The following is a 72,089-nucleotide window of genomic DNA, read 5'->3' as shown; positions in this document are numbered from 1 at the left end:
GGGTTAACCAATGGGTAGATTAAGGGATAAGGTAAAGGGCAAAGTCAAACCTGACTTAGCAAAATCAATTTAAACCGTTTCATCCAATTTAGACGAAAGTTTAAAGAAGGGCTGAAGGTAAGGCAAGAATGGAATGATTGAATCTTGAGCATATTTAGTCAAAAGTCAAGGTCACAGGTCAACTTAAAAGTTCGACCCGCTAAAATATTTCTTAACCCGCCCCGTCCCGACGACGTATGGGTACGTCACCACGATTTGCATTTGCCAGTCCCGGCGACGTACCAGTACGTCGTGCAATTGCAATGTGCATAATTTCGACAATTTTCAAATTTCGCGCTTGATTTGCGGTACGTACCCTCGCCTGACCTTCCCCTACCTGCCACCAGGCGGGGACACTCGGCGACCCCGCGCAACCCGCACTAGCCCGCCACTCGTCCACTCACCTGGTAGCCACGTTCCTGCTCAGACATGGCTAAGAGAGGTCTCTCAGAGAGAGAAATTCAAGTCGCCCTGGACACCTTTACCGGTGACAGTGATTCACCACTGGATGACGAGGAGATGGACAAAGATTATGTGCAGCCAGAGGAGGAAGAAACCACCAGCAGTGACGAGGAAGTTCCGTCACCAAGGAAGCGGCAGTACGTGACTTACCGTGCTGCTAGAGAGGGGCAGGAGGCAAAGAAGGCACGTGGTATGTCATATCCCTATCCCCAGCGTGCCTTGGAAGCCGAATTCGAGGTCGAGGACGAGGACGAGGACGAGGACGGAGACGTGGGACGTGCTGCCACGTGGTATGGGCGGGAGGTGATTACGCATCGTGGCCCAGAGCGCACACCACGTCGTCTAAGCAGGTATGGGCCAAGCATTCTGTTTGGGGCGGTAGGAAGTGAAGTGGAGGGAGTGGGGAGTGAAATGGACATTCCTGGGATTAGGGAAAGTGAGAGTGAGGTGGGTGAGTCATTGCTCTCCCTACGCAGTGTGAGGCGGCAGAGTGGATCACGTGGGCCAGTGCGGGTGCATTCCTTATCACGTGGGGTTGTGAGGGAGGTGGAAGGTGGGGAGGAACCACTCCAAAGCACGTCTTATGCTCCCCAATATCCCCTAACACGTGGTCGAGCAAGGTTGCGTGAGAGAGCACGTGGTGTGGTAATGGAGGGGGAAGGTGGGGAGGAACCACTCCCCAGCACGTCTTCTGCTCCCCAATATCAAACTATTTCATCCCCACAGTCCCCTAATGTTCCTCAAGGCCGTAAGGGTAAGGGAAAGGGAAAGGGTAAAGGCAGAGGGAAGAGGAGTGACAGTGGGGAAGCCCTCCGTACTCCTTCTCCCCAACCTCCCCAACCAGGATCTCCTCCCCACCCAGACGAAGGCGGTGATGGGGACGAGGGATTTGTGTCGTGGGATTGGGAGGATGGGAGTGATTTTTCTCCCCTCATTCACCCCTTCACTGAGCAGGGGCGATCTGGCTGCATTGCACCAGGTATTCACTGTAATTCAAGCAGGTTGGATTTTTTCCACCTGTTTTTCAGTGAGGCCTTCGTTGATCAGATCGTGCTTCAAACAAACCTGTTTGCAAGCGGCCAGCGGCTAGAAAGTGAAAGATTGGGAACAAGGAGTAGGCATTCAATGATTTATGATTACCCTGTCTCCATTCCAGAAATGTTCTTATTTTTTGCCCTTGTCCTTTTGATGGGTATAATAACAAAAAATAGAATTCCTGCTTACTGGACTAGGGACCCTGTTATGTTTACCCCCATATTTGGTCAAGTGATGAGCCGTAATCGGTTTCAACAAATTCTAAGTCGCCTCCATTTTTATGATGCTAATGACCCTGCAAATGCAAACAACACGGACAAAATGAGGCGAATTAGGCTGGTCTTTGATCACCTCAGGCAAACCTTTCGATCCTCATTCTATCCCTATAGAGATCTCGTCATAGACGAGAGTCTCGTGTTGTGGAGAGGCAATATTTCATTCAGACAGTATATACCCAGCAAAAGGCACCGTTTTGGGTTCAAGATCTTTGTTATGTGTGACTGTAGGACTGGATACGTGCAAGACATAGTCTTGTACACCGGTGCACAGACAGACATAATAGAAGATCGAAGTATAGGACTTTCTGGAGCAGTGGTAAAGACGATGATACAAGACTACCTTCATCGTGGTCACGTTCTCTATCTCGACAACTGGTACACTAGCCCTCTTCTCGCTCGTTATCTTCACAGACATGAAACGGGAGTCTGTGGAACCGTAAAGGTGAACCGGCGTCACATGGTCAAGGTAGGGCGGAAACTTGCAAGGAGTGAGGTTGTCTTCTTCAAAGCAAACAACATCCTTGCAACAATGTGGAACCACAACAGAGAAGTAAGCCTCTTGTCCACGGTTCACCGCCCCTTGATGCACCGTACTGATTCTGTTGATTACCATAGCGAGAGCAGGCGTCGTGTTTGGAAACCTGAATGTGTCATGGACTATAATATAAACATGCGCCTCGTGGACCAGTCAGACTCCATGATATCGACGGTAGAGTGTGCCAGGACCACGATGAAGTGGTATAAGAAACTGTTCTTTCACTTGCTAGATATCACTGCTCTGAATTGCCACCACCTTCACGCCATGACCACAGGAGTTCAGGAAACCTTTGAAGGGTTTGTGAGGGAGCTCACACGAGAAATCTTTGCAAAATATGCGGTTGAAAGGCCCCAACAGCGCCCCCGCACTGCCCCTATTACCCACACTCCCCAGAGAATATCCGCCCGCCATTTCCCCACTCCTATCCCGCCCCAGCCCAACAGACCTAGGCCCCAGCGCAGGTGTCACGTGTGCAGTCATTCCCAGGTGAGACTCACGACACAGAGGAAGGACACCCGCTATGAGTGCGTGCAGTGTGACGTGGGTCTGTGTATTCACCCATGTTTTAGTGAATACCACACGTTGCTGCAATTTTAGCATGGTGTGATTGCGAAAGGACGCAGAAATTATGATGTAAATGCGACAGACAGACGCTCTGTGAAAATATCAGTCATGTGGATCGCCAAATATTAGTATAAAGTGCCTACGGGTAGAACATAAGTGCAAACATTGGGTGTAAGTATATAAATCTGCCCTAAGTTGAAACTTACATAGAGAGGGTTGTTTGATGCGATATTCTGTCGCTCAGTGCAATAAATACGGCCCCTTATTATATATTTTCTATTATGTGACATTCTTACGGGTATAATATAAGTTCAAATTATTGTATATGATGATGTATTTCCTAAGTCAAATATTCATAGCGTGTCTATAAAGATAAGATTTCCTGACGCCTAGTCGAATGAATAAGGCACGTATTAGTCAAAATAAAAGTCAGCAAGTGATAAAGTGAATAATTAGTATATAAGTGTGTGCGTGAATTAGTATATAAGTGTGTGAGTATTATGTATGACGTAACATTCCTTGCGAGGGTATTTTCAGGCGATATTCTCACGCTCACTTGAATAAATAATGGCAGTAAGTATGTACAGTGCATTGGAGGGGTGTAAATGTGTGTAATGTAAGTGGGAAAATATAATTGGAGTGAATAAATAAAGTAGATGATGAAACACGAGTGTTTGAGATCGTGGTTGCTACGTGAATAGGCGCTAGCATATCGCTAAATGCCCTCGTAATGAATGTAAATAATTGAAAACCTTCACAGTGGTGGGGGAAAGGTTCTATGTAAATGGGAAAATAATTAGAAAGTGATAAAACAATTTGGTATGTTGAAATACGAGACATAGCGAGTGCGCTTACTAAGCTGATGTGCGCTAAACTTATGCTGCATGTCATCAAAATGAATGAAAACATCTGAAATCACTTACAAACAGTTGTAATTAGTAAATTGTCATTGAAACAGAAGTATACAAGTAGAAAAAATGATCGGTAGACTCATAACAGAAAATTAGCAGATAGCATGATACGACTCGGACCTAACTCGCTATGCTAGCGCGATGGTACAATGCTTATTTTTCCTATATATGTGTCTGAAATACATTATATTGTTACTGTTATTGTTTATTAGTACAAATTCAATAAATGTAGAGGTGTTGTGTGTTGTTTGTCCCATTACTCCTTACCATAGAAAACGTTTACGCATATCCAGCCCATTACAGAATACGATACCTGCGGGGGGAAACCGCACCTGTATAGACCACTTATAGACTGCAGAGACCACTTTCTTCAAGATTTTCCATAGTTTCTCGACCTAAGCGGAAGTTTCATAAGAAAAAAAAAATTTCCAAAAAGGCTCAGGACTGGGGGATGTCATAGGTGCGGAAAGGCTCGGGACGTGATGGGTTAATAAATAAACAGTTTATCCGATTTTAACCAAGCTAGATGGAGCGGTAGAGAGGCAGCCACGGAGTAAAGATACTGCTTTTTTAGAACAACACATCAAAGTTGAGGATCACAGGGCATGGGCAGCTTAAACAGTGATTATCCTATTTAAACCAAACATTGTGGAAAGATTGATGATACGGCAGCAACAGTGTATTCAAGTTTGGAGACAATCAAAGGTCAAAGTCACAGGAAAAAGGCCAAAAACCAAGGTAACAGTGTAAGGTCAGCTCAAACATTTTGCCCTAAGTATACCAACTATGGTGGAGGAATTTAGGATGAGATAAGAATGAAGGAAGTCTGTATTGGGAACAAGCAGTCAAAAGTAAAGGCCACAGGGCCAGGTCAAAGTCTGACCCATGTGTCTGTAAGAGAATAATTAAAACTGTTCTGTTTTTATTTAAATCACCCTTGGTGGATGAGTTGAGGATCTCCCAAAAGGATAACCTAATGTTTTAAAAAATCAGCGGATTAAATGTCAAGGTCACATGGCAAGTTCAACTTTAACAGTGTTCATCCAATGTAGACTAGAGATTAGGGAAAGATTCATGTTAAGACAAGGATACTGGTCCGGTTTTAAAAACACTCAAAGGTCAAGGTCGCTGGGAAATGTCAAAGGCCAAGGTCACTGGGCAATGCCAATTTGATCCAATTTAACCAGTGTTGATGGAAGTGTTAAGGGTTAGACAAGAGTGAAGTTATTCGAGTTGGACGGTAACTGACGTAAGTCAAGGTGACAGAACAACGTCAAATATTTGGCCCTTCCATTAGCTGAAAGGCGCAATTGTTTCACACTCTGAGAGCTCCTTTCGATTCATATTTATGTGGAAAATAGTTATGAGGAAGGAGATTTTAGAACGACCATGGTTACTTACTTAGTATTAGTACAGCATATATAATTGTTTTTTGGCATATTTATTTTTGCGCATCAGAATCTGAGCATATAATTCCCTAAAACCCAGCAGTCCTCAAATGCATACTAAGCATATGGCGCATACACCGTACCATTATATAGGTATATCCAGTTTGGACACAAACCTATAATTTAAAGGTCTCATTAATTATGGTCTTATCCCCTGAGAAGGATGTGATAGAATAATCAGAATAAAACAAAGTTGATACTTCATAACAAGTAACCTGCAGCACCAACTAATTCAGTTCGTATAAGAAATCAGTCGGAATAACATTCTGAGGTGTAACAATAACAGTAAAGGCGTCGTTCGTAAGACAAGCCTCAAATTTCGAATGTTTTTTCAACAAATAAAAGGGACGTATAAGTTACTGTACTTTAAGTATTATTTCAGTCAGCATTTGCAATATAGCAAGCAAAAAAATAATAATAATCACTCAAATTTCAGTCAGCACTTGCAATATAGCATGCAAAAAAAAAAAAAATCACACACACACACACACACACACACACACACACACACACACACACACACAATAGCTTAAGAATAAGACCAAAAAGTGTACCTTTAAATAAAAGAAGTAACTGCATCCACCTTGTTGTCCATAATTTAACCTCATCTGCACAATAAAGAGGCCTTCAGGCTACTAGAAGCATTTCCTGTGCTCACACGTAATCTCCGTGATACAAATATTTATTGTAGTAATGGTACAAATTAACGTTCATCGAAACAAGATTAAAGGTACATGAAAGTGAATTAAATTTGAGCTTATGAAACACTGGAAAGTGTGTAGAAAAATCTTTATGTAAGTCAGCTGGTGGTCCATGTGCGTCACACGAGTATGTATTTTTTTCGGCTCTTAGCAACTGAACAATGCTGTACCTGTATAGCTTTTTCCTTATTCCCACATTACTGCATAAGGCATACTATTTTAACGAAATTTGTCCTAGACAAAATATTATCAGTTATTCAAAACGATTGAGACCAAATTCTCTTGTTATTAATTCCTTTTTATCGAAGGTAAATCAGAGCTGTTTACTGGGTGGTGTATCATTGTTTAGAATAACATAAAGTGTAGCAAAATGATTCTTAGTGCAGTGTCAAAGATTTTAAAAATATACATCTTGCAATGATGTACTCGACAGAAAGTAAGTTCATATATAACTGTGGATAATAGGAATAAATAAGTATTTAGTAATTTTCCAGTCAATGGTAAGTTCAAGCTATCGAAAGCCAGATGCCTTACTCCCAGAAGGGGTGGCCACGAATAAATCACCTCTACTGTATGTCGCCCTGTCCCCACCATCAGGTTGTTCTCCTCCCTCCAACTCCAAGGTGCCCTCCTTCCACCTGACACGACTCTCACTCACTACATGTTATAAGTTATAGTATTTAAATCTAGTTATTTTCACCTACTTCCACTGGACCAGGTGAAAAACATGCCAGACAGGCCATCGTACAGGAAAACCGAGATGGCAGAACGTGAGCAATTTGTGTTACTGTGGGCGGAGGGTCTGTCCCTAAGAGCCATAGAAGAGCAGACCGGCACCAGTGCCACCACCGTGGGCAGGTGGGTAGAGATGCCAAGTTAGCATTCTAGCACCAGACCTAGAGATATAAGAGCAAATATAATTAGCGAGAAAAAAGTGATCCTTTATGATAATAAGAGAGCTACACATATTTTTTTTTTTTAGCTTTTGCCATGTCCTAGATACCATACCAATACCGTTAACATTCATCTGGCGCCTTCTACCAGTCTGGCTTGGACCTGTTTCTATGGAATGATTATTGCTTCCATGGCCGGGAGCCATCTGAGTGTGCATTGCACATTACGGAGGTTATTCCCTCGGGCATGGAAGCATACATTCCCTTCTCATATCCTTTGACTAATGCAAGAAAGCCATGGCTTAATCACGCTTGTTCTAATGCTGTTTGCAACAAGGAGAGGGCCTATAAAAGGTACCAGAACCAACCTATCCCTGAATCACATCTTTTTTATGTTTCTGCCCGGAATCATGCTAAGTCTGTTCCTCGCCCTGCTAAACATTATTTCATCTGTACTAAATGATCTCAACTCTCCGACTCGAATTCTTCCCGCTCCTTGTGGCACCTTGAAACAAACCTTTCTAACAACTTTACCTCATCGTCCTTCCCTCCTCTTTTCTATTCTGATGGCTCTGTAGCTATTTCTTCCACTGACAAAGCAGATCTCTTTGCTCAGACTTTCTCCTCCAATTAAACCTTAGACGATTCCGGTGCTGTTCCTCCATCACTTCCCCTCTCTGACTTCCTCATGGCTGACATTAAAATTTCTTCAGTTGATGTATTTTTTGCTATCACTGGCCTTGATACTAACAAGGCATATGGGCCTGATGGAGTCCCTCCTGTTGTCCTCAAGAACTGTTCTTCTGTGCTAACATCCTGCCTAGGTAAACTCTTTCTCCTTTGTCTGTCAAGTTGTACCTTTCCTTCTTGCTGAAAGTTAGCTCTCATTCAGTCAATCTCAAAGATGAGTGACCATTCCCAGCCCTCTATCATCCAATTGCTTTATCATATTGTGTCTCAAAACTTTTCGAGTCTATTCTTAAGACAAAAATTTTAAAGCATCTTTCCTATCACAACCTTCCTTCTGATTGTCAGTACGGGTTCCGTCAGGGACACTCCACTGGCTATCTTCTCACCTACCTTTCACACTCCTGGTCATCCTCCTTTCGGGACTTTGGCGAAAGCTTTGCCATCGCACTTGACATCTCAAAGGCTTTCGATTGAGTCTGGCATAAATCTTTAATTTCCAAACTGCTCTCTTACTGTTTCTATCCTTCTATCTGTGGCTTCATCTATAGCTTCCTTTCTGGTCGATTCTATAACGACATCTCCCAGATTACGGGAGAAGAAAAGACCAGATATACTCTATTCCTGGGAGATTTCAGCTCAAAAGTTGGCAAATCGGGAAATGGAGCACACATGTGAAAACTCGGAGTGGGAGACAGGAATGACAGAGGTGAAATGATGGTAAATTTTGCTGAAATGTATAGCATGGGAATACGGAACACATTCTTTCACAAAGGAACAGGGAGAAAAGGGACCTTGAGATGTCCAAATGGAGAAACAAAGACTGAAATCAACTTCATTATGGCAGATAAGAAGTTGATCATAATGTATCTGTTATGGCTAAAATAAATAGAGGAAGTTACCATAGAACAGTGGGTTGCACAGCCAGTTTCAATTTCATAAGTGAAGGAAAGAAACTGATTAAAAATATAGCTATGCCCAATAAAAGTAGGTGAAAACAACGCAGCCTTTCAATTAGAAATAAGATTTCAGGCTCTATTTTATGGTGAGTGAGACAATGATAGGTTGAATGATAGACTAACAAAAGTGCTAAGAGTATAGTGGAGGTAGTAGGGAGAGCTAATACAACCAAAGCCAACAAGTATTCAAAATAACCCTCGAGCACATGAAAGTAAAAACAAAGATGCAACAGAAAGACTGAAATTAAAAAAGCTTGTCATCCAGAAAGAAAGAAGGGGAAAAAGAAGAAAATGTGGATCAGATTAAATAAAAAAAAAACATCATAAAAGGACAATGTCTGAAACAGGACCGAAATAAAATTGCATTTGGAAAGCCACAAATTATATAGCTGAAAGACAAAAACGGTGAAGTCGTTAAATGCAGAGATAGGATGGTCTAGAGAGTTGAAGGTTTTTTTCAAAGAACTCTATGCATCAAAGACAAAAGTACCGATAGCTAACATTCCAGTTGACAAGTGAAATATCACATGTAACACCAGACGAAGTAAATATTTCTCTTAAAAGTATGAACAGAGGGACGACCAGAAAACTGAATAGTAGCAGATTAGTTGGATGCAGGAGCAGAAGTACTAAACAGGCTTGCCCATTTATTTCCTCAGTATATAAAGAAAAAGAAAATTCTAAAAGCGTGGTGTAATGCAACGGTTACTGTACAATAAAGACGATCTCTTAGTAACTATCGACCCATTAGCTTATCATCAGTTATTTATAAACTCATCACAGAAATACTTTCGAAAAGAATAACAACAAATTTAGAAGAAAACCAACTAGTGAGCAGACAGGATTCCGAAGTGGGTATTCGACTACTGGTCATTCACATACAGTGAATCAGCTAATTGAGGACACTACAGAATGTAATAAACCACAATGCTTATTTTTATTTATTTATTTATTTTTTTTATCAATAGGCTTTCAACTGAGTGGAACACATAGCAATTAAATATTCATTGCGGGAACAAGGAGTTAACGAGACCATTGCAAAACTGCTGGAAAACATATCAAACGAGGGAAGTGCACCAGTTAAATTTCATAAAGACTCTGAAAATTTAAGACTGAAAAGGGCGCGAGTCAGGGAGATACAATTTCACCATAATTATTTACAGCATACCTAGAACGTTTTTTCAGAAACCTCAACTGGGAGAACAAGGTAAACACAGATGGAGAAAACCTAAACCATTAAAGATTTGAAGATGAGCATTATATTAACCCTTTAAGACCGCGATTGTTTCAGGCAGGGTACCTCCCACTATCGCAATTCGGGGGTAGTTTGGCGACTTTCACCGAGGGCAAATTGACTGTGTTCTGGCTAAAGAAGAAGAATTTACACACCTGACAACACAATCCGTACCCCAGTAGGCCTGATGGTTACCGCACAATCACGCGTCAAAATTTAAAAAAAGTTAATGATAGTTACCCCTCGAAAACAATCGAAAACATGAAAATTTTGATAACTATCTATTTTTCTTATTGAAACAGGTCATTTAAAAGTGTTTTGTCACAACAGCCATGAAAACAGGTGTATGTAGGTGTGGGGAGATTACTAGGCTGTGAGGAGATAAAGTAGGCTGTGGAGAGTAGGCCTATAGGTACACGGGTTGGAAATAACCAGCTTTTTGCATGAAAAGAAAGCACTTCATTGTGTTCTGTAACATCTAGCATGAAAACAGGTGTGTATGTACGTGTGGGGAGGTAACTAGTGTGGGGAGTAGGCGTACAAGGCCTTGGTGGTACTTGGGGAGAAAAATTTTGGCAATAACCAAATTCTCTTGCGGAAACCCTCCATTTCAATGGGATTTGTCATACCAGCCATAAAAACAGGTGTGCATGTAGGTGTGGGGAGATAAAACAGGTGTGGGGAGTAGCCCTACAAGGCCTCATAGTCATTCCAAAACTAACACAGACGCATATAAATGTTTATAACCATCAAGGACATCAAAATAAAGTTGCATAATGCTATAAATGCATGCATAAGAAAGGAAAAAAAAAACAATAATTTGTTTCCGATTTCTCTTTTTACTGTCCCATCTTCTCGTTACACATTTATCACACCCTACAATTATCACATTATCATTACATTTCATCACACATATCATTACATTTTCGGCTAAAACCAAATTCTCCTGTGGAAACTTTCCATTTCATTGGAGTTTATCACACCAGCCATGAAAACAAGTGTGTTTGTATGTGTGGGGAGATGAAACAGGTGCAGGGAATAGCCCTATAAAGCCTCATAGTCTTTCGAAAACTAACATAGACGGACACTACTCAGAGATGCTAATCTGGGTAGGTAGGGAGAATGAAAAAAAAATAATAAGATGCGTCATATGTAGTACAACATACAACATTCTCCAACTACGTACGTACAGAAACTGGAAGGTACGAAGTGAGAAATGAACAAAATTAGGTGTAAAAATTTGGGAAGAAGTAGAAATAATGTGAAACAGGTATGTACATCAGGCGTGACACTCGGGGCCCTGTTGGGGGTTGGAAGGGTAGTGAGGGACAAGGAGGGAGAGATGGAGTGGTTATTTCTGGGGGAGGACGAGGCTAGCAAGGAGGGAGGAGGGGCAAGACAGGGTGGGAAGGGAAGCAGGTTGTTGTGGGAGGAGAGATGCAGTTGCGTGGAGGGGTGGGAGAGTGATGGGGGACAAGGAGGTCATGAGGGAGTGGAGTAGAGGGTGGCATGGAGGCTGCCGAGAGGGGGGTGCCCCCCAACTCCCAGGTTGGTCCGATCCCCCCTCACGCCACATCAGGGGCGAGTTCTCATTGGCCTGAAGCCATGTACGTCATAATCGGGGTGGAGCAAGTGCTCTGAAGCTTTTTACAGGCAGCGTTCAATTGATGCGATTAGGCATTTTGGCATAAAATTCAAATCGCATCAACTGATGCGATAAGGTCTTAAGGGGTTAATCTCAGAAACAGCAGAGACACTGCAATAAATGTTAAATGGTCTAAATAGAGAATGTCTCAAAGCAGGGCTAAAGATTAACCGGAGTAAAACTAATGTATATTCTGAATACACCAAAGAGCATCATCAGACTAAGCAAACACATTTTTGAAGAAGTCAGGGGGTACAATTACTTGCAGCAAATACTTAAACTAAAGATTGACCATGATAGCGATATAAAAAGATGCATTATGATTGGATGGAAAGCTTTTGGTAATCATAGAGACATCATGAAAATACCTTGTCCGTATGTATGAAACGAAAAGTATATTGGAATAATGAATGTATAATTATAGCTATGACCTACAGTTGTGAACCTGGAAACTGACAAAATCGCTGGAAAGTCAGCTAAGCCATTATCAAAGAGTGATGGAAAGGCCAATGTTAGTAATATCCTTAAGAGATAGGAAAAGATCAGCTTGGGTTAGAGAGAAGAGTACAGTCAAAAACATTGTAGAAGTTATAACAAGTGCTCGTGGGCCCTTTGGGCCCTCTCATACTTGCTCCTTGGAGGGCTTTCATGCTGCATGCTTGCTTTCTCGTGCTTTGCACTCGTTTCCTTGTGCTTCGCACTCGTTTCCTCATGCTTCTTGTTCGTTTCCTCCCGCTTCGCCGGCACATTGCGATCATTCACGTAATCCGAGTCACGTTTATGTGCTGTTCTAGTCTAACGTTGTCTCTATCGGCTGTCAATGTGACATCGATATAAAGCCATCAAAAACTCTATGGAGAACACAACCCTAATTTCAGGCACTCACACCGGGAGTGGCGTTTTTTGGTCAAACTTTGATCACTCATTAACCGTCTCAGGGTCACTCATGTGATTCGCGTTTCATGTGAATTGTTCTAAAGATGTTCAGTCACGCGAATTGCGTTTCTAAGCACACAAAAAATCGCCAAAAATTAAGTTTCTGGCGGATTTGCTTCAAAGTTTGATGCGTCGTAGCGAGTGCAGCACTTTACAATGGTAAGGCATTGGCAACACTGAGCTGCCTCACTGGGCCCAGCACGTAGCGATAAACCTCAGTCTCTTCTAAGCAGCCAGGCAGTGAGGTTGCGTCGTGTGTCCCGTCCCTTTAAACTCCTACTGATTCTCCACCTCCTGCCTAAGCTGAAGTCCCTATGGACTCAGTGTGATAATCCACTATTTGTGAGCATATTTGTGTGTGATATTGTCGATGGAACATAGATATATGTCACGAAAAGGAATTGTGTCCATTATCAATTGTTAGGCTTAGAGGTGATATCCATGTTCACTGTTGCGGGGTTTCGCCTCTCGCCCTCCCCAAGGCCCTATGGTGTGAAAAACAAATACATATGTAATGAAGCCAATGCCTAAACTGTATTTTGTGTGAAAGATATTGTGGCTGGCTTGGTAAAATTATGGAACTAGTTAGCGTTATGGACACCATGAACCATACTGTGGAATGGGGCAGGCATCATGTACAGTTTTTATAGTCAGGAAGGGAGAATTAGAGGTGTTTAGGGATGGAATTATTGTGATTCTGATTGTGAAAATGCACATGGAATTGTGTGAAATACACGCCAAACATGCTGCGGGTGTTCGTGAAGGAGTGTGGTGTGTGCCAATACAATAGAGTAGGATCATACTCTCCCGGAGAAGGATGCTGCATCAGTCACGTTGAACCTTAGTAAGGAAGGGAATAACTGCGGAGGTTAGGGTGGAATCATTGTGGTAGTCATGTATTTGTGTATGATATTGTGTGAAGTGTAAGTGAAATGTGCCACGTATCCTCGTGACGGCATAAATTATGGTGCATAGCATAGGTTAGCAATACCTTAGTGGCAGGGGTCCTCAGGAATAGGGATGCCTAGGAATGACGGACGTCATTAAACAGGTACTGTACCTTGGCCTGACATTTAGTGATAAATTATACTTTATGTAAAACATACGTGAACTGTGCCGTGAGCGTTCATTAAGGTACATAGCGTAGGTGAGCGATACTTTAGCGGCAGGTGTGCTGTGAAAGGAGACAATTCCAAGGAATGAAGGACGTCATTGAACAGGTACTGTACCATGGTCTGTCATTTAGTGATAAATTATACTTTATGTAAAATATATGTGAACTGTGCCGCGAGTGTTCGTTTAGGTGCGTAGCGTAGGTGAGCGGTACTTTAGAGGCAGGTGTGCTGTGAAAGGTAATGATGCTAAGGAACGAGGGACGTCACTGAACAGGTACTGTACCATGGTCTGTCATTTAGTGATAAATTATACTTTATGTAAAATATATGTGAACTGTGCCGCGAGTGTTCGTTTAGGTGCGTAGCGTAGGTGAGCGGTACTTTAGAGGCAGGTGTGCTGTGAAAGGTAATGATGCTAAGGAATGAGGGACATCACTGAACAGGTACTGTACCATGGTCTGTCACTTAGTGATAAATTATACTTTATGTAAAATATACGTGAACTGTGCCGCGAGTGTTCATTTAGGTGCGTAGCGTAGGTGAGTGGTACTTTAGCAGCAGGTGTGCTGTGAAAGGTAACGATGCCAAGGAAGGAGGGACGTCATTGAACAGGAACTGTACCATAGTCTGTCATTTAGTGATAAATTATACTATATGCAAAATATACGTGAACTGTGCTGCGAGTGTTCGTTTAGGTGCGTAGCGTAGGTGAGCAGTAGTTTAGCGGCAGGTGTGCTGTGAGGGGTAATGATGCCAAGGAACGAGGGACGTCATTGAACAGGTACTGTACCATGGTTTGTCATTTAGTGATAAATTATACTTTACGTCAAATATATGTGAACTGTGCCACGAGTGTTCGTTTAGGTGCGTAACGTAGGTGAGTGGTACTTTAGAGGCAGGTGTGCTGTGAAAGGTAACGATGCCAAGGAACGAGGGACGTCAGTGGACAGGTACTGTACCTTGCAACGCCAGGCAACCACGGACGTCAGTGGACAGGTACTGTACCTTTCTAAATCAATTGTTGAAATTTATGATCCTCTTCTAAAATGTTTGTGATATGTGCCACGAGTGTTCGTGGAAAATATTGTATCATGTGTTGGGGGGACGTTTGGGGAAGGAGGGGAAAATATCTATATATATATATATATATATATATATATATATATATATATATATATATATATATATATATATATATATATATATATATATATATAATCTGTGTGTGTGTGTGTGAGGGAGTATATCATGTGTGTTGTAAAACTTAGGGGAAGGAGGGGAGAAAAAAAAAGTTTATATATATATATATATATATATATATATATATATATATATATATATATATATATATATATATATATATATATATATATATATAGATAGATAGATAGATAGATAGATATAGATATATGGATATATATGGATATATATGGACGTTGTTGGAAGGACACAAGTCAAGAGTGAGAGCAGTGGAAATGAGTTAAGAGGAGCCTGTGGAGTCACATGGAGAGACAGGCTGACGAATGAGGATATAAAGGAGCGTTGTGGTGTTGATGTGGATGTGATAGGAAGCGTTATGAGGAACACACTGAGGTGGCTTTGCCATGTGGAGAGGATGGAGGGTGAAAGACTGACGAAGAAAGTGTATATGAGTGAGGTGGAGGGGGGAAGAGGAAGGGGGAGGCCGAGGATTAGATGGAGGGATGGGGTGGAGAGGTATATGAGAGAGGGGGATGTGAGTTGGGAGCAGGGCAGTGAAATGGCGGAGGGCAGGGCGACTTGGAGGCGATTTGTTTGTGGCCACCTCAAACGGGATTGAGGCGTCTGGCAATATATATATATATATATATATATATATATATATATATATATATATATATATATATATATATATATATATATATATATATATATGGCACACACCCACGGACGCCAGTGGACCGGAGGAGTAATCTACCTTTGTCGTCCTATTACTCCAAAACTATTGGGCGTATCGACTTCCTGTAAAAACCTTGATAAAGAGCACTAAATCCTACGTATGTTCATTTGCAGGATATAATCCTTTGGGAGCATTTTCTGTTGGAAAAGTTGGGGAAAGAGACTTTGTTTTTTCCTTGCTAGCGGTAAAGTCGGAAGCTCTGGGAAGAGTAATCTCACTTTGTCAGCCAAGTACTCGAAAACTATTGGACGTATCGATTTCCTGTATGAACCATGATGAAGAGCAGTAAATTCTACGTATGTTCATTTGCAGAATATAAGCCTTTTGGAGTATTTTCTTTTGGAAAAGTTGGGGGAAGAGACTGTTTTTTTCCTCGCTAGCGGTAAAGTCGGAAGCGCTCGGAGAAGTATCTCACTTTGTCAGCCAATTACTCGAAAAGTATTGGACGTATCGATTTCCCGTAAGAACCACGATAAAGAGAAGTAAATTTTACGTATTTACAAGACATAACAAAGTTATATCTATGAAAAGAATTCGTTGTTACATAGGCGGGAATATTGCATATGCTATGCGCACATCAAGAAAAGTAATGTATGGACGTGAGTTCCCAGTCGTTTTTGGCGATTTACTCGAAAACTATGAGGCGTATGGAAACCATTTGTAACTCCTTAGAAAGCTGGTGAAATTCTGCGTAATATTGTTATGTACCCGTCCCCACACTGCCACAGGCTCCAACAGCAGTAGTACAGTACAGGAAGGACGTTGCCCAGTGAGTTGTTCTTCTTATGGTCAGCCTTTAGGTGTGTAGTACACAAGATCAGCTGAGGCGAAAATAAACACTGGCTCCTTAAAGTTCACTGTCTTTATTTTCCAAATAATTCCACTTAATTCTTTCCAACTTCACTGTTCTCACAAGCACTGGAGCTATACACACTTTACTAACTGTTATAACACTTAATGCTCAACACTTCACTGTTTTCTCAACTTCCAATGATATACAAACTTCAATAACCCGTCACTGTTTGCCACTGTTTTCACAAGTACCAAAAATATACAATCTTCACAGACAGTAATTACATTTAATGCTTGTAAAGCAACTCTCCACAAACGTCACTAACAGCACTGCACCAAAACCGACTGCACTTCACTCAAACTGACTTGACACCTCACTCAAAAACTTAAAACCGACTGACCCCAAACTGACTTGACACCTCACTAAACTTGTTATAATCTCTACTCCATCCTTATATAAGCTTGCATTGTTCTAGAAACGTCCTCTTCTCCAACATTCTAGGACATACCGTCTTGCATCAGCCCCTAGCAACAACAGTTACCAACTACGAGACATCAAAACATGCTTGAGTTTTCCTACATTACATAACACTCCATATCATTTACCATACGAACTTGAATTACATAATTTAACAAGCAATCACTTAAATAAAACATTATAAAGAAAAAGAGCACAAAAACTGATGCATAACTTACGAAGTAACTAAGCTCACAAACAGCAGACAAACTGGCAACTCTGATGACTCGTACCGGAACTTACGGTACCAGAAATGTCTCGAAGGTACGAGACTACCTAACTGGCAAATCTCCCTTCATAACACTACCCCCTCCCTAGTTCTTTGTCGTCCCAACAAAACTACACAATATATACAAACATAAACCTTAATCCTACTGAAACTTCTAACTATACACAAAATAATCCTTCAACTTATCAGGTCTTCTTCTATGTTGCTTCTGATGATGTCCTTGCTCTTCTGCACAGTCCACTCCTCCACGATGGTCTTGGTCGTCTTCTTGACACAGCACACATCACAGGTCCGACACCACTCTTCAACATCCTGATGCATGCCAATCCAGTAGAACTTGTATCGCAGCCTGCTTAGAGTTGTCTTCACTCTCATGTGCCCACTAGTGATCTTGTTGTGGGACTCATCCAAGATATCAGACCTCATCTTCTTCAGAACCACCAATTGCCAACACTCACTGAGGCCATTGGGCGTCTCCCACTGATGCTCCAGTAGTCTGTTGCAACGAAGAAGGTCCCGCTGACTCCAGCAGCTTTTGGTCGCGGGGCCCAACCTGGAAACTTCTCCCCATGATGGTCGCATTGCACTCTGCTGCAGCCACTCCAGCACCGGTTGTAAATCTGCACCCTCCTGCATCCTCCCCAGGTCTTCTTCGTCTGACGCCGGCCCCATCACTACAGTACAGCTGCTTTTCTTCCTATGATTCCCATTCCTACTATGCTGCATGTCATCTGTCCTGTCTTCTCGCACACTATTCATCAAGGTTCTCTTGAATTTCTTCAGTGGTGGGTCTTCTACACCCTTCCTCTTATCATCCCAACCATTCTGATCTGCAAGAACTCAAACTGTGCACGGTAAGCTTCCCAAGATACACTACCATCACTTTCTTGAGGTTTCTTCTTAACTGGATCCCCATTATAGCCATGCACTTCACTGGTTTGGGGCCTAATAACTGAGGCATCATAATTAAGTCCAGGACTTACAAATTCTGCATTCTCATTATTCAGCCCTGTAATGCCATCTTCAGATGCCCGGGATCCGTCAAGATTCACATACACTGTCCTTTCCCTTCATATGCACCCTGTACACTAACCTGAGGCTCAGCAGTGCAATATTTCTCTACGGCCTCAATTTTCTCACTAATTATCTTCTCATGATTGACTACATGCTTCAACTGGTTATCTACATGCTGTCTGCACTCCATCACGATTTCCTCACTAATTGACTTCAACTGGTTGTCTACATGCTGTCTGCACTCCGCCACTATTCCCTCACTAACCTTCAGCTGGTTGTCCACATCCTGTCTGCACTCTGTCGCTATTCCCTCACTAATTTTCAGCTGGTTTTCCACATGCTGTTTGCACTCCGTCACTATTTCTTCATTAACTGTCTTCAATTGTTCATCTACATGCTGTTTACACTGTCACATTATTGCTTACCTCACACTTTTGCTGCTCTAGCTTGGCATCTACTTCCTCCTTACGCTGTTGCTGTTCTTCCTTGATTTCCCCCATGAATGCATCTGGCTGCCCTTGCATCCTCGGTTGTACTTTCTTCTGTTGCTCCTGTAATGCCTCCCGAAGACGTTCATATCGTTCTTTCTCTTCTTCATTCTGTGCCTGTAATTGTTCTTCGATTTCTTTCTTCTGTGCCTGTAATTGTTCTTCGAGCTTTTTCTGTCCTTCGTTCTGTGCCTGCAATTGTTCTTTAATTTCTTTCTTCTGTGCCTGAAATTGTTCCTCGATTTCTTTCTTCTGTGCCTGTAATTGTTCTTCAAGCTTTTTCTGTCCTTCATTCTGTGCTTGTAGTTGTTCTTTGATTTCGTTTCTGAACTTTTTCTGTTCTTCACTTTGGGCCTGTAATTGTGCTTGGAGTTTTTTCTGTCCTTCACTCTGTGCCTGTACTTTTCCACTCTGTTCCTGAATTAGGTTCACGATTGTCGCCAGGGAAATTTCCTCCTCCTGTCCAGCTCGAGACCTTGTCTTCACACATTCCGCTTCCATGTCGAAGGTTAGACTCACTGCAGCCCTGAAATAATAATCCCACTCCTGACACCAGTGTTACGTCCCCGTCCCCACACTGCCACAGGCTCCAAGAGCAGTAGTACAATACAGGTAGCACGTTGCCCAGTGAGTTGTTCTTCTTATGGTCAGCCTTTAGGTGTGCAGTATACAAGATCAGCTGAGGCGAAAATAAACACTGGCTCCTTAAAGTTCACTGTCTTTATTTTCCAAATAATTCAACTTAATTCTTTCCAACTTCACTGTTCTCACAAGCACTGGAGCTATACACACTTTACTAACTGTTACAACACTTAACCCGCCCTGTCCCGGCCACTTTTCGACCACTGGTACCCCCCAATCCCGACCATTTTTCGACCCTTTTTTTTTTTTTTGCTTAAACTTTCGCTTTTGGTCAGAAACAATGGTCAGTGGCCTTGAAATTGGTCCCCGGGGTCCCTAATTACCCTAACCAAGTATGCCTTGGTCCCACCTGGCCCCGTGTTCTCCGTAGGCGGTCTGAGCCTCTAACGTTTTCTATGGTATTATAAGTCTGGGAAACCAATGAAAGTAAGTAGATATGTATTTATTACAAACATAAAAACATGTGATAAAAGAGTATATTGGATTTTATACAAAAATAGAGCAGAAATAAGCATTGTACCTTCGTGCGAAACGAGCAAAATCGGCCAACTTGGTCACGATAAATCGCTAACATTCTAAAATCATGATACATATAATTTTTTTACTTACATAATACTTCTACAATAACATTATACCATTTTACATTTTATTGAACTGTTTTTACGTATTCACAGGCCTTTTGATAACATTTAGCGTAATGTTAGCGCTTATTTAAGTAGTGAGTGAACTCGCTGTGACTGTTGTTTCAACTCGTATTGTGTTTTTTATACTTCCATAATACTTTTCTAATATTATTATACACTTTTCAACTTTATAGAACTGTTTTGAGATTATTTCAGGCCTTACATAAATATATAGCGTAATAATAGCGCATAATAACACACACGGTGAAGTCGCTATGACAACTATTTCAACTTACAACCTATTTTTGTACTTATATAATAATTCTCCACTAACATTGCACATGTTTACACTTGATATAATTGATATCATATAATTTCAGAACTTACGATGGAACTGAGCGTCATATTTGCGCGTACTTACACAGGGAGTGTTATCACGATATCATTTGTTTCATCTTACACTAGTATTCAACTTATAAAATACCTTACTAGTAACATTACAACAAATTCCACTGTATATAATTCCTATCACATACTTACTGACCAGAATGTGGGTGTACTCGTGACATCAATTATTACAACTTACACTATTGTTCAACTTATACGTTTTATTCATGCTAACATTACACCCGTTTCCACTTTATTTCCTTGCTATCACATATTTACTGACCAGATTTACACAGTGGGTGTAGTTTTGATATCAGTTCTTTCCACTTACACTAATTCTCAACTTATACATTACTTTTCTGAAAAAATAACACCCGTTTCAACTTTATATTTGACTTAGCACCTACTGACTGGCCTTACCATTATAATGAGCGTCATTTCGCTTTCCCACACAGTTTCAGTAGTGTAGGAAATTATGATACTCCTGAAACAAGGCTGAAGGCACAACGCAACATTGCACTCGACACACTCGTATCTTGTGTCTTTTCTCTGAGTGGATGGACTGACTGTCGAGTGCTTACATACATGGCAGCGACGCTGGGGTTTACGACGGTTTGGGTCGGAAGGGATTGTGCTGGGATAGTGGCGTCCTGCAAGACGTAGGGGAGTCTGAGCAGCCATGGGGGTGCGGGTGCGGGTGCGGTGTGTGGGTCTTTCCTGGGTGCTTGGCGATTATTTCACGTGCCAGCTCCCTCACAAACCCCTCAAAGGTCTCGGATACTCCGGTGGTCATTGCGTGCAGGTAGTGTGCGTTCAAGACCGTGATGTCGAGCAAGTGGAAAAAAGAGTTTCTTGTACCACTTCATCGTGGTCCTGGCACAGTCAACACTTGAAATCATCGAGTCTGACTGATCAACTTGCCTCATGTTCAGATTATAGGCAAGTACAGACTCGGGTTTCCATACGTTGCGCCTCCTCTCGCTACGGTGATCCACGGAGTCTGTGCGGTGCATCAGGGGGCTGTCAACAGTTGATAGGAGGCAAACTTCCCTGTTGTGGTTCCACAGGGTTGCAAGGATGTTATTGGTCTGGAAGAAAACCACCTCGTTCTTGTCAAGTTTCCTCCCTATCTTGACCATATGGCGACGGTTTCTCTTGACTGTACCACAGACTCCGGTGTCGTGTTGGTGGAGGAACCTAGCGAGAAGAGGGCTAGTGTACCAGTTGTCCAGGTACAACACATGACCACGATGAAGGTACTCTTCTATCATTGTCTTCACCACGGCCCCAGAGAGTCCTATACTCCGATCTTCTGTTATATCTGTCTGTGCGCCCGTGTACAAGACTATGTCTTGCACATAACCAGTCTTACAGTCACACATAACAAAGATCTTGAACCCGAAACGGTGTCTCTTGCTGGGTATGTACTGCCTAAAGGAAATATTGCCTCTCCACAACACAAGACTCTCGTCTATGACGAGGTCTCTGTAGGCATAAAATGAGGAGCAGAACATTTGTAAAATGAGGAGCAGAACATTTGCCGTAAATGATCAAATACCAGCCTAATTCTCCTCATTTTATCTGTGTTATTTGCATTGGCTGGATCTTCTGCATCAAAAAAGTGGAGGCGGCCGAGAATATACTGAAATCGGTTATGACTCATCACCTTTCCAAAGAAAGGTGTGAGGATGATTGGGTCAGTTGTCCAGTTGGCAGGAATTTGGTTTTTCCTTACCACACCCATCAAGATAACCAGGGCCAAAAATAGGAACATCTCTGAAATTGTCATGGGATAGTCATACTGTTGGGAATGCCTGCTCGTGGTTCCCAAACGTTCACTTTCACGGCGCTGTGATTGTGAAAAAATATTAGTTTGTTCAACTATGCTCCCCACAAACGCCTCACCAAAGAACAAGTTGAAAAAATCCACCCTTAACGAACCTGCATTTACACCTGGAGCCATGCAACCTGACCGCCACTCCTCAGTGAAAGGGTGAATGATGGGAGTAAAATTACTCCCATCTTCCCAGTTCCACGTGACACCACCGTCTCCAGCCACGTCACCATCGTCCCCTTCGTCAGGGTGGGGAGGTGAGGGTGGTGGGGGAGGTTGGGGAGGTGGAGAGCGGCGCCTCTCATCACTCGCACTTCTCTTCCCTCTCCCTTTTCCTTTACCCTTTCCCTTCTCTTTCTTTCCTTTCCCCACATCCTGGGGCTGTGGGGAGGAAGTTTGGGAATATTCAGGGGCGAAAGAAGTGCTGGGGAGTGACTCCACCTCCTCTCCCCTAGGCTTACGTGCACCACGTGCTCGTGCTGCCTCCCTCACACCACTTGCCCCTTCACCCCGCACTACCCCCACACCACTCTCACTTTCACCCCGCGCTGCCGCCACAACACTTTCCCTTTCTCCCAGCAATCCCACCACACCACTTGCCACTTCCCCAGACAAAGTGCTTTCACCATACCTTATATGTCGTCTCGCCCCACCTTCTGATCCTCGTGGTGATATTTTCTCTTTTCCCAACCACGCGGCGATATCACGTCCTAAGCCTCCGTCATACTCATCGTCCTCATCCTCGTCCTCATCAGATTCGGGATGGAGAGATAGCTGTGCACGTGGTTGGGGAGCAGGCTGGCCTTACCTTGCCTTACGGTATGTCACATACCGCGTTTTTCGGGGCGAAGGGACCTCCTCATCACTACTACTTATTTCTTCCTCTGGCTGGACATAATCGCGATCTACCACATCATCGTCGAGTGGAGAATCACTATCTCCAGTGAAGGCTTCCAGGGCGGATGCTATTTCCTCTTCTGAGAGACTTTTCCGCACCATGTCTGACCTGGGTCACTGCTAGCAGGTGAGTGACCGAGACAAGGGCGAGCGCGGGTCACGCGGGGTCTAGGACACTGCCCGCCTGGCGGCAGGTAGGGGAGGCTTGGGTACGTGTGCGAATCGAAAATCTCGCGCGAATTTTGAAAATTGTGGAAATTATGAACCTTGCAATTGCAGGACGTTGAAGTACGTCGACGGGATTAGCTGTGACATAACGTGAGGACGTGGAAGTACGTCGATGGGACGACGCGGGTTAATGCTCAACACTTCATTGTTTTCTCAACTTCCATTGATATACAAACTTCAATAACCCGTAACTGTTTGCCACTGTTTTCACAAGTACCAAAAATATACAATCTTCACAGACAGTAATTACACTTAATGCTTGTAAAGCAAACGTCACTAAAAGCACTGCACCAAAACCGACTGCACTTCACTCAAACTGACTTGACACCTCACTCAAAAACTTCAAACCGACTGACTCCAAACTGACTTGACACCTCACTAAACGTGTTATAATCTCTACCCCATCCTTATATAAGCTTGCATTGTTCTAGAAACATCCACTTCTCCAACATTCTAGGACATACTGTCTTGCATCAACTCCTAGCAACAACAGTTACCAACTACATCAAAACATGCTTGAGTTTTCCTACATTACATAACACTCCATATCATTTACCATACGAACTTGAATTACATAATTTAACAAGCAATCACTTAAATAAAACATTATAAAGAAAAAGAGCACAAAAACTGATGCATAACTTACGAAATAACTAAGCTCACAAACAGCAGACAAACTGGCAACTCTGATGACTCGTACCGGAACTTACGTTACCAGAAACGTCTCGAAGGTACGAGACTACCTAACTGGCAAATCTTCCTTCATAACAATATTATGCAATAAAAACATAACATGTGCAAGAAAATTTCAGAATTAGAGCTCCTTGAAATTTTTTCAAAAATGGCATTCAGTTTTTGACTATTTTCTCGAAAACTACAAATCATATCACAACCGGATTTGTCTCTTTAGAAAGCTGATGAAATTCTCTATCAAAACTTCTAATAACATTTTCCTGTATGATGGAAAACATTCGAATGGTGATGTTGGGAAGTGAACGTGATGTAGCTAAATGTTTATTCACGGCCGTCTAATGTTGTTTTATTCGTGTTTTCCTTTTTTTTGTGGTGCTTATCAGCTAGAACAAACATCGACGAATAAGATGATATAGGTTTCATGGCAGTATATTGATGTTTGGGTAGCGAAAAAAAGGAGAGAATACGTATTATTTCCTGCGTGCGGGCAGCCGTGCCGGGCAGCTTCGCAGAAAAAATCGTGCGCTGGAAAACTTACTGAAACTTATCGTGCGCGAGAGGGTAAAATGTAGTAAAAGTTTTTCAATCGTGAGAGGACCAAGTTTTTTCACATCAGAGAATTTATTGCGATTTTTGTGCCAATTTTGGTGCGATTTGAATGTGTAGTTTCGGCTGCCCTAAATACACAAACACACACACACACACACACACACACACACACACACACACACACACACACACACTGCTACTGCTATAGTATATTAGACAGAACAGAAATGGAGGTGGGCAGGGCATGTAGCAAGAATAATTGATAACTGATGGAGCAACAGGCTGACTTACTGGACTCCAAGAAATTGTAAGCACAGCAGAAAAAGGGCAGACAGGAGGTGGAGAGATGAGGTAAAGAAGTTTGCTGGCAAACTGTGGCAGAGATTGACTCAGTCAAGGAATTCATGGAAAGAATGGCAGAGTGGACTTAGAATGGCTGTTAATACATAAATATATATATATATATATATATATATATACCTAGGCTGCTTCCCCCAAGGAAAGGGAGGTAGCTGAGACAGGATGACACACTCCCCATTTACTCATCCATTCAAACACATTCATTCGCATCTTAGCCCCAAAGGGGAGAACGGACAGATCTTCACCGCACCACACTGCACAAGGGTCAGTTGCGCAATGCAATCAGTGACATCTGCAGCAGGGCCCGACAGCAGAACTGGTTTACCCCTGCCACATCATAACAGACCCATCCCCTTACCCGCATCTGACCTGACTAGCTGATCAGACCAAATGCAGGAGAATATCCCCTCAGGGCTGCATCATCACTTATTCATTCACAATTTCTCTCCATTTATTTCTGTCACGCACAGCCACTCTTCCTTGCTCAACAGACATCCCTCTCGCATCCAGCGCTCTCTTCACACTGTCCATCCATCCTATTCGTGGTCTTCCTCTCAGCCTTACACCTCTCGCATCAGATCTAGTTATCTTTTTCACCAATCGCTCATTATCTATTCTCTCCACATGCCCAAACCATCGCAACACCCTCTGCTCAACTCTACCAGCCATCTCCCGAACAACTCCAGTTCTCCTTCGCACTTCATCATTTCGCACCCGATCCATACGCGTCACTCCACACATACTCCTCAGACACCTCATCTCCATTACATTCAAACTTTTCCTCTCTGCTACACCCATATTCCATGTTTCAGCCCCATATAATGTAGTCGGTACCACAACACCCTCATACAGCCTTCTCTTTACATCCATTCTAAGCGAACGACATTTAAACTCTTTTTTCATTCCTCCCAGCACCTTTCCTACTTCATTTATTCTAAACTTCACTTCTGCATCTATTCTTCCATCCACAGCAACATGTGACCCTAGATATTTAAAACACTCTACCTCCTCAAGCAACTCGCCATTCAAAACTATATTCATCCCCCTACCATCGACCAACCTCGTACACATCATCACTGTACTCTTATTCTTATTTACTTTCAATTTCCTCCTTTCACACACCCTTCCAAACTCCTCTCTCTCTCTCTCTCTCTCTCTCTCTCTCTCTCTCTCTCTATATATATATGTATACATAATATATATAATATACATACATATATATATATATATATATATATATATATATATATATATATATATATATATATATATATATATATATATATATATATATATATATATATATATATATATATATATATATATATATATATATATATATATATATATATATATATATATATATATATATATATATATATATATATATATATATATATATATATATATATATATATATATATATATATATATATGTCGATAGACAGATAGATATATAAAGATATAGATATATAGATAGATAGATATACATCTATATATGGACAGATATATATATATATATATATATATATATATATATATATATATATATATATATATATATATATATATATATATAGGAAAGAAGATAGTAGGTTAATTACGTATGAGTCTTGGGGAAATAGTAGTCAGATAGATTATTTTCTTGTAAGGAGGGCCGATAGGAGGTTAGTGAGGGATGTTAAAGTTATAGGAAGTGAGGAGTGTGTGCAGCAGCACAAACTACTGATTTGTGATATGGTGCTTAAAGAACAAGTGATGAAAAAGAGGACTTATGTACCTAGGAGGAAAATATGGAAGCTGAAAAACCAAGTAGTAAGGGATGACTTCTATAGCGAGTTGAGGAGAGTGGTGGCTGAACAGGGAGCTGTAGACTGAGGCGTTAATGAACAGTACAGAGCCCTCAAGAACAATTTCTTGAGAGTTACTGATGTAACATGAGGCTGGACAAGAGGACCACCAAGACATAAAGTAACTTGGTGGTGGGATGTGGGTGTAGAAGCTGCAGTTAAGGAGAAAAGAACACTTTTCCGGGAATGGAAGAAGGGTGGTAGCAAAGAGGAATATTTGGCTGCTAAGCGGAGTGCTAGAAGAGAGGTATACAGGGCAAAGTCTGAGTCACAGAGACTATTTCTTGATAACTTAACCCTCCCCGTCCCGTCGACGTATGGGTACGTTGCAACGTTTTGCATTTGCCAGTCCTGGTAACGTAGCAGTACGTCGTGCAATTGCAAATTGCGTAATTTCCAAAATTTTCAAATTTCGCTCTTCATTTTCGGTACGTATCCTAGCTTGACCTTCCCCTACCTGCCACCAGGCGGGGACACTCGGTGACCCCGCGTGACCCGCGCTAACCCGCGGCTCGTCCACTCACCTGTTAGCAATGGTCCTGCTCAGGCATGGCTATGAGAGGTCTCTCAGAGGTCGAAATTCAAGCTGCCCTGGACGCCTTTACAGGCGACAGTGATTCCCCACTGGAGAACGAGGTTGTTGACAAAGATTATGTGCAGCCAGAGGAGGAGGAAACCACCAGCAGTGATGAAGAAGTCCTGTCCCCCAGGAAGTGGCAGTACGTGACTTACCATGCTGCTAGAGAGGGGCAGCCGGCCAAGAAACCACGTGCAACATCCTATGCCCAGCCCCAACGTGATGTGGAACCCAAATTTGATGACGAGGATGAGGATGAGGACGGAGTCGTGGGACGTGCTGCCACATGGTATGGACGTGAGGTGATTACTCATCGTGGCCCTGAGCGCACACCACGTCGGACGAGCAGGTATGGGCCTAGTATTTTGTTTGGGGAGGCAGGAAATGCCGTGGAGGAAGTGGGGAGTGAAAGGGAAAGTGCAGGGAGGAGTATGGAAAGTGAGAGTGGTGTGAGTCATTGCTCTCCCTAGGTAGTGTGAGGCGGCAGGGTGTATCACATGGGCGAGTGTGGGTGCGTTCTGTATCACGTGGGGTTTTGATGGAGGGGGAAGGTGGGGAGGAACCACTCCCCAGCATGTCTTATGCTCCCCAATATTCCCCAACTTCATCCCCACAGCCCTTTAATGTTCCTCAAGGCCGTAAGGGTAAGGGAAAGGGAAAGGGTAAAGGCAGAGGGAAGAGGACTGAGAATGGGGAAGCCCTCCGTCCTCCTTCTCCCCAACCTCCTCCACCAGCATCTCCTCCCCACCCAGACGAAGGCGGTGATGGGGATGATGGGGACGAGGGATTTGTGGGATAGAATTGGGAGGATGGGAGTGATTTTTCTCCCCTCATTCATCCCTTCACTGAGCAGGGGCATATCTGGATGCATTGCTCCCGGAATTCACCGTAATTCCACCAGGTTGGATTTTTTCCACCTGTTTTTTAGTGAGGCATTCGTGGAGCAGATTGTTTACCAAACCAACCTTTTTGCAAGCACCCAGCACCTTGAGAGTGAAAGATTGGGAACAAGGAGTAAGCATTCTATCATATATGATTACCCTGTCTCACTTTCAGAAATATTCCTATTTTTTGCCCTGGTCCTTTTGATGGGTATTAAACGAAAAAATAGAATTCCGGCTTACTGGACAAGGGACCCTGTTACGTTTACACCAATATTTGGGCAAGTCATGAGCCATAATCAGTTTCAACAAATTCTTAGTCGCCTCCATTTCTATGATGCTCATGATCCTGCAAATGCGAACGACACAGATAAGATGAGGCGAATTAGGTTGGTCTTTGATCACCTGAGGCAAACCTTTCGTTCGTCATTTTATCCCTATAGGGACCTCGTCATAGACGAGAGTCTCGTGTTGTGGAGAGGTAATATTTCATTTAGGCAGTATATACCCAGCAAAAGGCACCGTTTTGGGTTCAAGATCTTTGTTATGTTCGACTGTAGGACTGGATACGTGCAAGACAAAGTCTTGTACACCGGTGCACAGACAGACATAATAGAAGATTGGAGTATTGGACTGTTGGGAGCAGTGGTAAAGACAATGATAGAAGACTACCTTCATCGTGGTCACGTCCTCAACCTGGACAACTGGTACACTAGCCCTCTTCTCGCTCGTTATCTTCACATGCATGAAACGGGAATCTGTGGAACCGTGAAGGTGAACCGGCATCACATGGCCAAGGTAGGGCAGAAACTTGACAGGAATGAGGTTGTCTTCTTCAAAGCCAACAACATCCTTGCAACTGTGTGGAACCATGATAGAGAAGTAAGCCTCTTGTCAACGGTTCACCGCCCCTTGATGCACCGTACTGATTCCGTTGATTACCGGAGCGAGAACAGACGTCACATTTGGAAACCTGAGTGTGTCATGGACTATAATATAAACATGCGCCTGGTAGACCAGTCAAAATCCATGATATCGACGGTAGAGTGTGCCAGGACCACGATGAAGTGGTATAAGAAACTGTTCTTTCACTTGCTAGACATCACTGCTCTGAATTGCCACCACCTTCACGCCATGACAAGAGGAGTTCAGGAAACCTTTGAAGGGTTTGTGAGAGAGCTCACAAGAGAGATGTTTGCACGGTATGCTGTTGAAAGGCCGCAACATCGCACTCGCATTGCCCCTATTGCCCAAACTCCCCTGAGAATATCCGGCCGCCATTTCCCCACTCCTATCCCTCCCCAGCCAAACAGACCTAGGCCCCAACGCAGGTGTCACGTGTGTAGCAAATCCCGGGTGAGACTCACCACACAGAGGAAGGACACCCGCTATGAGTGCGTCGAGTGTGACGTGGGTCTCTGTATTCACCCATGTTTCAGCGAATATCACACCTTGATGCAATTCTAATATGGTGTGAATGCAATAGGACGCTGAAACTATGAAGTAAATGCGACAAACAGACGCTCAGTGAAATTATCAGTCATGTTGATCTGGAAGTATTAGTATAAAGTGCATACGGGTATAACATGAGTGCAAAAATTGTATGTAAGTGTATAAATAAGCTGTAAGTGGAAACATACCTAGCAAGGGTTTTTTTGAGGCGATATTCTGTCGCTCAGTGCAATAAATAAGGCCCGTAAATATGTAAATATTATTATTGGAAATGCAAACGGGTATAATATAAGTTCAAATTATTGTAAGTGCTGAAATATATTCTAAGTCAAAATATTCCTAGCGTGTGTATAGAGATGCGATATCCTGATGCTCAGTTGAATGAATAAGGCCCGTAATTATGAAAATAGAAGTCAACAAGTGGGAAAGTGTGTAATATAGGTGAAGAATTTGTATGTAAGTGTTTGAGTATTATGCTGGTCGAAACATTCATTGCGAGGGTATTTTCATGCGATATTCTGACGCTCACTTGAATAAATAATGCCAGTAACTATGTATAATGCAGTATAGGGGTGTAAACGTGTGTAATGTAAGTGGGAAAGTATAATTGGAGTGAAAAAATAAAGTAGAAGATGAAACACGAGTGTTTGAGATTGTGCTTGCTACGTGAATATGCACTAGCATTTCGCTAGATGCCCTCGTAATGAATGTAAATAATTGAAAACATTTACAGTGGTGGAGGAAAGGTTCTATGTAAAGGAAAAAAAATAGGAAAGTGATAAAACAATTGGGTATGTTGAAATACGAGTCATAGCGAGTGCACTTAGTAAGCCGATGTGCGCTAAACTTATGCTGCATGTCATCATAATGAATAAAAACATCTGAAAACATTTACAAACAGTAAAAATAGGTAAAATGTCAATGAAACAGAAGTATACAAGTAGAAAAAATGATATGTTGACTGATACAAGAAACTTAGCATATAGCATGTTACCACTCGGACCTAACTCGCTATATTCGTGCGATGGTACAATGCTTATTTTTCATATATATGTGTCTGAAATCCATTATATTGCTACTCTTATTGTTTATTAGTTCAAATTCAATACATATGGAGGTGTTGTTTGTTGTTTCTCCCAATATTTCCTACCATAGAAAACGTGAGCGCCTCACATGTCAATGATAGAATATGATACCTGGCGCGGGAGACCTCACCTGTTCCGACCACTTATGGACCACGGTAAGCCCTTTCTTGGTGATTTTCCTTTGTTTCTCAACCAAAGCGAAAGTTTTAGCCAAATTTTTTTTTTTCCAAAATAGCTCGGGACTGGGGGATGTCGGAGGTGCGGAAAACCTCGGGACATGACGGGTTAAATCATGGGGAAAGGAAAAATATGATATTTAGGGTGGCAGGTCAGGTGAACAGGGATAATTGGGATATATATTATGGGTGAGCAGTGTGTGAAGAATGATGAAGGAAGGGTAGTGGTGAACAGTGAGGATATTAAAGATGCATGGAGAGAGCACTATAACCGGTTGTTCAATGAAGAGTTTCACTGGGACAGGGAAGGTTTGGAGCTAGCAGATTCAGTGTCTGGCCCTTGGCCTTTGATTGATGCTGCTACTGTGAGTGAGGCAATAGGCAGGATGAAGGTGGGGAAGGTAGCAGGTGTGTCTGGGCTGACTTCCGAAATGTTGAAGGCCTCAGGCGATATAGGGGTGAGGTTAGTCACTGACCTGATAAATAGGATTATTTATGATTGTGTTGTCCCAGATGATTTGCTGAAGAGTGTAATTGTAAATATGTATAAAGGGAAGGGTGATGCCCTGGAAAGAGGAAATTATGGAGGTATAAAGCTTTTCGATCAGATAATGAAGGTAATGGAGAGAGTTTTAGAAGGTATGATTAGAGAAAGAGTGAATATTGACTGTAGCACCAGTCGAACAGGGCAGCACTCCCGAGGTTGATGGCAAGCTGGTGATAGCGAGAGGTGGAGCTCCCGTTTCACCAGCCCTCAGGACTTGATCCTGACCATCTCCCTTTGCTGAACATTTTCAGTGCATTCATTTACACAGAGAGTAGGCCAGCATGCTCTCATAATACCTCTACCTTCAACTGTCTACACCACACTACAAGCACATAACAGATCACACCTATTCACTCTCTTTAGCAATGGCCGCTGCAGTGTTACTATAGTCTCACCAATCTAAAACCAAGGTTTGGGTGGAGTCCAGCCAGTGATTTCCCGGCGTACAGCTTTGCCTTGTTTCCTATACTCTGATTGGGTAGTGGCTGACCTGACACCGTTAGAGTTCGCCACTCACATCTCGCCACCTGGCCTGACATGACTTCACCTACTACTGTGTGTGTGTGTGTGTTTGTGTATGTGTGTGTGTGTAAAGACAAACTAATTTAAGTTATAAATATAACCAAAATAATGAGTTTAAAAATCGCATTCTCTCTCTCTCATATAATTTATGATTTTTTACCTGGTTATAGCCTTTAAATTACACTCTACATATTAAAACTTAGACTTTCTTTCCACACCACCCGAGAGGTAAAAGTCACGGTGCGTTTTTTTTTTTTTTAAGAGGTTTCCCCGATAGGCCTATTCCTCTTCTCTTACAGCATGTAAGAAATTAGCAGGAATCCTCCTCACCAGAAGAGGTGAGAGTGATATGAAAGAATCAATGAAAATATCAATTGCCACATCTCTTTTTGCATCATCTGTTTGAATCTGTTCTGCGTGTATAACAGCATTTCTCCAGTTTTCTGATGTAATTTTCTCAATTTCCTCATGAATAAGTGGCTTCATATCGGCATTCCGGAATGAATTCCTTTTTGATACATAGCCTTTAAGCTGAGCCCATATGAGTTCTATTGGGTTATACTGGCAGTGATAAGGAGGCAGGCATACAACTCGATGGCCGTGCTCTGAGGCAGTCTTGTCGATGACGTAATTTGTATCGGCAGCAGTGATGTGGCGAGTCACAAGTTCCATAAGCTCCACTTTCAGGAGACCCTCTGGTACTGTTATCCCCTTCTTCTCCAGCCATTCTACTATCGTTGCTTTATTGTTGGAACCTGTTGGTGGTTTATGCTTTTTCCTTGAGTGATAGGATGCATTATCCATCACAATAACTGAAGAGGGAGGAATGTTAGGTAACAGTTGTACCTGAAACCACTTCTCAAATGTCTCGGCATTCATCTGATCGTGGTAATCCCCGACATTTTTTGCTTGGAATATCAGGGCAGCTTCGGGAACGAATCCATTTTTGGTTCCAGCATGCAGAATATTCCAGCAGCCACCTTTCCCTGTTGGTACCCGCACTCCCTCGGCTTTTCCTGAAGTGCTCTCTACCCAGCACTTAGAAACCGTGTGGTTCTGATTTATCCAAGTTTCATCTAAGTAGACGATAGTCTTGTCAGAGCTTGTAAGTGCCTTCATTTCTTTCAAAAACTTGCACCTGGCAGAGGTTACGTCGCTGCATTCCATTAGAAATCTCCGTCCATCAACGCTTGCGTACCGAAATCCTATTTTCTTCATAACTTTTCATAAAGTTTCACGGCTGCCAGGGTAAGAAAGGTTACTCTTCATTTCTGCGTGGATTTTTTCAAGGGTAGGGATTTCTTTTCTGTCACAGAAATTTAAAACAGTTCTGCGTAGCACATCTTCATTGAAGTTATCAAAAAAGTCTACACGCTGCCTTTTCTTGGGAGATGTAAACTCTGGAGAGTTGTTTTCTTCATTATCTCTTGCTTCTCTGCGTATTGCTTCAATCCTGCTATTGCTAAGTTCTGTTGCTGCAGCTGTTCGATGAATTGCCCTTGAAACATCATCGAAAATTCCTCTGTACTGCTTCTTCTGCAGAAAATACTGGCTTACGTTGAAGGCCATTTCTTTGGCTTGACTATGTAGATGCGAGCGAATTGTCGTAGCTGCCATTGTGTCTGCATCAACACAGAAAGTGAACAGTGGAAGCACGTGACAGAAGCTTAAATTTCCCTCCAATGGATCAATTCCCAGTATGGGCCTGGATGTTGCCGCTCGTGAATGTTTTAACTTAATTATTTCTATTAAGAAAATAGCGTATGTTCTACTGATTCCTTCAAATTATATTATAAACATAATTGTTACATTACTTACCCAACTTGGAACTACCATGAAAGTCGGTAAAAGTAACTACATTTTTTCCAGCAACACTGTAAAATATGTATGCCACGTTTCTTTATTGATGTACAAGAGTCATATGCATTACAAGTTTACCTTCCTTTGATATGCTAGAATACTTACGTTTATATTGTCTTAGTATGTGTGTACCTATCTGTGATCCCTATTACATATGTAACAGAATTTACTCATCGCTCATTTAGGAAGTATGGCATGGCTGCACCCAGCACCAGACCCCACCCAAACCTTTGTTTTAAATTGGTGTGACTATATCAAATGAGGTGGTACCTCGGATTGCCACCACCGGCAGGGTAGGGCTGGCGGCACAGGGTCCTCCCAGTTGCCATCAAGCGACTGTGCCGGCAGCGACCGTTGCTATTTCCGGGAATGCTCGTCGGCGAAGAAGTGACTATGTGGCTTTATTCTTTACCAACATCTGCGGCTTTACCACAAATTTAAACTCAGTTCATTATTTCCTTCAGTCCATATCCCCTTTGGCCCTTTTCCTCACAGAACCACAAGTCTCACCCTCTACCGATATATCTCCATTTTGTTTTCCCGGTTACCATCTCCTTACAAACTTCCGTAACAAGGGCGACACCTGTTGTTATATCAAATCCCAATATGCAGTTGACACTATTTTAAACTTCACTTCATCCAGTTTTGATTACTCATTATATGAATTAAATTGTCAAAACATTACCAAATATATTTGTGTAGTTTATCGTTCACCCAATGCTTCTTTGGAACCCAGTGTATTTGATTCCATATCCACTCAGTTGAGTAACCTTGACCTTGCCCTTGGCACTGAAATTACCATTTTGGGTGATTTTAACATACACAACGTTGAATGGTTATTGCATTCTGCCCGGACTGACGACGCTGGCCTAGAGTGCGAGCTGTTTGCAGAATCGTTTAATCTCACCCAGTTGGTAAAGCAACCAACCAGAATACCTGATAATCCTGACCATAATGCCCATCTCTTGGATTTATTCTTGACAAATAATCCAGATCAATACAGGATAGAGGTACTGTCACCACTTGGATCCTCTGACCACAATCTCATCAAAGCCTCATTAGTTAACCCTCCCACACCTCCCCGTTCTGAACCTGTCAGGGTGACCGGATGGCACTTTGATAGGGCAGACTGGGATGGATTTAGAAATTATCTTGCTGATGTTCCATGGCAGTCTTTCTTCTCTAGTGATCCCAGTTCTACCCAGTCCCACATTTGCGACTTAATACTAGCTGGTAGGCCTATGGATTTATTCATACGAAGTCAACAGTTCACTAAAAGATCGAACTCTCCAAAATGATTTGATGGCAACTGTGCCAGAGCAACAGCCCAAAAGTCATTAGCATATAACTCTTACTTAAAATAAAAAACATCTGAATCACTCTCCCAATTTAAAATTGCTAGAAATCATGCAAAAGCTGTATTAAATCTATCTAAATCAAACTTTGTTCAAAAGCAAGCATCAAAACTACTTAACAACCCTAATGACAATAGAATAATCTGGTCAACTCTTAATTCTTTCAATAATAACTTTAACAAGTCATCTTCCATTCCCCCACTAAAATCTTCAGATGGCGACATTACAAATGACCCACGTGGGAAATCAGATATCTTTGCCAGTACCTTTGCCAGAAACTCTACCATAGACGATACCAGCCAAAATGTCCCAGTACTGGAACTTGATTCTCCCGAAATTGCCCCACTTAAAATAGACAAGATACGTACAATCCATCCTAGACAACTTACCTACCAATACAGCCCCAGGCCCAGATGGAATTCCGCCAATTGTTTTGAAAAAGTGTTCCCCTGAACTTGCCTCTGTCCTAGCTAAATTACTCAGACTATGCATACGTACTTCTTTATTCCCAAATTCATGGAAAGAAGCCAATATCCACCCAATTCCGAAGAAAGGAAGTTCGTCTGACCCCTCCAATTACAGACCAATAGCTATCACATCTTCTCTTGGTAAGGTACTTGAAACTTTAATTAATAAGCACATTGTTAAACATCTTGAATCCAACAACTTAATTAGTGATAGACAATATGGTTTTCACCACGAAAGATCCACATTGACATACTCAATCTCTTAACTCATACCATCCATCAATCAGTTGATCTTTTTGGAGAAACTCATGCAGTAGCTCTTGATATCTCTAAAGCTTTCGACAGAGTATGGCACCGTTCCCTGCTGTCCAAACTCCCTTGCTATGGACTAACGTCTTTTGTTCCTTTGATTTCTTCATATCTTAGTGACAGGAAAATAAGAGTAAAAGTAGATGATGTATTTTCCAATTTCCACTCAATTAACGCCGGCGTGCCGCAGGATCAGTTCTGGCGCCAACCCTACTTCTGGTTCATATTAATGATCTCTTATCTGTCACCCACAATCCCATTCACTCATATGCAGATGACTCAACACTACGTAGTTCATTCACACTTAATTTACAAAGTCTAATATCTCCACCTCTCAACTCAGTACAGTCATCTCCATAAATCAAGATCCATCTACAATCAGTGAATGGGGACTAAACAACCTTGTCTCTTTTAATGCTAGTATCACTAAATATATACAGTTTACTAATAGACAGATATTGCCAGATTCGTACATTACCTTCAGTGCTACTAATATTCCCATCTCCAAAAGTATTGAAATTCTTGGCATCTCACTTAACAGTGCCCTCAGCTGGACCTCTCATGCCAGATCACTTGTTCAAACCACCTCAAAGAAACTTGGATTATTGTACAGAGTCCGTAACTTCTTCGCTGATGAGCAGTTAGCTATAATTTATAAGAGTCATGTGTGCTCTCAGCTTGAATATTGCTCACCCTTGTGGAATGGTTGTGGAGAGGTTGCATTAAGACAACTAGAAAAAATTCAGAACAAAGCTGTTAGAATCATTAACAACCCTGCCATTACAAATAAACTACCTCCCCTGCAAGTAAGAAGGAATGTTGCCTCCCTTGCATTATTTTACAGATATTTTTTTGGCAAATGCTCAGACGAAGTTGCGTCCATGGTGCCACCTCTCCATGCCTTCCCTCGTGCTACACGGGCATCCGGTAGCGCTCATGACTGGAATATCACTCAGCCATATTGCAGAACTTCTGCCTATCAGAATTCTTTCATTCCCCGAACTGCATCTCTCTGGAACTCGCTTCCCCAGAGTTGTTTCCCTCCAAATTTCAACCCACAACTGTTCAAGTCTAATTGTTACAGATATTTTATGAACAGAGGACACCAGTAATCTGGTGTATGGATTATTTTTTTTTTTTACTCATTTGTTTTTCCTTCCTCCGTTCTGTTATTTATATAAAAAAAAAATAAGTAGGGGGACCACTGATGCTATATTCATTGTTCGACAGCTTCAGGAAAAAATATATTGGTAGGAGAAGGGATCTTTAGTTTGTTTTAATTGATTTGGAAAAGGCCTTTGACAGAGTCCCTAGAGAGGTGGTGAAGTGGGTAATGATATAGCTTGGCTTGGAGGAGTGGCTGGTTAGTGTGGTTATGGCTATGAATGTGGGTGCTCACACCCAGGTAAGAGTGAATGGAGATTTGAGTGATGAGTTTTCCATGAATGTTGGTGTGCATCAGGGGTCAGTCTTGAGTCTCATGTTGTTTATCATGACACTTGAAGCCCTTTCACGTGACATTAGAAACGGACTCCCGTGGGAGTTGTTGTATGCTGATGATTTGGTGTTGATTGCAGAGAACGAAAGGGAGGCGGAGGAAAGGTTTAGGAAGTGGAGAGATGATATGGAGCACAAGGGTTTAAGGGTAAATGCAGATAAAACAAAAGTGATGATATCTAGGGTTGGTGGCGTTACTGTCAAAGACGAGGGAGAGTGGCCATGTGCAGTTTGCCACAAGGGCGTGGGAAGTAATTCCATCTTGTGCGGTGTTTGTGATAAATGGGTGCATAAGAGATGTAGTGGTATCAGAGGTAGACTGCAAGATAATGCTGCTTTTATGTGTACGGCGTGTCGGGGTGAGCAGGTGGAGATTGTCAGACGTGAAAGGATTGAACTTGCTGGTGAATCTCTTGAGTGTGTGGTAGAGTTTTGTTATTTGGGAGACATGTTGTGTGCTGGAGGTGGGGCTGGAGCTAGTTCTGTGACTAGGGTGAGAAGTGGTTGGAAGAGGTTCAGGGAGCTCTTGCCTCTCCTGACATTGAGAGGACTCTCCCTACGTGCTAAGGGGTCTTTGTATACAGCATGTGTTAGGAGTGTAATGCTGTATGGTAGTGAGACCTGGGCAGTGAAGAAGGAGGATATTCGCCGGCTCAGACGTACAGAAATGACAATGATTAGGTGGATGTGCAGTGCATCCCCGCGTCCAAGGCCTGGAGGGGCTGGGATTACGATGGAAGAGTTGAGAGGTAGGATGGGACTTAAGTGTATTGGTGTTGTGATGAGGAGAGGTAGATTGCGGTGGTTTGGACATGTGGAGAGGATGGGGGATGATACTTGGGTGTGGAAGGTGAGAAGTGTTAATACTGGGGGTGGGGTTATGAGGGGTAGACCGAGAAAGACATGGGACGAGGTCATTAAGTGTGACCTCAGGATTAAGGGACTGAAAAGGGAGGCTGCAATGGATCAAGCAGCGTGGAGAGCCGCCATTAGGTGACCAAGGCCGACACATGCAAGCATGTTGGAGCCTTTAAAAAACGATATATATATATATATATATATATATATATATATATATATATATATATATATATATATATATATATATAAAACTATCCAGTCGTCTTAGCCACAAACGTTTAACGCAAGGAGAACTGGGTAACAGCAACAACTGCTGTGGTTTAATCTATCCAAACCCTTATTTGTCCTGTTGGCATCACCGACCGACTGGTTACTTTCTTATGCTTTCATCCCACCCTCCCCCTATGTTTCTAGGTGTCTCCATATCTGAACTGCATCTGAAAACTGACTGTGAATGGTCATGTTTTTAGGAAGTCAGCAATCAAGGGTGGGGGCGCGATGGGTTTAATTTGCTTTTCCCATCATTTTTCCACTCCATTACATCCGTTGTCGTATACACAACGTGACTTTATGCAGGAACTTACCGTTCCACTAAGTGCGCATGCACTGAGTGCCCATTTCATTGCTGTGCTGAAAGTATCAGCATGTTATCTCAAGTATTGTGCCATTTATCAACAACATTTTATGAAATATATGTGTCATGGAGATAGTTGGATGTCTTATCGACCTATATGTAACTATAGGTCGATATATAGATATGTATAAATAAATATACATATGTATGTTACAGGCGGATTGTGAAATCAGTCATTTCGTGACATAAAGTTAGTTTAATTTAGGTTTATTTACGTTAGGTTGATCTAGTATAAGGTTAGGTTAGGTTAGTTTACGTTTGGTTAGATTAGATTAATTTAGGCTAAATAGAGAAGGGAACGGTAGCTTCCTGCATAGTCACTGACTGCATATGACACCGTCTTCCGCAGTTTCCAGGAAGGCGTCTTCTTGTACCATATCATTCAGCATTTTCTGAATCAGCTAACAAGTGTTATTTATATTTATTTTATCTCTAAGTGAAACTTCTTTGCTCTGGCGTAATGACATTATAAACCACGGAACCTGTAAATGGGCGTGCTTGTAAGTGTTGGACTTTAAGATGCAACCACAAACTATATCTATCTGGTCGCCCGAGAGAGGAATGACTAAGAAATCTTCTACTCCATTTTATTCCAACAAATTTTACAAGTAAAAGGCCATAGAAGTGAACCGACAGAGAATATGCATTCATTACCCGCAGAAAATCTGCATTGGTTCTTTTCAGCTAAGTATGTCTCTCTGGCCGTTCGACAGAGGACTCTCCTCAATCTTAGGTGGGGAGGCGTGTCTGATGAGGGAAGCTACCTTCTCCCATCTTGAGGAAGCTGGCTTCCTCGATATGCTATAGTGTTACTACGTGTTGTTTTATATGGTTACTTCAATATTTGTACTGGCAGTGATGGTTCATATGTGGATTATTTTTCTGACAAAAACTATATATGTTAATAATAATGCACCCCATTTTGCTATGGGAAATTTGGAAAGATAAAGGCATTGGATCTGCTGAAGTTCACACACACAGACTCTTTGGAAAGGTAAAGGCATTGGGTCTACTGAAGTGCACACACACACACACACACACACACACACACACACACACACACACACACACACACACACACATCTGATTTACTATGACACTTGTCTACGGACAGTTACAAACATTCAGTAACATTTATCAGGCATTGACTTATTTGTTATGAATTATCTCATAAGAAAAGGATATAATGAGGAGCAGGAATTTAGTCGTGAAAGTTCTAAATTATTTCACTTCACTTTCCCTAGAGTCATGGGTCTTAAATGTTGATGATGATAATGATGATGAATGCTCCATTTAACCCGCTCCATCCAGACCGATTTTCCACCACTGACACTTCCCAATCCTGACCAATTTTGGAAAAAAAAAATTTTTGGCTCAAACCTCCGCTTTTGGTGAGAAACATCGAAAATTCATAGAGAAATCGCTCATCTGAGGTTTAAAATATTCGATACAGGTAGCAGTACCCCTTATCTTATTGGGTTTTCTTTCAGGCTGGCTCCAAAGAAAACGAGTTCTATGGGAGGGTAACTATTCTACACCACTCATAAATGGTACCTACTTATGTATTTGGTACGAATTTATATGTAGTACAAGAGTATGTTGGTTTTCACACAGTAATATACGCAATATAAGCATTGTTTCACTCACCAAACACATCAACATACCTGACCTTTTTTGGCAACATTACCTGATCATCATTTCTGACTGTTTCTTCCTCTAATGCTACGTAACCTTCATCCTCCACATTGTCATCAATTGGGGAATCACTCTGGCCTTGAATTTCATACCATAGCATGACATGTCTTTCTTGGCCAGGTCACTGGTAACATGTGAATTGCCGAGACAATGGCGTGCGGGGGGGGGGGGAGGTCATGCGGGATAAAACATTGTCCCTGTCTGGCATCTCATAGAGGAAGGTGCCCCATGTATACGTACCAAAAATCAGGCACAAAATTTGAAAAATATGCAACTGGCAGACCTTGTACTTGCGGCGCATTAGTATACAGCAATGGGAGTCACAGTGACAAAACGTTCGGACGTACATATACATCAGCGGGATGCAGCGGGTTAATGCTTCCCTTTCTTTTTTTTTGTTTTTTTTTTACATATCTCTAATAATTCTTCAGGCTGTCAAAGAGGCTCTGTCTGATGATGTCAAGGGCTGTGATGATAGTGATATGAAGATTTTTTTTTTTTTTATAAAAGCCCACATAAAATGCTTCAGTTTATTTGCCACATCATTCCCATTTCTTCAGGCTATCCAAGAGGCCCTAACTAGTAGTGTCAAGAGTTGTAACTGACACTGAAGTCCGGGGTGATTAAAGACCCTGACCACACTGGAGAGAAGAAAGTCATTGCCTGCAACACTGAGAATGAGCTCATTGAAGCCATCGCTAACTCCATGAATTTAACATAAATATGTATTGAACACACAGGAGACCATGTGAGTGGGGTGGAGGTGGGAAGAGATGGAGACCAAGGATTAGCTGGTAGGATGGGGTGAATAGGTATTTGAAAGAGGATGATGTGAACTGGAAGGAGACCAGCCAGATGAAGGAGGATAGGATGACATGGAGGCTATTTCTTTGTGACCACCTCCTCCGAGAGTAATGCATCTTTATCTTGCTACAGACTGACGGTCAGACAGACAACAAACAGACAAAATGATAGGATAGACAGATAGAGAGACATCAAGATAATTAGATAAATAAGTTATCGTCTTTAAAATTTTTTTGCTTGTAGCTTAGCCAGTCCGTGAATTTCACATTATTCTGTATGGTCATATTCTCGTTCCATAGGAAATTTCGTTCCACTTTCTGCTTGTTCTGTTGATGAAGTTCACATACCCGGTACTTACATTTCACAATTATATTTTTGCAAACATTAGGCAATTTTACATATCACTGGAGTTTCTGTTTCTTTTTTTTTTTTTTTACTGGAGAAAATAGAAGCAGTACCCATTAGCTTTTTTTTTTTTTTTTTTTTAACCCCTTCACGCCCCTGCTTGTCGTACGAGGCGACTAAAAGGGTTGGTGGTGGGTTAGTGCCCCACCCCGTAAAAAGAACTAACTAAAAAAGCAAATAAAGCGCCTCGGACCCGGACGGACCATACGTTGATGACTAAGGAACGGACAAAGGACATTCTGAGGGTGGGAAAATGGAATGTGAGAGGAGTGAATGATGAAGTGAAAGAAAGAGAGATTGTTCAGGTGCTTGAGGATGCAAAAGTGGATATATGTGGATTGACTGAAACTAAGTGGTAGGTGAAAGGGTGGGAGAATGGGAATATGGTGTAGGTATATGTGCGGGAGTCAGTGAGAATGAGAGGGCAAGAGAGGGAGTATGTCTGATGATAAGCAAGAAGTGGAAGGAGAATATAAGAGAGTATGGAACAGTGGGTGCAAGAATTGTATGGGTGAGGATGAAAGTAGGTATACAAGCATAGGCAATTGTATGTGTGTATGCTCCAACAGAGGATCGAGTGGCAAGAGTGAAAGATGAGTTTTGGGCGAGAGTAGAAGCATGTATGGACAAGTTTGAGAGGAGCGAGAGAGTGCTGTTGATTGGAGACATGAATGGCAAAGTTGGGAATGTATGAGTGGATGGAGTGTTTGGTCAGTGGGATGTGCCAGCTGAAGTAGATGGGAATGGTAGTGCTTTGGTGGACATCTGTGCTGGTAAGGGGCTGGCAATAGCCAACACCCACTTTCGTCATAAGATGATCCACCGGTATACATGGAAAGTAATGAGGAGGATGGATGGTGAACTTGTTGAACGAAAGGCAATGATAGACTATGTGTGCGTGGATGAGCGAATGAGAAGACAAGTGTTGGATGCAAGAGTGTGGAGAGGGTGGGGGAATGGAGTCTCGGGCCATCACTTAGTGATGGCCAAGGTAGAGCTGCAAAGAAAGTGGTTGAGGAGACAAAGGGGAAGACAGGAGGAAGCAGCTCCTGTGAGAAGAGTGGAGAAATTGCAAGATAGTGAGAAAATGACAGAGTATAAGATCATAGTGGAAGAAAGATAGGGAAGGTATGAGCTAGAGCAGATGGAAGGGGTGGAAGACGTATGTAAGATATTCACGGAAGAGATAGGCGCAGCATGTGAGGCGGTTTGTGGAGTGAGGAGGAGATGCAAGGGTGTGCAAGGGACAGCATGGTGGAATGGTGAGGTGAAACGAGCTGTGGAACAAAAGAAGAAGGCATATGGTGAATGGTTGGCGAGTAGAGGTAGGGGAGAAGATGGGAGAGAGAAGAGAGAGGTATATGTGAGCAGGAGAAGGGAGGTTAAGAGACTGGTGAAGGAGGGTAAGAAGAAAGTGGATGAAGAGTTTGGGAGGAATCTGAGTGTGAAATGGAGGGAGCTTAAGAAATTGTTTTGGAAGGAGGTAAAGAAAGTAAGGCAGTGTGAAAGGGGAAATAGTAGGGGAGCGAAAGATAGGAATAATAGATTGTTGGTGGAGAAGAGAGAGAAACTGAGGAGATGGAAGGAGCACTTTGAGGATTTGTTGAATGTAGAGAGTGAGAGCAGTGTGAGTATCAGTGGTTGGGGAATGGCTGGGAGAAGAAGAGATGAGAGGAGGGAGGAAGAGATCAGTAGGTCGGAAGTAGTGGAAGCGATGAAGAAGATTAAGCTGGGAAAGGCCCCAGGAATTGATGGAGTGTGTGGTGAAATGCTTAGGTTTGGGGGTGAGATTGTTGTGGACTGGATATGGAAGTTGTGTAGATCAGCTTGGAAAGAGGGAAGGGTTCCAGAGGACTGGAAATCAGGTATAATTGTTCCTCTGTACAAAGGAAAAGGGGAGAGAGAAGTATGTGGTAACCATAGGGGTATTTGCCTTCTTAGTGTGACTGGTAAAATATATGGTAGAATACTCATTGATAGGGTTAGGCATATGACAGAGGAGCTAGCTGGAGAAGAACAAGGGGGTTTTAGGAAGGAAAAAGGGTGTGTAGATCAGATATTTGTTCTAAGATGTTTAGTGGAGAAGTATCTAGAGAAGGGAAGGAAAGTGTATGCTGCCTTCATGGACTTGGAGAAATCCTATGACAGAATAGATAGGCAAGGTATGTGGAAGGTATTAAGAATATATGGAGTGGAGGGGAAATTGTTGAGTGCTGTGAAGAGTATGTACGAGGGAGCTAGGGCTACGGTGCGAGTGGATGGTGAGCTGAGTGAGTTCTTTGATCTCAATGTGGGACTGAAACAGGGGTGTGTGATGTCTCCATGGCTGTTTAATATATATATGGATGGGGTTATAAAGGAGATGCAAGGTAGGGCAGTGGATGTGGGGCTGGCCCTAATGAATGAGGGTGAGATTTGGAAGCTTCTGGTGTTGCTGTTTGCTGATGATACAGTATTGTTGAGTGAAGATGAATGGGAGTTGCAAGGTTTGGTGAATGAATTTGGGACAGTGTGTAGGAGGAGGAAGCTGAAAGTTAATGTAAACAAAAGTAAAGTTATGGTGTTTGAGAGGAATGAAGTCACAGAGTGTGCAGTGAAGTTGGATGGTGAGGATATGGAGAACGTGAGTGCATTCAAGTACTTGGGTAGTGTGATGAGTAAGGATGGAACTTTGGGGGATGAAGTACATGAAAGGGTACAGCAGGGAAGAAAGGTTGTTGGTACACTGAAAGCAGTGATGAGAAATAGGGAGGTGAGTATGGAAGTTAAGAAGTCACTGCATGATGGTATTGTGATCCCTACCCTGACATATGGAAGCGAGGCGTGGACCTTGCAAGAGGGGAACAAGTCAAGAGTGAGAGCAGTGGAAATGAGTTACTTGAAAGGAGCATGTGGAGTGACGTGGAGGGACAGGTTGACGAATGAAGAAGTGAAGGAACGTTGTGGAGTAGATGTGGATGTGGTTGAAAAGATTAGGAGAAATACACTGAGGTCGTTTGGACATGTGGAGAGAATGGAGAATGAAAGACTGACTAAGAGGGTGTATGTAGGTGAGGTGGAGGGAGGGAGAGGGAGGGGTAGACCGAGGATGAGGTGGAGGGATGGAGTTGAGAGGTATATGAGGGAGGGGGTGAGTTGGGGGAGGGTAGTCAAATGGTGGGTGACAGAGTGACTTGGAGGCGTTTTGTCTGCGGCCACCCTTTGCGGGATTAGGGCGTCGGGCTATAGATAGATAGATAGACGCCCCTGAAGTTTTCTGTAAGTCTGTGTGACATGATCCGAGAAAATGCCACGAGGGCAGCCTGGATTCACGCACAAAGGAAAACATTCCCATGGATTTTATTTGCCACAGAAATTAGTTACCAGTATATTGGTCTAAATTGTATACCTTTATTCTCATGGATGTTTTACTATAAGTTAATTAAAACATAAATCTGATGAGTAAATGTATAGCGAAAGTACCAAAATGCAGTGAGAATAATGTATCTCCACAATGAAAATATCTTCCCAGCACCCTACCATAATATTTCGCCCGCACCTTGCAAGAGGTAAGAATTAATATTTCACCCACACCTTGCAAGAGCTAAGAATATGTCCATAGATCTTTTCCATGTGATGTTACGGGTCATGTGACTTTTGTTTACGACGCCATACTGGACGGCAAATTGTCGGACGTTTACAGAGAAAGAATTGCAGATTCCAAAATGGTATTCCCCTTTCGGCTGTAAGACATGGCAGAAAAGTGGAGGTGGGGTAAACTTCTGCCGGTTTCCAGCCAATGAGGAAAGGCAACAGAAGTGGATAGCTGCCGTGAAGAGGGAGAATGGGCAGCCGATGGCCTACACCCGACTCTGTAGCAGGCATTTCATATCAGGTGAGCCACCCACCCTCTCCAAACCTTCCATCCCCCCGACCACCACCCAACCACCTCATACACTCCCACCCCATCTAAACATCCTCACCACCCTCCCACTGCCACCCCAACTCCCACACCACCATCCCCAATCACCCCTCACTCCAACCCCCCAACAACCCCCTGCCCCCAACTCCCACCCCCCACCCCCCAACTCCCCTCCATAAGCCCTGCCAGTCCCCCTCAATACCCCTCACCACCACCAAACCTCCTTCCCCTCCACTCCCTACCCATCCCACCACTAACCACCCATCCCCAACCCTCCCCCACACTCTCACCCCCCACACCCAAACCAACCCGAATCTCATCCCCCACTCCCCAACTGCCATTCAAACCTCCCACCCTCCCTCCACCTCCCCCCACTTCCACGCCCCCACCCTCCACTCATTCATCAAATACTTGATTGCCAGTCAGTGTATACAATCCCTCCCCCCTTGGCCCCACATCAATAATTTACTGATTACCAAGATGATTTTCATGTACTATATGTCAATTCCAGCAAGATATATTACACATATTTACCTTGAGGGATGCCCAGGTGAACAATCACAGGGTGTTCATTAATAGTGATGAAGATTGCCATATCTGAGATCCGGTTTCAGCCTCCCATACTTGAACGCGTGAAATTCTCCCTAGATATGGTGTAAGCGTTCAGCCTCAAACACTTTATCCTGTCCCTGTACAGATCTTGGTGGTGTTAATCCAGATTCCTGCATATGTCAGACAGTTCAATCTCTGACAGCCCTGTCTGGACAGCCATTACTGCGAGGAGTTTGCCGTCCAATATGGAGTTGTAAACAAAACCGCATGATTTCTGTGACATCACTGGAAAAGATCTATATCCAGAATTTCACTAGCTTTCACGTGGTGTCTGCAGAAGTTTGACAGGGCCAAGAATTTTCGAGTAGATTGCCAAAAAAACTTGCATATGCATCCCTCCCCCGCACCAAAAGCTGAGAGAAAGCCAACAATTTGAGAGTGTTGGCCTTTAACCCCTTAACCGCAGGGCATCACTTTCGTGATGCTTGGGAGTAAGGGATCATACCGTGGGGCATCACTTTTGTGATTCTGTGTTATTTTGAATTCGCCCGGGCTTTCAAGTGGTGGCTTGTATCATCAATCAGTATTGCCAATGTCCAACAATAGTCAGCACTCCTAATCTCATCTGTACTCCAATCCATTGTTGACAATTTAGCCATTTCTCCCCGTTCTTGACTCCCCTCCCTACCTTCCCTCCATTACCCTCTCCTCTCGCCTGCGGGGCCATGCTGCGCTAAGTAAATCTTCCCAGGAATTTTCCACTGATTTCATCCATTGAAATAAGCCCTATGCCCTATTCTTATACCAAATAATATATACAAAAAAAAAAATAAGGTAAGTGATAGTGCCATACACCTGGAATTGGCTAATTATTACCTGACAACACCTCACGTGCACTCGTTCGCTAATTTTCACTGTTTATTTCCCCTTGAAATATGCCGTATAATCTATTCTCGTAATAACAATATATATAAGAAAGGAAGGGAGAAGCCTAAGTGATATTTACATTCACCTGGAACTACCTAATTTATTATGTATTGTCTAGATATCCTGCCAATCATTTCATAGCATATATATTAGCAGCTGTCACCACGCTGACATTGGCAGCACTGCACTCCCCCTGGGCCACCACACTGTATTCAATTTACTGTCGTCTTTCAAGATGAAACCACGTCGGATTCGCGCCTGTCCCAATCCGCCGCTTTTTAGCCCCATGCAAAGGACCCTGTGACCTCTACCCCTTAATAAACCTCGTGTGGCAAGGGGTAAAGGGCTAAGTGACTGCTGTGGAACGTCAACTGGCTAATTTGTCAATGAAAATGATAGACAGTGACTACGATCTTTCTGGTGATTAAAAGAGTGGAAGTGGAAATGTAAATAATGTGTAAACAGCAAGTGAAAGCAATGAATGTAAATATAAGTGAACAGTGGAAAATAGTTTTATAAGTTACTGCAAGTGACAGTGCATAACACAGTGTAAATAAAATAGAAATGTAAATAATGTAAATAAAATAGAGAAGGTAAGTAGAAATGTAAATGAGTAGTAATATAAGAATACGAGTATATATACGACTAGGAGTAATGAAAGTGAAAGTTTCACTCTAGCATGTAGGAATACTACGAGTTATGAAAGTGGAAGTGAAAGTGACAGATTCACTCTCAACGCTAGTATACAGGACAAGAAAGTGAATGCTACATATTTTACTGAAAGAGAAATTGAATGCCTACAGTGACAATTAACTATATTACTGAAGGAAACTTATGGATAAAGACTGTAGATATATATAAGTGTTATATAGTAATAGAAATATAAAGTGTGAGCGTTTTTATGAATAATAAATGACAGAATACCAGCGGCAAACAAGCGCAAGTGGGAAGGTCATACACGCTCGTAATTTTCATTGCATTCACAGTGTTTTTTTTTTTTAGTATGGATTCCAAACTATTTGAGAATCATAGAATAGTGCTTCTAGAGACAATATCAGGCTGTGGTAATCATATTACAGATTGTCGGGAAGTGTAAGGTGGAGACTTCGTTACCCAACTTCAGAGGTCTCCACAAGTCCTACGGTACTTGACGAAGGCTCAACAAACATCCCAGGAGAAAGCTGAAGATATGTGCCATAAGCCTATTTAATTTTAATATTCTAGGACTAATAACTGATTTTTGGCAAATATTTTTAGAGAGTCTGTCGGAGCGCGAATATGCTCGCGAGACATGCAAGTCAAGCAAAAACAACCCCGCGGTTTAGGGGTTAAATGGACACCCTCCCTTATGACCCAGCAAAGATTGATGCATTTCAATGAAAAACTTAATTCTTGGTGAATATTTTTGTCCAAAATTGGCTAATCAGCATCATTTCAGACCAACAGTGACAAGTGTGTCATAGTGCAACATTGGTTTCTCTTCAACCTAACCCCATTCTGACTCATTTTGCATCATCATGCTTGAGGGGGTTCTAGGGGCTCTCCAAAACTGAATAAAATCATTTGGTGGTTCGAGGAATTCGTGAGGTTAATTAAAGGAACTAAGCATAGGCTAAAGTTCAGATTTTTGTTAACCATTCGAATAATAAAACAAAAGTTCAAATATTCTTATCCATCTGATATTCTCTTATTTTTCTTCGGCAGCACATTTTGTTTTTTCTGGTACTGCCTTGTCTATTTGTAGTTTTTGGTGCTTTGAAACAGTCATACACAAATATATGAAACCATATTCTCTCTCTCTCTCTCTCTCTCTCTCTCTCTCTTATGTTGGATCAACATTTCCTTTCTTTTCCATGATCACGTAGGTGCATCCACCTGACAGGCAGTGGGGTTATCTAAACAGTGATTGCATATAGATGGGGATGGTAGGCATGGTGTACAAGGGGGTTAGTGCATTTCAGTAATAATATCCTCTCTCACGAAGCAACATCCGATATTACGTTTTACTCCAGTATGTGTGTGTGTGTGTGTGTGTGTGTGTGTTAACCAAGAAACTGAGATATCATCAGATTTCAAACAATCTTTGTGGAGATGTTGACAGTAAATGAATTGGTTTGTTATTATTGATACCAGAACAATGGCCAAGGTCATGGTCTAGGTTAGAATCTAGCCTAACATGGTCAGCTTAAAATGATTTGATCCAATTTAAACCAAAATTGGGAAAACGATTGAGAGTAAGGTAAGAACAAATGGCTTCAGTTTCGAGAACAGTGACCTCAGCGTCTTTTTCCTATTTCTTTCATTTACATCCACATCTGCACTACAAGTCTCATTCACTTCCTCAGTTGTCAGTCTGTCTCTCCATGTAACTCCACGTGCTCCCCTCAAAATAATTCATTGCCACTCCTTTCACCCTTAAAATGTGCCCTTCCCGCATCGTCCAGGCTTTGCTTTCTTATGTTAGACTGGGGATCACAGCACTGTCAGGAAGGGACTGTTGTACTTCCATGCTCACTTTTTTTAACAACCGAACAGTGGAAGGAAAAACAAATGAATAAAAAAATAATCCATACACTACATTGCTGGTATCATCCATTCATAAATAATCTGTAACAGTTGGACCTGAACAGCTGTATGTTGAAGTTCAGGGGGAAACAAATCTGGGGAAGTGAGTTCCAAAGAGATGCAGTTTGGGGACTAAAAGATTTCTGATAGGCGGAAGTTCTGCAACATGGCAATGTTACATTCCAGACGTGAGCACTACCAGATGCCAGTGTAGCCTACTTCTTATCGCTACTCACAATGAACCAGCAACTTTTCTTCCCTGCTGTGCCCTTTCAAGCACTTCAGTCTCCAAGCTTCCATCCTTACTCATCGAACTGCCCAAGTATTAAAATGAAGTCACATTTTCCATTTTGTCACTATCCAGCCTCACTCTGCATTCAGTGACTTCGTTTCTCTTGAATACCACAGATTAACTCTTCCGTAAATTCATCTTTAGATTCTGTTTCATACATACTCTACCAGACTCATTCATCAAATCCTGCAGTTCCTCTTCGTCTTCTTCTAACAAGACAGTATCATCTGCAAACAAGAGAACAAGAGAATTCCAAATGCTGTCCTCTCTCATTAGGGGCAACTGCAACATCAACTGCCCTGGCTTGTATCTCTTTTATAACTTCATCCATATACTAATTGAACGACCATGAAGACATGACACATCCCTGTTTCAACGAAACATTCAGGTAAAAAAAAAATGACTCAGTTTGCCTTCCATACACTCTGAGGCCCTTGCATCTACATACTGTACAAACTCTTCACGGCACTCAGTGCTTTGTCATTTAATATATTTTTAATATGCATTACATTCCTTGTCTGTCCACTATGTCTTATGCTTTCTCCAAATGCATGAAGGCCACATACAACTTCTTTCACTTCTCTAGAAACTTTTCCACTACAGATCTAAGGATGAATATCTAATATACACAACCTCTTCCCATCCTAAACCACCCTGTTCTCGAACTAATTCCTCTGTTATTGATCTAACTCTGTCAGTAAGTATCCCTATTACATAAAGAAAACAAATGCCCCTATAATTACCATACACTTTTCCCCCCTTTTCCTTTGTACAGGAGAATAATTATACCTGACTTTCAATCCTTCAGGACTCTACCTTTCTCCTAGGCCAGTCTGCACGTCTCCCATATCCATTATAGCACTATCTCTTCCCCGTGCTTCAGCACTGCACCACACACACTACATCAGCTCTTGATGCTTTCCCCATTTTAACATTCTTCATTGCTTCCACTGCTTCCATCATACTAATTGAAAACCACTGGTCACCTCTGGTCTCTACAGGAAGCAGACTTTGGGCTTGGGCCCTATACTATGATACCCCAACGTGCCGCAGTGGTGAACTTCACCTACCCCATGGCCATCAGTTACACGTGCATCGTGTCGAGTCGTCTTGGCCCAGAGGAGAACCTATCGTGCTTCCTGCTGGCGCTGACCACCGAGGTGTGGGCTGGAATCTTAGTGGCTTTTGAGGTGTATATTATGCTGATGGTGGCCCCATCACACCTCCCACACAACACACTCTGTCCATATTGGTTGCTGGCCAGCGGTTCAAACTGCATTCGTGTACTGCTGCAGCAAGGTGGGTAATAAAGGAATCTTCTTGCTTTGCAGCCCCTATCTTACAGCCTGGTCCAGACTGTGCGGATGTCGTGATATCCAATGAATAATGCGGACAAAAATGTTACCTACAGAGCAAACTCGGATGCCTGTTTTTTTTTTTTTTTTTTTTTCTGAGTGCTAATATTTTCAAGTAAAATTATTCCTACATCTATGAGGCCCCAGTATTGTCTGTTATAGCTATCTATAACCAGACTCCTTTATCCCATGAGGGCTGGTCACAAAAAAATCGCCTCCATGTCCCTCTGACTCGTGCCATTATGCTGCCCTCCGGCAAACGCACACCCCCTCTGTTATATACTTCACTCCATCCCTCCATCTCATCCTAGATCTCCTTCTCCCTCTCCACTTTACTCACATAAACTCTCCTCGTTAATCTCTCTCTCTCTCCACCATCTCCATATGGCCAACTCGCCTGAGAGTATTTCTTCTAAAGCATGCACACCACATTTAAGAATATAGCTGTTAAGTTCAAAGACTGCTGGCACCTTCATGTCTCACTTCGTCAAAGTTGTTGACCAGCACTTCTAACTTCATTCGTTTGCTGCTTCGACAATGTAAGACTGTGATCTGTATTTTAGTACCATGTCATTCTTGGGAACGTTTTTGGCTTTTCATATCTTCAATATTCTCTTGCATGTTATCTCAGTGTTCTTAATATCAACATAATATGAGTAAGCAATGTACCAGTGGAGGTGTATCGGGCAAGATCCTTGTTAGATAAGAAGTACTTTGAGGTCTCTTATGCACAGGTTAATCTGTAATCATATTTGTAATATTATAATATGATGAGGCTACCACTTGAGGGTTTTCTTTATTTTTTCCTTCAGAACAACTGCTTTATCATTTTAGTTTCCTCTACAGTGCCCTATTTTTTTCTAATCCACTGCATCCTGCTGACGTGTGTATACGTCACGACGTTTTGTCACAGTGACACCCATTGACGTATTCATATGTTTTGCAGTTGCAAGGTCTGTCATTTGCACATTTTTCAAATTTTGCATGTGATTTTTGGAACGTATATGTGGGACAACTTCCTCTACCTTTTGGGATACTGCCTTACCCCACATGACCTCCCCCTCTCCACACGTCATTGTCTTGGCAACTCTCCTCTTGCCACTGACCTAGCCAGTAAAGACGTCTTGCCATGGTAGAAAATTGAAGGCAAGAGTGATTCCCCAGTTGATGACGATGTGGAGGACAAAGATTACTTGGTGCCTGAGGAAGAAACGAGCAGAAGTGATGAGGAGGTAACATATCCATGGAAGGTGTGGTGAGTTGATGTGTTCAGTGAGTGAAACAATGTTTATGTCGCCTAAATTATTGTGTGAAATCCAATATATTCTTGTACTACATATAAATTCGTACCAAATGAACAAATATCTACCTATTATGAATGGTTTGCAATAGTTACTGCTACATAGAAAACATGTTGCCTGCAGTGTGGCTCCAGAGAAAATGGTACCAGGTGTTTAAAGGTTCACTTCTAAGCTCAGGTGAGCACTTTTGGGAGCATTTTCTAATAAAAAGCAGAGGTTTTAGCAAAAAAAAAAAAAAAAAAAAAAAATCGAAAATCTGCCGGGATTGGGGAGAGGGTCAGTGGTGAAAAATCTGTCGAAATGAGGTGGGTTAACAGATCTGTGTGAAAAGTAAGGATGGTGGTAGTGGGTGCTGAGGGTGTGGATGTTAATGACACTGGCACTGAAGCAGAGCTACGTTGGCAACCTCATTACCCTCCTATCAGCGAGGCTAATTCTTGAACCACTGCAGTCTCTTGAGGATCTACTCGACAACCCTGTCAAGATTATGTTTCCCATTGTCATAGATGAGGAGCAGGCAGTTAAGGCATGATTAGCAACTTATAACTGAGGGCTATCTAATACACATGCGTGCATGTGTGTGTGTGTGTGTGTTCTTACCTTACCTAATTGTATTTTTACAGGAATGAGTCAAGCTCGTACTGTCTCGTGTCTTAAACCATATTTATCGTACATATTCTTAAATTTGTGAATTGTTTTGGCACACACTATTTCATTCGGTAATGCATTCCATTGATCAATTGCTCTGTTTGGGAAACTGAATTTCCTTACGACTTTATCACCTCTCTTCTTATGCAGTTTTTTTTTTTGCAGTGTCCTCTTGCTGATGCTTCTCCATATGTTAAGTAATCATTTATGTCTATTTTCTCCTTCCCTGATATGCACTTATATAGCATTATCATGTCACCTCTTTTCCTTCTCTCCTGTAGTGTTGGTAGATTCAGTTTATTTAGTCTTTCTTTGTAGCTTAGGTCCCTTAAGTTTGGTATCCATCTTGTAGCGACCCTTTGAACTCTTTCAATCTTGTCTATGTGTTTTTTGAGATGAGGACTCCAGACTACTGATGCATATTCCAGGGTTGGTCTAATGAATGATGTTATTATCCTTCTCAGCATGTCTTCATTTATGTATGTGAATGCTATTCTCATATTTGCAAGCAGTGTATACATGTTCCGTACCTTCTCGCTGATGTGGTCAGCCGGAGATAGTCTGTTATTGATAATCACACCTAGGTCCTTCTCTCTGATGTGTATAGGGTTTTATTTCCTAACTTATAATCCCAATCAGGTCTTTTTCCACTTTTACCAAACTTGATTACATGACACTTGTCAACAAAACAGTTTGCCTCGAATTCCTCCTTGATGGTATAGTTTCCATAAAAGTCAAAAACTTTCTTGAAATCTAAATATATATTGTCCACCCATACTTCTCTTTCCTGTATCGTGTTTGTTACTCTGTCATAGTAGCTCAACAGATTAGTAACACATGATTTTCCTTTTCTGAAACCAAACTGTCTTTCTGTTATCATACTGTGTTCTTCTAGATGATTTACCCAAGCTTTTCTTATAAGCTTTTCTAATACCTTGCTTACAACACTGGTCAGTGATACTGGTCGGTAGTTGAGTGGATTTTGTCTATTTCCTTTCTTGAATAAGGGGACAATATTTGCTTTCATCCAAATATCAGGTAGTTTACCTTGACTCAAGGATTTCTTGAAAATTAAAAATAATGGTTTACTTAACTCATTTGCACATTCTCGTAGTGCTCAACATGAAATTTCATTAGGACCACTTGCTTTTCCTCTATCTAATTTACTTAACTCCTCCTGTATTACTTTTTCTGCTATTTGTATACCTGGTAGTATGTGTGGATATGCATGTTCCACATAGTCCCTCTCAATTTTTTTCTTCTTCTGTAAAAACTAATTGGAAATTCTTATTTAGTGCTTCACAAATATCTTTCTCTTGCATGTAAGTGATTCCCTCGTCCGTAATGGATTGTATTATATCTTTTACTTTAGTTTTGCTTCTGATGTAGCTGTAAAACAGCTTTGGTTGATCACTACTTTTATTTATTATATCCTCCTCAAACTGTTTTTGTGCTTCCCTCCTTATTCTTGTATAATCGCTTCTTGCCTGGTTGTAATTATTATACGCCCTTTCACTATTGTGTCTTCTGTATCTATTCCACAACAAATCTCTTCTGTCTTTTCATGTTTTACATTCTGTATTGAACCATTTCTGTATTTTCTTATCTGCTTCTTTGTGCTGTGGGATGTACTTCTGGACTCCTATTTCATAAAATTCACAGAATTTTTTTATATACAGCATTTAAATCTTGTCCTCTAAGCTTATTCTCCCAATCAACTTCTAAGAAATACTTCTTTAGGTCTTGATAATTTCCCTTTTTATAGTTTAGGCTCTTTTTGTAACTTTCATTGCTGTTAACTATGTCATATGCTATCCTGAATTTGTAATTTAGCACTGCATGATCGCTTTTGCCGAGTGGAGGGTGATATATTAAACTGTCAATATCATTTTCTTGACTAGTAAATATTAGATCTAGCACTGAAGGTACATCGAGTCCTCTTTTTCTGGTGTTTTCCCTCACATGTTGCGTTAGGAAAAACTCTTGCACTAGATCGAGGAGCTTTTGGTCCCAACAGCTTTCTTGGCTAATTATATCTACAGTATTCCAATTTATATTTGTATTATAATCTCCAGTTAGTATAATTCTTTCCGATTTCTCTTCTATTTTATGTAGTAATGATCTTAAACTCTGAATTGTACTCTCTGCCAGGTCGTCATATTCGTCTCTTTCCCATGTGTTTGATCTGGGTGGCATGTACAAATTGGCTACAATTACTTTCCCTTCAGATGTGTTGATCTCTACTGCAATCAGTTCTACTTGTGATGGTATATCTAATTTTATTTCATTGACTTTTAGATTTTTCTTAGTTAATATTATAATTCCTCCTCCATTTTTTTAAATTTCTGTCTCTTCTCCATATATTGTATTCCTCTAAGTTTAGTATGTCATTGGATATCCTTGGTGTTAATTTTGTTTCAGTTAGGCATATTATTTGTGGTTCATTTTCTCTGACACAATCATTCATCTCTAGTAATTTAGATACCATTCAATCCACATTTGAGTACATCAGCTTAATCATCTTGTTTATATACTTGTTATGACATGGTTTTACTACCTTCCTCCTTTTTATTCCATCCTGTTTGGGTACCACTTTCGTTCCTACAATCCTATTACTTTGTAAAAAAATTTGTTCTTCTCCTCTTCTGATCTTCCCTCATTTTTTGTTTTTGCTTCCTCCCTCTTCTCTTTCAGTAATTCCAGTTCCTCTTGTGTTAGGCATCTTTTTATCCATACATTTTTGAACTCCTCTTTTTCCTAGTATCTCCTCACAGTGTTTACACTCTGGAAAGTCACCTTTAGAGTTCTTGTCTTGCTTTTCTCGTGTGTGTGTGTTTGTGTGTGTGTGTGTGTGTGTGTGTGTGTGTGTGTGTGTGTGTGTGTGTGTGTGTGTGTGTGTGTGTGTTCTTACCTAATTCTGACCTAATTGTATCTTTACAGGAATGAGTCAAGCTCGTAATGTCCCGTGTCTTAAACCACAAATTAGTGAAATGTTTTGGCACACACTATTTCATTCGGTAGTGCATTCCACTGATCAATTGGTCTATTTGGGAAACTAAATTTCCTTACAACTTTATCACCTCTCTTCTTATGCAGTTTTTTGCAGTGTCCTCTTGCTGATGCTTTCCCATAGGTTAAGTAATCATTTACCGGTATATCTATTTTCTCCTTCCCTGATATGCATTTACATAGCATAATCATGTCACCTGTTTTCCTTCTCTCCTGCAAATTTGGTACATTCAGTTTATTTAGTCTTTCTTCGTAGCTTAGATCCCTTAAGCTTGGTACCCATCTTGTAGTGGCCCTTTGAACTTTTTCAATCTTGTCTATGTTTTTTTTTAAGATGAGGACTCCAGACTACTGATGCATACTCCAGCGTTGGTCAAATTAATGATGTTATTATCCTTCTTAGCATGTCTTCATTTATGTATGTGAATGCTATTCTCATATTTGCAAGCAGTGTATACATGTTCCATACCTTCTCGCTGATGTGGTCAGCCGGAGATAGTCTGTTATTGGTAATCACACCTAGGTCGTTCTCTCTTTCTGATGTGTGTAGGGTTTTATTTCCTAACGTATAATCCCAATCAGGTCTTTTTCCACTTTTACCAAACTTGATTACATGACACTTGTCCACATTGAATTCCATTTGCCATGTATTACTCCATTCATGAAGTTTATTTAATTCTTCTTGTAGCTCTTTACAAGAGTCTGTGTTAGTAATTCTCCTTTGTATTTCTGCATTATCAGCAAACATATTTAGATAGCTTTCATTTCCAGTGTTACTGTCTATATAATTTATATAAACTAAAAACATGATTGGTGCCAGCACTGACCCCTGTGGTACTCCACTAGTCACTTCTTTCCATGATGAGTAATTTCCCCTTAGTACTGTTCTCATTTCTCTTTTTATGAGAAAATCTTGCATCCAAAAACACAGTTTGCCTCGAATTCCTCCTTGATGGTACAGTTTCCATAAAAGTCTTTGGTGTGGTACTGTGTCAAATGCTTTCTTGAAATCTAAATAGATACTGTCCACCCATCCTTCTCTTTCCTGTAATGGGTCTGTTACTCTGTCATAGTAGCTCAACAGATTAGTAACACGTGGTTTTCCCTTTCTGAAACCAAACTGTCTTTCTGTTATCATATTGTGTTCTTCTAGATGATTTACCCAAGCTTTTCTTATAAGCTTTTGTAATACCTTGCTTACAACACTGGTTAGTGATACTGGTCGGTAGTTGAGTGGATTTTGTCTATTCCCTTTCTTGAATAAGGGAACAATGTTTGCTTTCTTCCAAATACCAGGTAGTTTAAATTGTCTCAAGGATATCTTGAAAAATAAAAATAATGGTTTACTTAACTCCTTTGCACATTCACGTAACACCCAACATGAAATTTCATCAGGACCATTTGCTTTTCCTTTGTCTAATTTACTTAGCTCCTCCTGTATTACTTTTTCTGATGTTTGTATATCTGGTAGTATGTGTGGGCTTGCATGTTCCACATAATCCCTCTCAAATTTTTTTTCTTCTGTAAAATTTGATTGGAAATTCTTGTTTAGTGCTTCTCAAATATCCTTCTCTTGTTTATAGGTAATTCCCTCGTCTGTAATGGATTGTATTATATCTTTTACTTTGGTTTTGCTTCTGATGTAGCTGTAAAATAGCTTTGGTTGATCACTACTTTTATTTATGATACTCTTCTCAAACTGTTTTTGGGCTTCCCTCCTTATTCTTGTATAATCGTTTCTTGCCTGTTTGTAATTATTATATGTCCTTTCACTATTATGTCTTCTGTATCTATTCCACAAAAAATCTCTTTTTTCTTTTGATTTTTTACATTCTGTATTGAACCATTTCTTTCTTTTCTTTTCTGCTTCTTTGTGCTGTGGGATGTACTTCTGGACTCCTATTTCATAAAGTTCACAGAATTTTTTATATATAGCATTTAAATCTTGTCCTCTAAACTCCTTTTCCCAATCAGTTTCTAAGAAGTACTTCATTAGGTCATGATACTTTCCCTTTTTATAGTTTAGGCTCTTTTTGTATCTTTCATTGCTGTTAACTATGTCATATGCAATCCTGAAGTTGTAATTTAGCACTGCATGGTCGCTTTTGCCGAGTGGAGGGTGATACCGGTATATTAAATTGTCAATATCGTTTTCTTGCCTAGTAAATATGAGATCTAGCATTGAGGGTACATCGAGTCCTCTTTTATTGGTGCTTTCCCTTACATGTTGCATTAGGAAAAACTCCTGCACGAGATCCAGGAGCTTTTGGTCCCAACAGCTTTCTTGGCTTATTATATCTAGAGTATTCCAACTTATTTTTGTGTTAAAATCTCCAGTTAGTATAATTCTTTCCGATTTCTATTCCATTCTATGTAGTAATGCTCTTAAACTCTGAATTATACTCTCTGCCAGGTCCTCATGTTCGTCTCTTTCCCATGTGTTTGATCTGAGTGGCATATACAAATATGCTACAACTACTTTCCCTTCAGATGTATTGATCTCTACTGCAATCAGTTCTACTTGTGAGGGTATATCTAGTTCTATTTCTTTGACCTTATTTGTTGTGTGTGTGTGTGTGTGTGTGTGTGTGTGTGTGTGTGTGTGTGTGTGTGTGTGTGTGTGTGCGCACGCAATGGACAGCCACAGTTTGTTTCTAAAAAGGAAAAAGAATTTGGCTATGCAACATCTCTACCCAGACCAGATTTTAGACAGGGTACTACCCCCAGGTACTCTTGATAAATTTGAAGCTCTGCTGTCCATCTATATTTCATTCTTAATAAGCCAGACTAATTTATGCAACTTAGATGATAATCCTAGTAGTCAAGGGGACAGTGATAATTTTCTGGATATGAAATGAACATCTGGGTACAGCATGCAGTCTTGATATATTATTCATAAAGTAACATGTCAGTTTTTCCTTTGTCTTTCTACATATGTATGTTTACGTTCAGCATTTAAAATTAACATGTTCTTTGCCCATTCCCTCCCTGATAATGCACCCTGTATTTCACTGGTAGCTCCACCAAGAAAGTTATGTTTTGGATCTGTTTGTCTGTATGTCTGTCTGGCCATTTGCAACTTCATAAAAGAATTTTGGATGGAATTGCATCATTCCAGTTATGGTCAACCAGTGGAACAATTAAATTTAGTGTAAAAACTGTCCTACGTGAAGGTCATAAAACACATTAAAGTTTTGCCCCGGCGAAGGCAAACACTACTTATATATGAGTGTTTTTGGCCTAAAATATTATGCCAAATCTGCACAGTTTGTTATAGACGGCCTTAAACGGGAAGTGTGGGACCAGAAAGAGAAGAACGACCACATCTTGTTCATCTCAGTTAACCAGCTGGGTTGTACCACGCAAATGCTGCTGGAAGGCAACACTGTACAGATAGCACTGGACGTTTGTCAGAGGAAGACAATAGCTAGGGAGTTCACTAAAACAGGTCATTATGTGAACAGCAAGTCCTTTTTTATCCCCTTTGAACTGTAGGGTTACGAGGCTGGGCTGACGCAGGAAAGGCAACATCATATAGATATCAGTGGAGGAAACTAAAACAGGTAAAAACGTTGTAGTCCCACATTACCCACTTCCGGGTACGGGGACTGAGGCTACTATATCACAAGGTCCAAATATTACTAGTATGTTATTTGAGGAAGAGATTGGCAGGACCATCACAAAAATGGGCAAAGGTGTTATCATTCTATTTTACCCCCTTTTCAGTTATTTTGAGCCAAGGCTGGGATATTGCAGGAGAGGCAAAAAGATACAGATATCAAAGGGCGTTTATCTGAGGCAGAGAATGTCAAGACAACCCACTAAAACGTTAATACTCTATTTATATTTTTAAGTTTCATGTAATTCTTAGATGATCAGGCAAATGCTGTATCAAATTCTTTAAAAAAAGACACAAATCATTATTATTATCATCCAGCTCCTCGCATTAATGAGTAGCGAGGCAAGTGGTATACCTGATCTAATTTCTGAATCATGATTATATTCATCATGAGAACCCCAGGTCCTTCTAATACAGGTGTTGTTCAATGTAGTTGGCTATACTAATTTAAGCCAACAAGAAAATCATCATCATCAACATCATCATCATCATCATCATCATCATCATCATCATCATCATCACCTTTTCCCCCTGTAATACGTGTAGTCGGACATGAATGCATTATTGAAACCAATATGGAAATCATTATCATCATCATAATCATCATCATTATCCTACCCTTTTTCCTGCCAGTATACGGGACAGCCAATGCTATATCACTTTTTCTAACTCACCAGGTAAATGCTTGTTCAGTCTGGGTCGTATGAGGTACACTCCTTCTTCGGAGTCCATGGCGGGGGCAAATAATAACCCTCTCGTCATATCTTTGGGTTGCAGGTTTAGTACCATTTTTTTTTCTTTTAATTCCATCTATCATGCAAAACCTTAGTGCCCATCAAAAGAGTAGAGGCCAGGGATCTGACTGCCCGTAACAAACCCCAGACATCTACAAGACCAAGTTGACCAGTTATTTTTCCCTGAGCAGCAACATATGAACAAAAGACCCCAAGCAGTGCTTGGACTGAAACTCTTTGTTGTCCATAATATAATAATGTGACCAACACCTTATATACAGTACCACATGAAGTTGCAGCACCTTATCCCACCGCGTGCCGGCTATTTTTAGCCCTCTGGGTCACCCCAGTGCCGGCCATTTTTTGACCTTTTTTTTTTTTTTTTTTACTAAAATGATAGATTTTGATGTGGAAACAACGAATTTCGCCATTAAAATGCTCACCGAGGCTCGGAAATTAGTTTTATTCAGTCCTGCATACTATTGTACAGGTAGAGACGCTCTCTCACGCTCACCACGTACGTGAGAAAGCCGTTTTCTATGTATGGTATACTCAGGTATTTATGCTGGGAAGGTATAGCAATGTTCAGTACACTTTTCTGAGCACTTATTACTTCAGCATCTATCACAATTTGCATGTGTTTCTCACTGTGAATTCATTATCTTACACTTACTTGAAGATAGGTACAACCTGACTTCATTACGTACAGTCCTGGCACTTACAAGAAGGTATTTACAACTTGACTTCACTATATAGTCCTTACACTTACAAGAAAATAATTACAACTTACATTTATATGAAAATATTTACAAAAGCCTTCACTATGTACAGCACTGGGTGAGGTACATAGGCAGAGTGAGGCAGAGCTACTGTGAGGGGGGGAGCGAGTAAGTGTATGGCCCTGACAGCCTGGGGGATGGTAGAGGACCAGTTACCTTACATGCCTGCCAATTTTTACCCCCGCATCTTGAAAAATGCTGTCACAGTGAAGTTTTTTATTTTAGACTGTTTTAAAACGGCACTGGCACTGGCCGCAGACCGTTTTAAAATGGTACTGGCACTCGGCGGGTTAATGCACCAGATCATAACAGTAATTAAAGAATACAACAGAGGCAAATAATAACAATCCACGGAAGCTTTATGGCTTTATATTAAGTTTCCGTAAAGTCGGAAAAGATTTTAGTACAAGTCTTTTCCTTTCATACCCGGTAGTGAAAGAATGATCAGTGTTTATAAATTATTTATTTAGCCCTTGAAATCTGATGGCCTATACGAGTATAGTAGGTTGTTCTTGCTACTACCTGATTATTATATTAAATTTATAGGAGTAATTTTTGCAGTGAAGGAATGTTATTGTTGTTGCCGTTCATGTTATTGTTAATAATAATAAGAAGAAGAAGCAGAAGAAGAAGAAGAAGAAAAATGACTATTATTATTATTATTATTATTTTATTATTATTATTATTATTATTATTATTATTATTATTATTATCATTATTATTATTATTATTATTATTATCATCATCATTCATCATCCATTCATCATCCAATCCTATGTTGCCCCATGAGAAGCGTAGAAACCCGAGGCTAGGCAAGTTGGTTCTGACGTTTAAGATGAGAGTGACTAGCCTTTCTCATCCCTGATTGGCATTACGTGAGCAATAAACCCGAACCCTTCCTTGGATATAAACCTTCACCAGCTTAATCCGACTGGAGATCCATAATTACCCACTAAACCATCAGGTGCCAAAATTTGGTTATATGGTTACCACCCAGCATAGTAAATGATTTCCTGGTGTACAGGAAACCATTTCGCTTGTCACTCAGTGTAGAGTCACCCACAAGCAGAAGGAAGAGGAGAGAATGAAAGAAAGAATGACACAAGAAGGGGTGTAAAGTCCACCGTAGGAAGGAAAATAAAAGAATGAAGGAAAGAATGATAGAAGAGGATGAAAGGAAAGAAGTATGGAGGAAAGGAAAGGGCAGACACCCGAGAGCAGCACTACATCGAGTGAGTGGATGGTGAGTGCCCCCACCTACCACAATTATTATTATTATTATTATTATTATTATTATTATTATTGTTACTACTACTACTACTACTACTACTCCTACTACTACTACCACTACGACAACGACGACAACGACTACAACTACTATTACTATTGCTACTACTACTATTATTACTACTACTATTGCTGCTCATGCTGCTGTTGTTGCTGCTGCTGCTACTGTACTATTACTACTACTGCTGCTGCTGCTGCTGCTGCTGCTGCTGCTACTACTACTACTACTACTACTACTGCTGCTGCTGCTTTTTATTTTTAATCACCTCCATCCATTGGCGAATTATATATTGTGAAGATCAAAACAAACCTTCCTAATACAGTTCACCATTTGGAGTTGTAATGTGAAGGTTAACACTAACCCTCATATTTCAATCCGTTGGCCCCAAGCACGCCAACGGCTGTGGTTACCAACCATCTACTATTACTATTATTATTTTATTTTTTTTATTTATTGATATTACAATGTAAATAAAGACATTAAACTATTGGAGTCGCTGATCTATGCAACTCTCGACCACTGTAGCCTTGTAATCCATACCTGCCAGAGAGACAGGCCTGAGGGCTGATGATCTTGTGCCCCTGAGACATAGCAGAGCAGACTTCACGAGGGAGAATGAGAGTCGACATCTCATCCAGGCCATAACAGAACTCTGCGGTTGACGTTTCTTCTCAGAAAGAACCTCTGCCAGTCTCGAATAGAATCTCACTGCCTCTGGACCCATCCCACCTGATGTTGTGAACACAACGGGAGTGAATCGACCGTGGTCCACATGTTGGATCAGTTCTTGATAATTTATATTTTTTTCTTGTTCATTCCTCTTGTGTGCAGCTTCAAGAGACAGTTCACGATGACATGCTGCCATGGGATCGAATATCCTGATGTCGAAGAACGCCCTCTGCCCACGTGTCCAGAAACCTTAAGCACTGACATCCACTCTTGCATCATTTGATGTGTTTGCTGTTCTGTGGGTGAAGTGCTCGCTGTCCAGGGGTAGCAGAGCTGGCTCAATCGTGACATCATGGCATATTTCGTGCAGCATTTTGGCAGTGAGGTCATGTACTTCATCGCGTCGGATGCAAACAAAGCCTCCCTTCTTTCATACCATTGCATTGTTTGCATGAAAGGCAGTGCCACAGGCACAGTGTTGAGGTAGGTTATCTATTGGCCACCCATATCTCAAGGTTATGGCATCAATAAATTCTTGTTTGTTGAAGTGGAAGCCTTTTGTCTTGAGAGGCAGGGTTATGAGCCAGTTCGATGCCCCAAATTCCTGTGCAATTTCGACTCTTCTGCACTGGTCTGGTGTTAGATGTTCGATTATGTGCTGCAGCTGATCTTTTTGTCTTGCTTCACGCTCCTTGCTTATCTGTCTTTATGTCTTTCTGCCTTTGGTGGTCGATTTCACTCGTCTCAACCTGGGTGCAGATCTTCTGTGACAAGGATCTGGTGAGCCTGAGTGAATTTCTGTGTTCATAGCTTGCCACGGCTACTGGATTTATAATGCCAAGGCCTTCCATCCTGGGTGGTAGTGCTAGAAGGTCCCTCTCTTCTGGTGTGGGGATGTGGCCATTGGTTAGAGATGGGAGGAATGAATCCCTGATTGCATCCTCCAGTGGTTGTAGCAGCAACTCGATGTCTGGTATGGTCCTCATCACGAAGGTCCACTTGTGCTTTACACCATAGGTAAATGCACTGTATGCTGCATGGGGCTCTGTTTTTACGTGGCTGGATAGTGTATGAATTTCTTCTACCCATGTCTTTACCTTATCACTCACATATTTGTCTTTGAATTCCTTAGTTCCAATCACAGCCCCTAGATGCCTCTGACCTTCCTTGGTCACTATCATGTTTGTGCCTCTAAATGCTTCTTGTGCATCTTGATAGTAAGCTGGTTTCACGATCAAGATGGACTTACTTGCATTAGGGTAGTAACCTATTTCAGGGCCATGAGATGTTACAAGGTCCCACCATTTCCTCACATCCTCAACCTTGCCAGCACCCGTGAGATCATCTGCATAGGCTACCAGTTTTACATTGGTGGCCTCATATTTGATCTGTTGTTGCAGCACTGTCATCGCCAGGGCGTACATACCCATGGCAACGGGGTCCCCCTGGGTAGTTCCTTCTGTGGACTGGATTACACTGACATCGTGAGCCCACAATGTAGAGGTCTTACCCACAATGTAGAAGTCTACTGGTTCTTTAAGAGGGAATGAGGCGATGGGTGTGTTGTTGTAGTTGGCTATCAGGTGAATGATTTCCTTGATCATGTCAGTTGTAGCATTGCATTTTGGAGGTTCAAAAAGGTTACTTGAGGACCATCCAACCATTTCATTATATGTGGTGTTCACTCAGGTTACTGCATTTTCTCGGGATTTGCCCATCCAGTATGTGGGATGACCTTCTCGCATAGACCTGTAAGGCTGTTCTGCTTCCTCATTGTTTGTGTTACTACCGTTTTGGGGAAGTATAATACCTGGATGATTCCCTCTTTCATGCATTCCTCTATGGTGGTCTTCATCCTGAGTTTCATTTCTATTATAAACCTCATGATGTTCCTCACCCCCAACTTCACTACTATTCACTTCCCCATGGTGATTTAACCCACCCAGCGCTTCCATATATCTCGCATCTTGGCGTCCATCCCTATCCCTTGCTTCACCACGGGGTCTTTCACTACCACGCATGTCCGTGTGATCGTGCATATTGTCGGTGACCGCCCCATCAATTTCCATATCACCAATCTGTCGCCTGCCATGTTGGAAGCGGTCAAGTGCGGCTTCTGGTGGGCTGTGATTCTCTAACACATTCATACAGAAAGGTCCCATCCTACAGTATGTACACGGTGAGCTATTTGTTGCACATGAGCACCTGATACACTTAGGCTGCCTACTGGAGCACTGACAACAATACTGTGGTGTGGCCATGGTGTTAAAGTTTTCATACTACGGTACAGTACTAATAATAATAATTATGGCTACTTTTTGTAGTACTTTTAAATGAAAATTAAATATAATGTTACTAGAACTACTGTTTTACTATACGATTTTTAAATTTAGATTTGATATAAATGAAGAATGTACTTGTTTTACTTCTATTTTTGTAGATAATATGATTAAGTTATGAAGCAGTTTGCTCGATTTTCTCTAGTTTTGTATAACAGTTAATATCTAATTGTTCTGTCTTATTCTAATAATCGAATAAACTGATAATGTTATGTATTTAAAGTTTGATATGAAGTAAAACAACGCTTCTTTGTTTAAGGGTTAAGTAGGTGGCCAATTGGTGTGGTGCAATAATGTGGAGCCTTGTTTATTGGTACTGGGTCCTCAGGCATTAAGGTGTAGAGGTGAGGGTGGTGTGTGGCGTAGCGGCAGTGTGTGTTCTTACCTAATTGTTCTTATCTAATTGTATCTTTACAGGAATGAGTCAAGCTCGTACTGTTCCGTGTCTTAAACCATATTTATCGTACATATCCTTAAATTTGTGAATTGTTTTGACACACACTATTTCATTCGGTAGTGCAGTCCATTGATCAATTGCTCTGTTTGGGAAACTGAATTTCCTTACGTCTTTATCACCTCTCTTCTTATGCAGTTTTTTGCAGTGTCCTCTTGCTGATGCTTCTCCATATGTTATGTAATCATTTATGTCTATTTTCTCCTTCCCTGATATGCACTTATATAGCATTATCATGTCACCTCTTTTCCTTCTCTCCTGTAGTGTTGGTAGATTCAGTTTATTTAGTCTTTCTTCGTAGCTTAGGTCCCTTAAGCTTGGTATCCATCTTGTAGCGGCCCTTTGAACTTTTTCAATCTTGTCTATGTGTTTTTTGAGATGAGGACTCCAGACTACTGATGCATATTCCAGGGTTGGTCTAATGAATGATGTTATTATCCTTCTTAGCATGTCTTCATTTATGTATGTGAATGCTATTCTCATATTTGCAAGCAGTGTATACATGTTCCGTACCTTCTCACTGATGTGGTCAGCCGGAGATAGTCTGTTATTGATAATCACACCTAGGTCCTTCTCGCTTTCTGATGTGTGTAGGGTTTTGTTTCCTAACTTATAATCCCAATCAGGTCTTTTTCCACTTTTACCAAACTTGATTACATTACACTTGTCCACATTGAATTCCATTTGCCGTGTATTACTCCATTCATGAAGTTTATTTAATTCTTCTTGTAGCTCTGTACAAGAGTCTGTGTTAGTAATTCTCCTTTGTATTTTTACATCATCTGCAAACATATTCAGATAGCTCTTATTTCCAGTGTTACTGTTTATATCATTATATACACTAAAAACATGATTGGTGCCAGCACTGAACCCTGTGGTACTCCACTAGTCACTTCTTTCCATGATGAGTAGTTTCCTCTTAGTACTGTTCTCATTTCTCTTTTTATGAGAAAATCTTGACTCCAACAAAACAGTTTGCCTCGAATTCCTCCTTGATGGTATAGTTTCCATAAAAGTCTTTGGTGTGGTACTGTGTCAAAAGCTTTCTTGAAATCCAAATAGATACTGTCCACCCATCCTTCTCTTTCCTGTATTGTGTTTGTTACTCTGTCATAGTAGCTCAACAGATTAGTTACACATGACTTTCCTTTTCTGAAACCAAACTGTCTTTCTGTTATCATACTGTGTTCTTCTAGATGATTTACCCAAGCTTTTCTAATAAGCTTTTCTAATACCTTGCTTACAAACACTGGTCAGTGATACTGGTCGGTAGCTGAGTGGATTTTGTCTATTTCCTTTCTTGAATAAGGGGACAATATTTGCTTTTTTCCAAATATCAGGTAGTTTACCTTGACTCAAGGATTTCTTGAAAATTAAAAATAATGGTTTACTTAACTCCTTTGCACATTCTCGTAGTACCCAACATGAAATTTCATCAGGACCACTTGCTTTTCCTCTGTCTAATTTACTTAACTCCTCCTGTATTACTTTTTCTGCTATTTGTATATCTGGTAGTATGTGTGGACATGCATGTTCCACATAGTCCCTCTCAAATTTTTTTTCTTCTGTAAAAACTAATTGGAAATTCTTATTTAGTGCTTCACAAATATCTTTCTCTTGTGTATAAGTGATTCCCTCGTCTGTAATGGATTGTATTATATCTTTTACTCTGGTTTTGCTTCTGATATAGCTGTAAAACAGCTTTGGTTGATCACTACTTTTAATTATTATATCCTCCTCAAACTGTTTTTGTGCTTCCCTCCTTATTCTTATATAATCGTTTCTTGCCTGTTTGTAATTATTATACGCCCTTTCACTATTGTGTCTTCTGTATCTATTCCACAATAAATCTCTTCTGTCTTTTCATTTTTTACATTCTGTATTGAACCATTTCTGTATTTTCTTATCTGCTTCTTTGTGCTGTGGGATGTACTTCTGGACTCCTATTTCATAAAATTCACAGAATTTTTTTATATACAGCATTTAAATCTTGTCCTCTAAGCTCATTTTCCCAATCAACTTCTAAGAAATACTTCTTTAGGTCTTGATAATTTCCCTTTTTATAGTTTAGGCTCTTTTTGTAACTTTCATTTCTGTTAACTATGTCATATGCTATCCTGAAGTTGTAATTTAGTACTGCATGATCGTTTTTGCCGAGTGGAGGGTGATATATTAAACTGTCAATATCATTTTCTTGACTAGTAAATATTAGATCAAGCACTGAAGGTACATCGAGTCCTCTTTTTCTGGTGTTTTCCCTCACATGTTGCGTTAGGAAAAACTCTTGCACGAGATCCAGGAGCTTTTGGTCCCAACAGCTTTCTTGGCTAATTATATCTAGAGTATTCCAATTTATATTTGTATTAAAATCTCCAGTTAGTATAATTCTTTCCGATTTCTCTTCCATTTTATGTAGTAATTATCTTAAACTCTGAATTGTACTCTCTGCCAGGTCCTCATATTCGTTTCTTTCCCATGTGTTTGATCTGGGTGGCATTTACAAATTGGCTACAATTACTTTCCCTTCAGATGTGGTGATCTCAACTGCAATCAGTTCTACTTGTGATGGTATATCTAGTTTTACTTCATTGACTTTTAGATTTTTCTTAGTTAATATTATAATTCCTCCTACTTTTTTTAAATTTCTGTCTGATCTCCATATATTATAATATTAACTAAGATGTGTGTGTGTGTGTGTGTGTGTGTGTGTGTGTGTGTGTGTGTGTGTAATTTAGTGATATTGGTATAGGACGCTATGGTATAGGGGTGAGTGTGGTGTGGTGTGTTGTGTTGGGAAAGTGTATGTGCGTGTGTGTGTGTTGGTGTTGTGACATGTGATGTGTGGTTGTCGTGTGTTGTGGGGGTAAGATAGAGACACCTTGGTATACTAAGGCACATTGGCATTAACAAGCTTTGTTTGGTATTTCTTTTGAATACAAAAGAGAATTTTTGTTGCCACTACTACAACTACTGCTACTACTGCTACTACAACTACCACTACTACTACTAGTACTACTACTACTACTACTATGACTACTACTACTACCACTACTACTTCTGCTACTACTACTACTACTACTGCTATTATTATTATTGTTGATGTTCTTCTTCTTCTTCTTCTTATTATTATTATTATTATTATTATTATTGCAGTAAGAATGAGAAGGGGACTTAAGAATTTATTTAGTCTGTAGTTCTTCCTGTAAAGACAAATCTAAGTTATATAATGAAACGGCTGTTAATATGTTTTTCAGTCTCTGCACACAACCATTATGCTGGTGCATTCAAGAAAAATTCATTTAAATATTCTAGTTGTAAGAGCGAATAAAGATTCAACAACACTTGGAAGTGCAATGAAAACGTTAACCACAAATGGCATTCCTGAAGATGATTTTAATGATCCATTTCGTATGGAGAAAGGTAGGGCAAAACCCGAGTATTTTCAGAGGCTTACACACTTCGTAAATTTTACAATTCTTTGCTACACGAACTTATGCGGGATTTCTAGGAGAAAACATAAAGATTATTTAAGATAAATCTTGTAAAAGCAAGAGCGTCTTAAAGAATAAGTATACCCTCATTAATGTGGTTAAATTTAGCACACGGGGCAATGGTGATAGAGGGAACAGAGCGAGGCGCTGCTGTCCGAAAGGACACGATATCGATCTCAGAGTGGGACAGGTAACTGTCTGCAGATTTGAATTTCATTAAAGCTATCTGCCTATGTGCCAAATGACGTAAATGTACATATATGTACTGCATATATGTATATACATTAGTTGTACATGTACAAATGTTTATACATAGACATACAACAAGTTATCATATGTATACATAAGTTCTGCTGAGGCAAGAATGAATGATTTCAATTTTTAGAAGAGTGGTCTCACGGTGTTCCCCCTATTTCTTCCAGTTACATCCACATCCACATTACAACGCTCATTCACTTCCTCAGTTGTCAGTCTGTGTCTCCATGTAACTCCACATGCTCCCCTCAAAATAATTCATTTCCACTCCTCAGACTCTTGAATTGCGCCCTTCCCGCATGGTCAAAGCTTCGCTTTCTTATGTTACACTGTGGATCACAGCACTGTCAGGCAGCGACTGTTGTACTTCCATGCTCTCTTTTTTTTTTTTTTTTAATAACCAAACAGAGGAAGCAAAAACAAATGAATAAAAAAAATTATCCATACACCAGACTGCTGGTATAATTCATTCATAAAAAAATCTGTAACAGTTGGACTTGAGCAGCTGTAGGGGGGGAGCATCCATGCGTCGAAAACTGATCCTATCATTTCATTAAATCTGCAAAAAGTTATCAATCCATCAAATATTCCAGATGCTTTCATTTTGTCAAAAACAGTTTTTTCCCCGATATATTATCAATGTGCCAAAAAAGTTCATATAATTTCAAAGCATCAAAAGTGAGAAGTCATGGATGTATTAAAAAATACAGAGTTTATCAAAGCATCAAACTGACAAAAGTCATCAAAAAATCCAGAAGTTACCAAAAGCATCAAAAACCTACTCGATGATGGTGATATGGGATGTTACGACCGTAACAATGGTACGCCATCACAGCCACCGTTAATGCAAATACTACTACATCAACGAGTGAAAAAGTATGACACAGTAAGCTCGAGAATGGCTTGAGTACTTAAGTCTCGAATCAACAAGTGATAATCTGTTCTCTACGACTGTAACAATGGTACACCATCACAACCACCGTTAATGCAAATACTGCTACATCAACTAGTGAAGCAGTATGATGCAGTATGTTTGAGACGGGCTCGAACCAATAAGTGATACTCTGTTCATGGTAATGAGGGTGACCGTGAATATACCCTTCACAGATCAGAACGGGGTCTCATCCTTGGAGCCGCTTATCGGTACAAAGTACAGCAACACGATAGAGTGTCATCTATTTTTTAGATGCCGGCCAACTACTCCATTGTCTGAGGTAACATCCACCATGGGACAACCACATACAAGAACTCCCTCGGCTGGCGGTACAAAATTGCCAACAACACTGGCTCCACGCTGTACCTCAAATGTGCCGACAAAAACTGCAGACGGACTGCCATTATCATCAAGGCAACTGACACACTAATGGAAAAAGGGGAACACAACCACGGCGCAGAATCCTACAACCCTCTGACAGACATCCACAACCACCTGAAACAAGCAGCCAGGGATGACCGAACAAACAACTCCCTTCGTGCCATCTTCAACGATATCACAAGAAATCATCCAGATGGTGGCAGAGTTGTGAGTAGTGATATATATATATATATATATATATATATATTGTGTGTGTGTGTGTGTGTTGGCAACATTCAAAATCAGTTGTATTATATATATATATATATATATATATATATATATATATATATATATATATATATATATATATATATATTGTGTGTGTGTGTGTGTGTTGGCAACATTCAAAATCAGTTTTATTATATATATATATATATATATATATATATATTGTGTGTGTGTGTGTATGTTGGCAACATTCAAAATCAGTTGTATTTATATATATATATATATATATATATATATATATATATATATATATATATATATACAACTTTCCCTGATGAGTTACTGCAATGACAGTTTGTATCCATGACAGGTTATTTGTATATTGCATCAATGATGAATACCCCTGGGGGTTGGGTTTTTTTTCAAGAATACTCCCCCAGTATCCCTGCTTGTCGTAAAAGGTGACTAAAAGGGTTGGCGGAGGGTTAGTGCCCCTCTCCAGAAAACAACTAACTAAAACGACAAACAAGAAGCCTCGGACAAGGACTGACCAAACGATGACGACCCAGGACCGGACAAAGGACTTGGCAATGGCAACATGGAATATAAGAGGAGCGAATGATGAGGTGAAAGAGAGATTGTCCAGGTGCTTGAGGGTGCGAAAGTGGATGTATGTGGAATAACTGAAACAAAATGGAGAGGAGAAAGTGTGAGAGAATGGGAGTATGGATGGGGTATATGTGCAGGAGTAGGTAAGAATGAGAGGGCAAAG

The sequence above is a fragment of the Coenobita brevimanus genome, chromosome 58 (assembly GCF_032717465.1).
Source record: "Coenobita brevimanus isolate Jiangsu-jjx chromosome 58, ASM3271746v2, whole genome shotgun sequence".
Lineage (NCBI taxonomy): Eukaryota > Metazoa > Arthropoda > Malacostraca > Decapoda > Coenobitidae > Coenobita > Coenobita brevimanus.
The sequence above is the reverse complement of the archived record's forward strand: the minus strand, read 5'-3'. Positions refer to the sequence as shown.